Source organism: Mauremys reevesii, linkage group 1 (assembly GCF_016161935.1).
Source record: "Mauremys reevesii isolate NIE-2019 linkage group 1, ASM1616193v1, whole genome shotgun sequence".
Taxonomy (NCBI): Eukaryota; Metazoa; Chordata; order Testudines; family Geoemydidae; genus Mauremys; species Mauremys reevesii.
The window spans coordinates 81,470,396-81,542,484 of record NC_052623.1 but is presented as its reverse complement, the minus strand read 5'-3'; the positions used below and the strand labels follow the sequence as shown (position 1 = coordinate 81,542,484).

At 41.1% G+C, this 72,089-nt stretch overlaps 1 long non-coding RNA gene across 1 annotated transcript; it reads right to left on the bottom strand.

Moving 5' to 3' along the window:
* Positions 1–19,845: 19,845 nt before the first annotated feature.
* On the bottom strand, positions 19,846–50,343 carry LOC120383371. The gene is made up of 4 exons (XR_005588432.1): positions 50,049–50,343; positions 22,187–22,261; positions 21,717–21,861; positions 19,846–20,138 (listed from the first exon to the last, which is right to left on the bottom strand). It is a non-coding gene; the product is annotated as an uncharacterized LOC120383371 (long non-coding RNA).
* Between the last annotated feature and the right edge of the window lie 21,746 nt (positions 50,344–72,089).

Sequence of the window (72,089 nt, the reverse complement as noted above, 5' to 3'; positions counted from 1 at the left end):
ATAACATGGTTCCACTATCAAAGCCCATCTATGGGTCAGCACCCAGAGACTCCATCAACCTTATCTCCATACATGACCCATCAAGATAACTGCACTCCTCAGAAATGATGCAGCACACTCAACCCAAGATGATGCTCAGGAGAGCTGCAGATAAAGGAATTGTCACTGATTGGGTTCAGCTGTTTGGGCTGAGCCCTATTTCCAGAAGAGGTCACAATAATCCAAAGTCTGACGACCTTCAGGGCACAATGCAAGATCCTCCCCTTGGAGAAGGCTAACCCTCCATAACCAGATAAATGGGAGATGAATTAAAAAAAAGAAAGACAGACAAATTATCGATATATGTATCCTAACTAGAACATCCTACAATGGGGACAGGAGTAGAGAATACAACTCCATAAAATCTACTAGGGACTTCACCTTGCAAATTTAATTTATCTGGTGAAGTGTTTATATGTCATGATAATGTGTGCTATGGAAAGTTCTTAGAATGATGAAAAACAACAATGCCTAACTGTGTGTTAACCATGTCCCAGAAATATGTTAGAACCCCTGCTCTGTCCAAGATTGTAGCATGAGATGTAGGAACATGGCTAAAACATGGTGTGGTCTCCTCTATGCAACAAGACAACTAGGTTGGGAGACATGTTGGAACCAAGTCTCTCGACATGGTGTTTTTACAGTGTAGATGAACTCTCAGTTGGGCAGTTGTATACAAGTAATTTAAATCTATTTAAATTTATTTTGATTGTTTTATGAACATGATAAAAGGTGTACCTATCAATATACTTATTGAAGTTTATGATGCTACACCAATTTCCATCAGCTGAGACTCTGGCCTATTAAGTGATTTTCCCAAGGCTACACAGTGCTTCATTAGCAGAGCCAAAACTAGACCCCTGTCTCCCAGCTCCCAATGCTTCATATACTCCCATTTCTTTGCTTCATATACTGTCTCTCCAAATGAAATTGTAGTTACAGCCATTCTCTCTTTAAAAATACAAGTACAGTTTAAATCTAATCAATCTTGAAGGAAATTCCAAAACATTTTACTAGTCTAACTAAAAGTTTACTAGAAATATCATTCAGTGTAGCTATGTAATATCTCTGAACACATGCTTTATGTTACAGCATACAGGATACAACATCTTTCACTGTTCTATGTTAAATCATGCATTCAGTTGTTTCCATTTATACTGCATCAAAGCAGTTGAAATCCAATTGAAAAGTTTCTTTAGACAGCCATTGTGCAGGAACATGATGTCAATATTAATAAAGGCTGAATTTCCCCTTGGCTCACTTCTTACAGATAAGCTTTTCAATAATACACTGCTTGCACCAAAGGTCTGATGGGACTGGGAATAGTAAAAAACACTAATAAAAGAATGTTGAATGTTTTTATATTAAATTTCCCCACAGGCAAACTGAAAGCCTACTTAGAGTACGCCAATCAACATGGCACTTATTAAATGTAACAAGAGTCCTGTTACAACAGATCTTTAAAGTCCCTAAAAATGAATTAGAAAATAAAGACAAAAGACAATTGCAAATGCATTTTTAGATGCAAACCCTGAACACCTCACCTGATACTCGCTAATGTGACACTATGTTGTTTGATCTTCAGAAAGACTCCGTTTTTATCAACCTACAGCTGTGTTTTTTGTTAAGCTTCTCTATAATAGTGGATAATTATATCCCTTACATTTCCAGTCTTTTTAAATGTTCATTTTATGTTGAGAAAAATAAGGTATTTATTTAGAAATAATGTGGTTTTCAAAAAGTTGGTAAATATGATACAATGCCTACATAGCTTTGGGTTGAGCACAATAACAAAAGTGGGAATAGTTGAACAAAAGAAGTAACTATCACAGCTAAAGTAATTAGAAACAAACATTACGGTAATATTATAATAAAAGAGAGGTTTGGGCTCCTGAATGCCATCTCTTTGTGGGGATTACATGTGATTCACAAAAGCCCATCTCTTACACCGGAATTTAAGTAATATTTTTCACCCTGTCAAGGTGGTGACAAATATATTAAACCTGTCGTTCTTCTGAGAATGCGAACCCCAATCTGAGACTTTGCCTTGGGCACAGCAATAAAAGTAAACTCAATTGTTAAACATTGGGTTTATTTCCTGAAGAGGGGCAGAAGAAGAAGGAAAAAAAAAAAAGCCTGAAAGACCTATCCAAATGGTAGTCTGCCTGCAAAAGTTTTGCTTAGGTGAATCTTAAAGTTGGCCATGTAGTTAATACTTTCCATGTAACTGAGCTCATTATTAATTATTATTATTATTATTACTATTATTATATTAATATTTTGTATGAATGAAGATTTATTAATTTGAAAAAACAATTTCTAAAATTACCAGAAAATGAAATTGTGGGTACCTGCCCAAAGTAACTAACTTGTTTATGTATGTGCACTAAACTTGAGTATTTATTTAGAAATGCCCTGTAACTTATATCAATACATATAGCTTAGGGCAGTGGTTCTCAAACTATGGCCCACCGGCCCCTTGTTTGTGGTCTGCAAAAAGCTGGCCAGTCACATGATCCTTGGTTTTCCTCATTATTTCCAGATGCAAAATTGCCTTAAAAGAAAGCTGACATTATATTAAATACTTTCCCTGTATCATTTTTCTATGGTCCTGCACTGAAGTCCCTAGAAGTCAGTGGGAGATGGCTTTGGATCAGACCCTGTGTAAGTAACTACTGATGGTATGCAGTTATGAATGGGAGGAGAGATGGCCTGAGAGTTGACTTTGTATTACAAAGTAATCCATACTGTGAAAAAATGCTTGAAAACCCCTCGCTTAGAGTATCTTTCCATGCCCCAGTTCCCACATCTGTACAATGTTAATATCTACCTCACGTAGGTGTTATGAGGCTTAGTACTATAATGCTGAGGCTATAAATTGGATTAATGCTTGATAGACAATTTAAAGTATTTAGACTGAAGGTGATATTGTAGGGCAAAGTATTATTTGTTTACTTGTATTATATTATCAGATAAGCGTGCCCTAGATTCATAGATTTCTAAGGCCAGAAGGGATCATTATGATCATCTAGTCTGACCTCCTGCATAACACAAGCCATAGAACCTCACCTAGTAATTATGCAACAAGCCTATAACTTCTGTTTGATCTGTAGCACCTGTTAGAAAGATACCCAATCTTGATCTGAAGACGTAAAGTGATGGAGATTCCACCACACCCCTAAGTCAGTCATCTTATGGGTGATACTGTTTTCTTAAGCATCACGCAAATCTGGTCTTTTCTGGTACTTAATTTCAAGTGACAAAAGAACAAGTTGAGTGCTACCACTTCTGATGTGCCTTCCTTAAGAACTGTTAAAAAACAATACATGAACTTATTTACAGAGTTTGCAATATGCTGAATGTGAAACATGATTTGACAAAAGAACTGAAATCAAAGTTTACCTATATGCAAATGTAGCAAGCGACATTTCCTCACTTTCTCTGCCCTGAAGTTTGCTAGTCACCTTTCCCCATATATATTTGTACTCTGAAGCTGGAAGGATGATATCAAAGTTTTCAGCTAGGCAAACCAGTGTTTAGATTGAGTAAACACTTTAAAGATGCTTTTCTTTTTTGCTTTGTCCTAGTAGAAAAAGGGGTTAAAATTAAGTTCAGTTTCATGGGGGGAAGCTGATGAAATGTTCCATTATCTGCACAGGGCAGCAGAGAATTTGTAGCAAGTGTCACTTACTTAGCATGATATCCTTAAACCAAGTATCATCTCACCCAATGAAGCCATAGGAACATATTATAAGGGAGATCTTGAAGCATAATTTAAAAACCTGAGATTAATTTCTAAGAGGGGCATGTTTTCCTTGCCTTATGTATAATAAGATCCCTGCATGAAACAGATGGGCCTCTGTTCTAGATGAGAGAATCTTATTACCCTGTGGCATCCAATAGAGTTGGGTGAATTGAATATTTTAATCTGGCAAGTGGCATAAATATTGGAGCTTTTCAGCAAGCCACATGTGGACAGAACTTGTCAGCCAATAATCAAGTTATTTGGGTTTGGCCCAACCGATGGTGGCATTGGAGCGGAGCTTGAGTGCTTCCTTTCCCTCCCCCAACAGCATCCCAGGACCAGGAAAGTGGCCTCTCTGATGATGTCAGGAGAGTGTTTGTATAAGGTCCTTAAGTCTATAGGCTACCCTCTCCCCCAAAGTAGGATTCAGAGCCTGACAGTGGGGAAGAAATGATGGGGTTCCCAATTAGGATCTCTCTCTCTCTCTGCCCTTCTGTTAAAGTGATGGGCTCCCCTTTGAGGAAGTAGTAGCAGGAGCACTTTCTTTAACCCACAACTGAAGGATGCTCTCCTATACCAGACAAAAATAATAATTATTTGTATTTAGATAGCACCTTTGATCAGATAATCTCAAACTTCTTCATGAACATCTGATTAAGCTTCACAACACTGCCTGTTGGATAAACCCATGGATAAAACCATGGTATTATCCCAATTTTACACATGAGAAAAGGAGCAAGGAGAGGATAAATGATTTGTCCAAAGTCATAAATTCCAATCTGTGAGTGAATAAGCTCTGATAGTCACATTTGGAAGTCCTTAAATATTTTTTGTTTTTTGAGACATTGAATATCACACAAATCCACATGTTTAACTAGGACTCATTCTTTTATATCTGGCAACTAAGTGTGTTTTTAAGTGTCTCTAATCAATTTAAATATGTTCTCTCCACTATCTATAAAGTTTATTAAAGGTGAATTAAAGGAAAATAATTGGGTTTGTTTTTTCTGTGTTCTTTTATGATGCATAAATAAGACCTGAAGGTTGGTAGAGTTTTCATTGTTGCTGTTTGTATTTAAAATGAAGGCCTTGTCTAACACAGAAGATTCTATGATGCTGGAGAGCCAATGAAATTGTGACATCACAAGATCCAAGAAGTGAAAGTTGAGCAACAGAGGTAAGAAATGATTTTTCAAATTTTTAGGCAGGCTGTTTAAAACTCTTTTCGTTTTTGTTAATATCTATCAAATTTATGTAACTAAACAACGTTTTGAAAATAGAAAGTCTTTGTTAAAGATTCAGCACCGTCATCTTTTCAATTAAGGTGCAACAGCTGACAATATTTATCTTCTGAGACTGTCTTCTCAGACCTCTGTAGCAAACAAGCAAAGACCAAAATTGTCATTCCTTATAGCGAGTATTAAGGCCAAAGGTTAAGTTTGCATTGTATAGTCTATTTTTTTACTACATGCGGTTCAGGCTAAATTCAAGCTTGGGCTAAGTGGCTGCAATTCCTGTGGAATCAATTTTGCTTCGTTGTCTGTAGGAACAGGCCAAGTATATCTCATTAAGAATATTTGCACTTGTTTCTCCAAAGAATCTTGAAGAGTGCCAAGCATAAAGTCAGCCACATTGAGAAGTGTTCTGCTTTGTGAAACCATTCGCACTTAAAATAGCATAGATTCATAGACTGATAGATTCCAAGGCTAACTATTGTTTTTCATTTTTCAGATGTTCTGAGATCTTTCTAGGAGTTACTTTAGAAAAGGTTGATTTTTCAAGGCAAATGACTTGGAAGTTAATGATATTTTTTCTGATTATATCAACTGACACCAAATGTGGTGCAATGGGTGGGAAAAAAAGGAGATATAAAAAAACCTGTATAATGGACACCAATAACAACCCTGATTGACACACTGGTGTTTAAATATGATCCAAAAAGTATTTTAATATAAATCAGGATAGGTGCAGTTTTTTGGAAACATTTAATAAAAAGTGATCGTATTCCTCATTACCATAATCAGCTGAGCCCATGCCGTGACAAGAGCACGTGACATGTGTTCCAATAAAAAACGATTTGACGGAGGTGTTTGCAACCCATTTGATATGATTTTTTCTGAAGATTTAAATGAAATTTAGTTTTCAATAATCACAGAAATAAAAAGGATGAACACTGAACTGTGTGTCAACTTCCCTCTGCCCCTGCATGGTGAATGGAGCCTACATGCAAAGGAGGGTACAAAGGCAGAGCTAGGAAATCTGGCACAGGTAAGAATTTACCTTGGGTCTTGGTTAAATCTTCCATGTCCACTCCTTTGTGTTTGCCATGAGGCTCCAAGTAGTTCAATACTGCTCTGGCCACACTTGTAACTCACAAGGGTCTGCATAGCTCCAGGATATCAGCAGTCAGCATTCATTTCAAATTTACAAGGACAAACTGATTTGGGCACCTGCAGACCACAAGGTAGAAGTGTTCACAGAATAAGGATGATAAATTCAAGACAGATGCACCTGGCAGCTCTTCCCATTCAGGGACTAGTTCCAACCATTTGCCTGGAATCACCATAACTTGTGGAGAGCGTTGGCTTCTCCTGGATCCCCATTCCTTCAAAATATTAAGACCAAATCCTATTAAAGGCTCAGTAACTTACTTTTACCAACTTTTGTTGAGCTCCCTGTACAGAGGTGCTGTGTGGAGGGTGTGAAATCCAAGAACTAAGTGATTTTTCAGGGGGAAATTAAGAGACCAGGGTGTGGGGGGAGAAGATGTAGGGGGTTAGACGGGTGTTCTAGCAGTAAGGGCACTGGATAGGGACTCAAGATCTGGGTTCAATTCCTGGCTCACCACAGACTTAGTGTGGGATATTGGACTCATCACTTAATCTACCATGTTCCTCATCTATAAAATGGGGATAAGTCTTCTCTACTTCACACAGGTGTTGTGAGGCTAAAATCTATTAATGACTCTGAGGTGTTCAGCTATCACAGTGATTAGAGTCACATATACTCAAACAGATTGTGAGCATACTCTCTTGACCATTCTTCTGCACATTCATTTGTTGCAACGTTCTTCAAACACAAACTATTCTTTAACATTCTCTGATTTCTGTCAGTGGTGAAGCACCTGGATTTTATTCCAGTGCTCTTTGAATGTTGCTTCAAAAAGAAAAAATGAGGTATCACTCTGGAGATCTGGGTTGCAGGTTGACAATATAGATGAATGGCACACAGAATCTTTATTAGCAACCCTAGTGATGGGGGCACTGTGTGTGTACCCATATTTTGGCTGCATTCTGTTCTGACCTAATTTTCATCTGTGGTGTGTGGTATACACCCCATTCTGCACACACAGAAAAGAAAATGTGCATTAGGCCTGTACACTAAGTTCTTTGAGAATTTGGCCTTTATTGTTCTGGACTTCTCCATTCTGTAAATGGTGATAATGATACTCAAGTGTGACCCTTAGATAAAAGCTTATATAGAAAGGCAAAGTATTATGCATAATAAATGTACATTTATTGATAGCATGGTACTTATCTGCCAAGAGAACAGCATTATCACGTCAAATTCAATATTGACATAACATACGTGTTACACAGATCAAATTTATTTTGCTTCTCAGGTCTCTTTTTCCTTTTAGATTGCAGTCTCACTCTATCTTGTAACTATGAAACTGCATTAAACACGCTAGAAGAATGCACCACTATACACATTTCTGCTACCAGTGTGATATTCCCTACTCACTGCTCACGACCATGATTAAACTTCTGGGAAATATACACCTGATATAATTTTATTTTTGCTGATACACTAGTGTTGTAAGCAGTTCCATATTTACCTGTGGGCCAGATGGACAAAAATGGAGCAACAGTGAAAAAGAGGGGAAAGAATACACAGTTTGTCCATATTTTTTCTTCTTTTTCATTGCAACATGACAATAGCCTGCTTGATGGTCCTCTGAGCATGTGGGCATTGTGTCTAATGCATTCCAAAGTTTACTTGAATGTTTGCCTTATATTATATTGACAAAATTAAATAGTAAAACAAGATTGTTTTTTAATGTGACCAAAATTTAACAAGACAAAGCAAAAGGTCAGTCACACTGGCTTTGTGAGTAAATGTGGTCAATCAATGTGTGTTATCTATGTTATTTGCAAACAAAACTTTTGCTAGTAATAGTACAGATTGCAAAATGCAGCACTTTATAAACCCTGGTCATCAGATGTTTATAATAATAATAGGAGATATACCTATCTCCTAGAACTGGAAGGGACCTTGAAGGTCATTGAGTCTACCCCCTGCCATCAGTAGCAGAGCCAAATGCTGGTTTTTGTCCCAGATCACTAAGTGCCCCCCCCTCAAGGATTGAACTCACAACCTTGGATTTAAGCAGGCCAATACTTAAACCACTGAGCTATCCCTCCCTATACTTAACTTAACATATTTTTTTTTCTTTTGAGCTGAAACTTTCTATGTTTGTTACCATCCTGAAGAGATTTTTTTCTCCATTTCAGGAATTTTCAATCAGCAAAAGGGGGAAAGTAGTTTTCCATTTTAAAATATTCTAACCACAGCATCTTGTCTTTAGACACTGCTTCAGAAAAAGGGCTAAAATTCAAGAGCTCAGTTCTCAGCAGCACACAATAAATGCTGGGTGCTGCTGAAGAGAAAGACACATGGGAGTACTAGGACTAATTCTGCTCTTTGCCAGTATATGAGCCAGGGACTATCAGAGCTTAGCAACACTCAGGAGATAAGAAAGGTAGTGATGTAGGAAAGAGTAATACCAACTCCCATGTCACATATGGTAATGTCCAGGCAGCTAGTTACATCCGCCTTCAACTCCTTTCCAGGAGCTGCACATAGGAATTGGAGTGGGGCTGAGGATCTGGCCCTGAAAAACTATGTGTTTAAGTAGCCCGTAATCAGGACTGGAAGCCTTGCTCGGTGGGGGATTGAAAACTCACTCCTGAGCATGTCCATACTGGAGTTCTTTGGCTCCAATGCTTGTATAGCCCCTTCAGAAGATATTCTTCCATGGTGTCCCTAGTTGCCAGTGCCTCATCCTCTGGGAATAGAGTGGTGTGAGGAGAGTTGTTCACTTAGGAGTGGGGAAGGAGCCCTAAATTCATGCTGACAGGGTCTGTAGTAATTTGAAATGTGACTCTCTATGGGATGAGGCTCAATATCCAAAGATGGAATTTGCATTTTCAAATCTTCATAACTTCGTTATTTTCAGACCACTAATTTCAGACTAGCAACCATGTGCTTCTCAGTAAGGGCTATCTGTCAAGTCCCAAAGTACTTTTGTCATCATCCTCCTGAAAAACAAAGTGCTTACAACTATTTGGTTAAATGCAGAAAAAATATATGTTTACCCTGTGCTGAATCCATCATATTGTATATGAATGGCCATGCTTTCTCATTAAAACAAGTGATAGCTCATCTAGTGCTCCTAATTCTGTAAGTAAATCTCTGATTTTACATGATTTGAAACTGAAATCATTTTGCAGCCTGAGCCTTTTCCTATCATTTTTGCATTAATCTGAAAATTCTTTTGAACTAAAAATGTTTAATACAGGAGGAACGTAATTGCACGGATTTCTTTGGTAATAAATGGCTGATCATTCAGTCATTAATTCATTCACTTAATATTAATTGTTCTAAGATTAATCATGATGAACTAATGTATTAATATCCACATAATATGTGCATCCACAGAAATTCCATTGCAATATGGTGATTAACTAATGTACTATTAGTTTAGTGTTAATTCTTGTAGTATCAGAAATAACTGTAAAGCAAAGGATCCAGGATTTTTCATTGTTCCTTATATTTTCTTTTTAAAAAGGGATTCTTTGTAGTATCACAATTTGAAAGGAAAGTAAAAATGTGGAAAAATTAAGATCCTGAGCTATTTCAAATTAGCTCCCTACTTTCATATACCTGTGACTTGCATTACTAATTTTAACAATTGGCAAGTTTCATAGCATGATCTTTCTACCAAGAAGTTGTTGAGCACTTGTTGAACTGTCATGAAAATATGTACATTTCAGCTTCTTTGGACAGTGAAGAAAAAATTCAAACTATTTTCATATAATTAATAAGACAAAGACCTATAACCTCTGTGAGCAATAACAATTAAATACCTCAAGTGAAAATTGTTTCTTTGATTGTCCATTTTGTCCTTAGCCTTTGGATAATAAACTAAAGCTTCAGTAATATGTTTCAGAACGGACAATTGTTTTACTCCCAGCTTAACAATATAATGGATCCTTTCAGTGTGTGCATATTATATGTCAATGTATATACATGGGCATGCATGCATGCATGCATGCATTATAGGAGGGGATGGTAGCTCCTCCTATTGAGGATGCTTGACAATTGTCATTATAAGACCCTGTATTAAGTTGCTTATAACTTTGCCAGTATTAATCATATGGTCTGAAACTTTCCAGGACAGGTGTCTGCCTCAGGCTGAAAGTTTTTGGAAAATTTCAGTGAAAACAGGTCAGAAATCTGAGAACAAGGTTAGAGAAAAATACATTGTTTTGCTTTAGTTAAAAATATTCTGGCAACCTTTTCTTTGAAAAGCTCTAAATGACCCCATTCTTTGGATCTGGGACATGACATTTGGCAGGGAGATGGCCTTGTTTTTAGGAATGTGCCAGCCCTCTGAAATTTGGCCAAGTTATACACCTTTGAAAATTGCATTTAGCATGTGCTCAGTTGAGACTTCCCTGAGTTTTACAGCTAAATTCCCTGAAAAATCCATCTCCACTGAGTGCACGATTTCAGGGGGCAATAGCAGATCTGGGCTGCTACAGGTTAGGCTAGGGCCAGAGCCAGGCACGGGAAATGAGAACAGGGAGACTGACTCTCCTGTGGATATCAATAGTCCCTCTGCTGTCACCCAGACAGTGGAGGAGGAAGTCTCCTTATTACAATGCAGCAAGGATAAGAAATGGACGTGAGGGGAGAGATGGTATAGATTGGGATAAGGAGTCATATAATTAAGTGATCATGTAATTAAAGACTATATCATAATGCATCCTCACAAGGGGGGGCAAATTAAGGTTGCACAGGTAACCTTAATTCTCCAATTTCCCTAACTTTTGAGTGCTTGGCATTACAACCTTAATGTTATTTTAACAAAATATGTGTGTATAATATGTATAGCAAAAGGTTTAACATTGATTTTAATGACTCATATAAAATCAGTAAAGCTAATTAGCAGACATTGTTTTTCTGGAAAGCATTTTTATTTTTACACGTCTGGAAAGCACACAGAAAAAAGAAAGCTACCCGACAGTAAAATTACATATGTCCAATTGGAATAAAATTCCAAGAGACACATGACCTACAAATTCTTCTGGAAAGGAGGCCTATTGTATCTATAATTCAGAGATATTTACTTGGAATTTTAACTTATATCCTTCTCTTCTTTTAAACAAACACAGTACATGTTATGATGTAGTTCATTCCTCCCCCTAATATTTAAGGGAATTTGAGTGCTTTAAATAATGAATTTGGTGAAAAACTCTAAAAGAAATACTAGCCACCTTTCCCTAGAAGAGATGGAATGTATCAGTACAAATTGTTCTTGCTATTAATATTGGTCCTAATTCACGAATGCATCCCTATTCAAGTATGGTGCTGGAGCACATACTTAAATCCCATTGAAATCAATGGGATTTAAGCATGGGTTTAAGTGCTTTGCAGAGTCAAGGTAGTTATTATTGCTATCATTTCAGCATGGAAAGGGAGCCTGTACCTTTAAAACCAGCACATTCTGTTGCAAACACTTCCAGTGAAATTTGCAGTTTGCACCCATCTCTAAATTCTGTGGGTTTGAAAGATAGAACAGCTCTTGAATTCCTCTCTGAATCTCAGTAGTTTGCAGATTGCCTGCTAATGGAAGCCTTTAAAGTTTAAGCAGATTGGAAAAATCCATGCTGTAAATATTCCTGAACACTAATAGCAAACATAGTATAGCAATCCTGGTATGAAAAGCATCCATATCAACCATCACATTATCCAATTTTTGAATGATTCCCTCCTCCCCCAACCTGACAGTAGTTATGATACTGATCAGTAACCAAGACTGCAGGCTGTTGGCTGATGCTGAAGTTAAATGCAAATGACAGAAACAACAGCAGTGATGGATGGCTTTGGATCTGCTGAACTGACAAAACGCTATAGTGCTTAGGATGTTGGGCGTCAGTAAAAATGGGCAGCACAGGACATGGCATTTGAAGCCTTTACATGACATAATGTGAAGTGATGGTCGGCACTGAACCCTGAATACATGACATTAATGGCATTCATATGCATGTTACTCTGCCTATCACAATGGTGATACAGGTTGTTTGTTGAAATTCAATAAAGGAATGGCATAAAATGGGGGCCAGCCAAGGCCATCCCTCCTTACAGCACCGTTAGGGGAGACCTCACACATACATTTGGGGCATACTAGAACCCAAGTGGTGCCTCCCTCACACTCTGCCATATGGCCTTGGGGAAAAACTGCAGGGAGGAACCAGCCAGAGAATCCAGCTGGTAGGAGCAGTAGCAGCCACAGCTGGGACCTTGGACAGTCACAGAACTTTCTAGAGTTTTGATTGGCCTTTCTCTGCCCTGTGCTGATTGGCTGTTTGCTCTAACCCCTCTCATAGTGTCTTTACCTCAGCTTTAGTCCACAGTTGCTGCCCTTAGCCTCTTCCCACTACACTGTCCCCATTATGCCCTTTCCCTTCAGCTTATCCCCTCCAAGCTAATCCCCTGCCCCTCAAAATCATGCTGTTTGCTGCAACCACACTGTGCCCTCTGCATGGATGGTGAATGTAGCAGAATGGGACTCCATTCTTGGTTGGTCTTTAGGCACTACTATGATAAATATGATAATTATTACTAAATAATGCCATTAGAAAATGTTACTTATATGGTAATCTCTGTAATGGTGAAACATGTCATGTCAGAGTACTACTATTTTTAGCTTTCACTATTGCTTTTATTATAAGCCTATTTTTGTCTTATTCTAATGCCATCCTCTGCCTTGGGATATTTGCTCCAGATTTCTGACTTGGTCTTTGAAATGAACAAGGAAGAGTCTGTGGGTACATCTGTACTCTTGGTTATTGGTCAGAGTACAGATCTGTATTATGCCCATACAAAGGTCCCTCAAAAGCCTCATCTGCCCTTTCTTTGCGGGCAGAATACCTATTGATGATTCAGTCGAAAGGTTCTGTAAATATTTGTCCTTTGCTTCTATTACTCTTTCTCGCTGCTTCCTTGCTCCTCCACAATTGTACCACTCATTTTCTCATGTGTGATGTCTGAACCAGTTCCTTTCTATATGATCCCATTTGCCTCACTTTGTAACTGATAATCACATGTTCTGCCAGAGCACTTGCCCTCTTTCCACTAGAAAGGAAAGCAGCTCTAACATGATGCAAATATTGAAAGCTGTCTTTATTTAAGAAAAGGAATTTAAACACAATTTCCACAGATGATTATCTTGGTACCTTATGTATCTAATACTCTGGGACAGCTCGACAGGGTGCTCTACTCACTACTCAGTGAGGCCTCCTCCTGGTCAGTCTAGGGATTAGCTCCCCCAAGCCGAAACGCCTTCCTGTCGTTGCACTCTGTCACTCTTTGTTGCTCTCTCTATCTGTCTGCAGCCCCTCTCTGACTCCAGATGCTGCAGCTTCTTCTTTATGACTCAGTCCTGCAGCCAGGTCACCAAGTGGTTTCCCCTTCCAAGATAAAATCCTGCAAAGTCTTTCTGCCCAAGCAGCACCCAGCAGTCCTCATACCCACTGCCCTGACCCTGTCACTCTTGCAATGACCCAGGCAGATTTTTTGTTCAGTGCCCCAAGAAGTACCTCTCTTCAGTGATTGGTAGGGGAACCCAGGCTTGCCTTCTGCTCTGGGTTCCAGTCCAGGGCCCTTTACCAGGCAGTCAAGGTCTGCAGCTTCCCTAGCCTGACTGCTCCTGCCCCTAGATTACTTGCTACTTTGCTTCACTCACTCTACCAGACTCTTCTCAGGTCTATTAGGTCTCAGGAATTCAAGTTCAAATTCCTATCCCTCCTTTCCTCCCCTCAGAGAAAGTGACTACCACCTGGCAGCCCTTTTCTCTGTTACCAGTCTCTTGGCTTATAAACTATCCCTGTTTCCTCAGCAGTGAGCTTGCTTCCAATTAGTTGCCTCCTCCTAGCCTAAATTTCTCCCCTGTAAATTGCTGCTTAATTGGCTGATTGTGCCCACCTGGACTAATTCAGCTCTCTCAGGTCCGGCGTGGTGAGTACCCCCCCCCATCTCAGACACTTTTTAGGATTTTTCAATTATTTATTTGCACTATTTTTCATATCCCTCCAACTATAAAGCCAATGTCCCTACATTACCATTAAAAGGACTTGGATAGAAAAAAGAGATAATATTTAGAGTTTTAAAATGTATTCCACACTTAATGCTAAACATCTTAGCCTATGCATCACAGTGTCACGTTAAGGTTCAGTGTCTTGCAAATCACCTGGGCTAAATGCAAATGCTATGTGTATGATATGAAAATGACCCAGATAGCTCACAAGATGCTGGACTTCAGAACTCTCTCTGATGCAGGACTAAACAGCAAAGGAAATTATCAGTACCTCTTCTTCCATTATCCATATTTTTGGGGTAAGTTTCTTTACAAAATAAAACCTGGCAGCTAGTTGAAAGCTGATAAAAGTTTTATAATGTTATTTGTAATTCTGTCAGGGTGCATTACTGAACAAATTCAGTGGGAAGCAAAAAGGTGCAAAATAATGCAGTTTATCACTTGGTCAGAAAAATAAATGAATTTATTCCATGGTTAGCATGAAGATATATGTAATATAAACTTTATACATGTGTGTACAGTTCAGTATCCTTCATATATGCACACATAATATATTCTAGCTGTATAAATTTTGCATCATATTAGACTCAGATTTTCTCTCATAAATGTATACTGTGTTTCACTGAGTAATTTTTGTTCTGCTTCAATTCCAAGTTAAACTGTTGACCTAATGCACCATCCTATTTGTGAAAAGAGGTACTTGTATTTGTTCTGTGTGAGTATATTCACTTTTCTGAAATGCTACTACTACAACCACAAATAATTTGACATATTTTTGGTGAACTTCATGTAAAATCTCATCTCATATCTGCCTCACAGTGTTACAAAATGTATAGAGACAAAGAATAGAAGCACTTTCTTATAAACTTGCCTATATTTTATCAATGCTTATATTTTCTTCCTTTCCCCCACCCTTGCACTCTCAGCCATGATGGTGGGATTTGTAAGCGACATCCTTCTGGGTCATACTATTACTGATAAAAATAATGCAAGAATCAATGTCCTTGCCATATTTTTGTCACAACAGACAAGTTAGTAGCATGTAGAGGAAGAGACTTGGGTGTAAGGCGAGAACAAGTCAGGACATATACTATTAATTAGGTGCAGGAAATGGCAGTATTGATACTAACAAAGTGAAAAAATTAATTTCTAATTTTAAAACTGAGATTTATAGAAAAGAAAGAAAACTAAGGTGCAGAAAAACAAAACAAGGGGAACTACAGATCACAGTGAGGTCAAGTATTAAAAAGAAAGGGGGGGAAGTGAGGAGGGAAATGGGAGACAGTACAGACGCTCTCTGAGTTACGTAAACCCAATGTACGCAAATCAGAGCTTATGGAAAATGTTTGACCTTGTCCAAGTCATTTAATCTCTCTGGCCATATTTTTAATGTATTTAGGCACCTAAAGATGCTGATAGGCATCTAGTGGGTTTTTCAGAAGTGCTTAGATGTCCAACTCCTACTGAGATATATGGCAATTCTCTATCTTTATCGTCAGACACCTAAATGTCAGACACCTAAATACTTTTGAAAATCTGCCCAGTCTGTGCCTCATTTCCCTATATAGAGATGATATTACCCTTGTCTGCCTTGTCAATTTAGATTTTAAGCATGTCAGGGTAGGGACTGTCTCTCACAATGGGCATATATAGTATCTGGCACAATGGGAATGGGATTAGGAAATGCCAAAATTAAGATTGCCCACGCAACCTTAATTCAGAACTCTTGTGTGTAAGTATTATGATATAGTCCCCTGGATTCCAGTGCAAGGCATTCAATAAAAGAACAGATGTTTTCTCTTCTTGCAACCCCCTGCCTTTTTCACTGTCTATCCTGTGCACTGAATGAGGCAGGGATCCTGCAGAACAAATAGTATGTGATCATGTAAGTAAAGACAAGAGCATAAATCATATACACAAAGAGGCTGAATTAAGATTGTGCTCATGATCTGGCATTTCCTTACTTTTAAGTGATTGACTTTGCAACCTTCATGTTCTTTTCATACATTTTTTGTATGTAAGTGCCTAGGTTTTATTTAAAAATGCAAATTTTTCATCACATGGAACCATACTGACTTTTTCCATGGGTTATCAGGAGGATAAGAATCCAGGAAATAAAGATCCACAACAGTGACTGCTACCACTTAAAGTAAAGAAGTAACTGATAACAAGAGTATGCAGTTACTTCTGTGTGGAGATGTTACACACACTTTGCTGAGTGAATTACACAACTGTTTGCTAGACAACAGTGCAATCCTGGAAATCAGGACTCCTAGGTTCTAGATGAGCTAGTGTGGAGGAAAGCAGGAACCAGAAAGGTGTATTGTTACTCTGAGTAACAATTCTTTTCTTGGTCTTCTCCTGAGGCAGTGCAGATATGTCACCTCCTTACTCAGGGCAGATTGTAAATTTACAATGCATCCCTGTGGTGGGGAAAACACCACAGTGGCCCAACACTGTAGCACTTAATTTCAGAAAGGGGAACTACACAAAAATGAGGAGGTTAGTTAAACAGACATTAAAAGGTACAGCACCAAAAGTAAATCCCTGAAAGCTGCATGGAAACTTTTTAAAGACACCATAATAGAGGCTCAACTTGAAGGTATACCCCCAATAATAATAATAATAATAATAAAACAAAGTAAGAGAACCAAAAAAGTGCCACCATGGCTAAACAACAAAATAAGAGAGGCAGTGAGAGGCAAAAAGGCATCCTTTTAAAAGTGCAAGTTAATTCCTAGTGAGGAAAATAGAAAGGAGCATGAACTCTGGCAAATGAAGTGTAAAAATATAATTAGGAAGGCCAAAAAAGAATTTGAAAAACAGCTAGCCAAAGATTCAAAAAGTAATAGCAAAAAATTTTTTAAGTACATCAGAAGCAGGAAGCCTGCTAAACAACCAGTGGGGCCACTGGATGATCGAGATGCTAAAGGAGCACTCAAGGATTATAAGGCCATTGCGAAGAAACTAAATGAATTCTTTGCATTGGTCACCACAGTTGAGGATGAGAGGGAGATTCCCAAACCTGAGCCATTCTTTTGAGGTGACAAATCTGAGGAACTGTCCCAGATTGATGTGTCATTAGAGGAGGTTTTGGAACAAATTGATAAACTAAACAGTAATAAGTCACCAGGACCAGATGGTATTCACCCAAGAGTTCTGAAGGAACTCAAATGTGAAATTGCAGGACTACTAACTGTTCTCTGTAAACTATCATTTAAATCAGCTTCTGTACCAAATGACTGGAGGATAGCTAATGTGATGCCAATTTTTCAAAAAGGGCTCCAGAGGTCACCCAGCAATTACAGGCTGGTAAGCATGACTTCAGTACTGGGCAAACTGGTTGAAACTATAGTAAAGAACAATATTGTTAGACACATAGATGAACATAATTTGTTGGGGAGGAGTCAACATGGTTTTTGTAAAGGGAAATCATGCCTCACCAATCTACTAGACTTCTTTGGGAGGGTCAACAAACATGTGGACATGGGGAAACCAGTGGCTATAGTGTATTTAGATTTCAGAAAGCCTTTGACAAGGTCCCTCACCAAAGGCTCCTATGCAAAGTAAGCTGCCATGGGATAAGACATGGGATAAGGAAGGTGATCTCATGGATTGGTAACTGGTTAAAAGATAGGAAACAAAGGGTAGGAATAAATGGTCAGTTTTCAGAATGGAAAGAGATAAATAGTGGTGTCTTCCAGGGGTCTTTACTGGGACCAGTCCTATTCAACACATTAATAAATGATTTGGAAAAAGGGGTAAACTGTGAGGTGGCAAAATTTGCAGATGATACAAAACTACTCAAGATAGTGAAGTCCCAGGCAGACTGCAAAGAACTACAAAAGGATCTCTCAAAACTGAGTGACTGAGCAACAAAATGGCAGATTAAATTCAATGTTGATAAATGCAAAATAATGCATATTGGAAAACATAAATCCCAACTATACATATAAAATGATGGGGTGTAAATTAGCTGTTACCACTCAATGTGCAGCGGCAGTCAGAAAAGCAAACAGAATGTTGGGAATCATTAAGAAAGGGATAGATATTCAGACAAGAAATATCATATTCTCTCTATATAAATCCATGGTATGCCCACATCTTGAATACTGCATGCAGATGTGGTCGCCCGATCTCTAAAAAGATATACTGGAATTGGAAAAGGTTCAGAAAAGGGAAACAAAAATTATTATGGAAGAGCTTCCGTATGAGGAGAGCTTAATAAGATTGGAACTTTTCAGCTTGGAAAAGAAACGAGTAAGGGAGGATATGATTGAGGTCTATAAAATCATGACTGGTGTGGAGAAAGTAAATAAAGGACTGTTATTTACTCCTTCTCATAACACAAGAACTAGGGGTCACCAAATGAAATTAATAGGCAGCAGATTTAAAATAAACAAAAGGAAGTATTTTTTCACACAATGCACAGTCAACCTGTGGAACTCTTTACCAGAGGATGTTGTGAAGGCCAAGACCAGGGGTTGGCAACCTGTGGCACGTGGCTCACCAAGGTAAGCATCCTGGTGGGCCGGGCTGGTTTGTTTACCTGCCACATCCACAGGTTCGGCCTATCGTAGCTCCCACTGGCTGCAGTTCACTGCTCCAGGTCAACAGGGGCTGCAGTAAGCAGCGTGGGCCGAGGGATGTGCTGGCCGCAGCTTCCCGCCACCCCCATTGGCCTGGAGCGGTGAACCGCAGCCAGTGGGAGCCGCGATTGGCGGAACCTGTGGTAAACCTGTGGTAAACAAACCGGCCCGGCCTACCAGGGTGCTTACCTTGGCGAACCGCGTGCCAGAGGTTGCCGACCCCTGGCCAAGATTATAACAGGGTTCAAAAAAGAACTAGATAAATTCACAGAGGATAGGTCCATTAATGGCTATTAGTTAGGATGGACAGGGATGGTGTCCCTAGCCTCTATTTGCCAGAAGCTGAGAATGGGCGACAGGAGTTGAATCACATGATGATTACCTGTCCTGTTTATTCCCTCTGGGGCACCTGGCACTGTCCACTGTCAAAAGACAGGATATTGGGCTAGATGAACCTTTGGTCTGACCCAGTATGGCCCCATTCTTATGTTCTTATGTTCTATATTGTATTATAGGTATTCACTCAGATCTTGAGAGGAATATTTCCTTTGAGTGGTTGTGGTACACTGAATGCTGCTATTGACTAGCTACTTTCAATAGCCCAACTGCAGGTGTAAATCCCTCTAGAAAAGCCTAAAGTGTCAGCTTGGAAATTCCCCATTTTCTAATCACCATTTCAACATTATTATCTTTTGCCAACACAAGCTAAAAGCAATCCTTTGTTTTTAGCAATAATCCTCTAATTGCTGAGTTGTTATAACTGGATTTTTGCTATATAGAGAGCTTTGTTATTTCTAATAATTTTTGCTAATTTATTAAAGCATTCCTTTACTCTTGTAATGCTCAATGCTTTTTTCTCCTTAATTCCCCCACACCCCAATAACTTCATATTCTTAATTCAAGAATGTAGTTAGTCTACTTCTCTGAATCTTTGAAAAGCGCTGTGGAATGCCTGATGGATATTTCAGCTGCCAAGAGTTGATATACAAATTAAAAGAAAAAACACTTACAGTTCTATAATGGACACAAAGTCCATAATTTATTTCAGTGCACACTGCCATGCTTAAAGACTTTTCATGGTATTGGTGTTGTGCTCTGTTGAAGTGGTAATTTAGTAATTCACAAAGAGGGCACATTCATTATTCTGTAATAGAATGAAGATACTGTAGTTTGTTTCTCTTGCTTAATCATTAAAAGTGAATAGAGATACAACGGTGCAGTGTGGTTTGTCCTGTTCTTGTTTCTGTTAAATCGTAAGTGAAGGAATCATTAAATAAATGATACAGGAGTGTTTCCAGAGATACAGGAATGAATTGGTTAGTGTTGGTGTCCAATGCCTTCTAATGGATGGTCCTTCCTGTAGACCAGTACAGACCAGCTCCTGTAATATGCAAAGTGGTTAGGGGGCCACAAATCAAGGTGAGGAACACTTGTCTATCTATTGGCCCTTTTATCTGCCCCTCTCTCTGCAGAGGTCCTGCTCCAGTCTGTTCCCTGCCTCCGAAGAAGAATCAGGCCTATTTGCTCCATTTTTGTGGCTGCCTGATATGCTCTTCCCCACAGTTTTTCTGCAAAAATTAAGTGCACAGTTTGCAGAAACCCCTGACACCCTAATGGTCTGACTCATGCTGCAAAGAGTGCATCTTCAAATGGAACACCCCCAATGGAGCTGTGACATCTCCCTGCTCCTCTTTCTCCCTGGTAAGCCCTCCAAAAAGGGCAAACAACTTAATTCTATGCTGTATCTATTTTAATAACACTGGAGAGTGGGAGCTGAGGGCATGTCCTGGCTTAATAATACCCTTCTGTGACATATTTAAATATCCTTTGTTTTGGACGGGGTGAGGGATAACTTTTCAGGGGGATGGGAGGGGAGCTGAACTACTGAACTACTTCTAGATCCTGCTACCAAAGCTGAGTACAATGAAGGCAGAAAATAGAAGAGAAAGGAAATCAGAAGAATGCTACTAAAGAACCTCGAGTCCAACGTTGGTATGGATTCTTATTGTTTTAGTTCATCCAATTAACAGAAGTGTAACCCACACATCTCCTGAGTGTGGTGATTTATCCCATGTAGTGGCACCAAGACCACCGAGAGATTAATGCGTCTACTACAGCCTTAGCTAATAGGCATGTGGCTTTTAGGTCCTTCAGTAGAAGCTCATGCATTTAGCTCCAGAAGTCCCAGGTTCAATCCCGCCTACCACCCTTTGGGGTCTGTTGGTGTTACAGGAGCACCATAATATATCCTGTTAAATATCAGAATGAGGAATCAGCAAAATAGATTTGTTCTGAAGCAGGCACTTCTAAACCAGGATTGGCAACCTTTGGCATGTCGCTCACCAGGGTAAGCCCCCTGGCAGGCCAGGCCAGTTTGTTTACCTGCCACATCCACAGGTTTGGCCAATCCAGGCCAATCGGGGCGGCAGGAAGTGGCAGCCAGCACATCCCTCAGCCTGCACCACTTTCTGCCGCCCCGATTGGCCTGGGACGGTGAACCATGGCCACTGGGAGCCGCAATCGGCAGAACCTGCCAATACAGCAGGTAAACAAACCGGCCTGGCCTGCCAGGGTGCTTACCCTGGTCACCTACGTGCCAAAGGTTGCCAATCCCTGTTCTAAACAGTGGGGTTGTTGGAGAGCCATGGCTTCAGACTGGGATAGTGTGTTCCTTTCATGGCATGTCTCTTTTTATGTTGATGCCATCACAAATGCCCAGATGTCTTGCTTCCAAAAGTAACACTTCTGAGAATGACAGGTTTCAGAGTAGCAGCCGTGTTAGTCTGTATCCGCAAAAAAAACAGGAGTACTTGTGGCACCTTAAAGACTAACAAATTTATTTAAGCATGAGCTTTCGTGTAAAGCTCATGCTTAAATAAATTTATTAGTCTTTAAGGTGCCACAAGTACTTCTGAGAATGGCATCACATCATTAGACAGTGTGTCACAGTCACTGTTACCTTGTGCTCACTAGTCTGTTTGGTGTATTCTCCTGTTGTCTCTCATTTTATTCTCAGATTGTTAGCTCCTTGGGGCAGGGACCATCTTTTTCTTGTATGTTTATGCAATATCCTAACACAATTTGGACTGGCTCTATAGATGACACTGTAATATAAATAAATAAAATAATGATTGGCTGGTGATAATCTTATTACCAGAATAACACTGATTGTGTTAGATCGGAGACAACTGGAAATTGAAAGAGCCCAGGATTAAATACACTGAGAAACTATTTTCTCTTGTATGTGACTGACTGAGAAGAAGAAAGAGGTAGGAATGAGGACTTGGATCAAATACAGAAATGGCAGGATTATATAAATCAGGTTTGCATTAGCATATGTTATAAAACTGCCCTTTGGTAGCCCTACACTCCCTTACAGTACTCATAAGAAAAAAAACAATATGTTATGCGTGGGTTTCTTTGTATTACAACAGAGGTTTAGTGAGCCTCTTCTGCTGTTCCATTCCAGGAGGACTCCAGCCAACCTGTTCAGTCCAAGTCTTTCTGAAAAGAAGAAGAAAAAAGGGTCAAAATAACAAAGAAATCAATCATTGACTCAAAATCTCATTGTATTTGTTATAGCGTTCTTCTTCACTGGCTCTCTTCCTTTGTAATTCTAGTAAACATTGCCCTTTTCAAAATATTCCCTTGTTTGCTAGGGAAGGGAAGCTTTAACTAAAAAAGTGCTCTTTTAAAGAAATCTTTTCCATATCTCTCTTTATCTCTTGGGACCTCCCTTTTTAACACAGAATTGAGTGCCTCTTGTCAAGCTCATTTTGATTCAGCCTGCTTTCCTAGGGGGTGTAACTACCCCTTTTGCAAGCTTTTATGTGAGGTACATAAAAATAAACACCTGACAGACTTTTTAATGATGTGCACTGTAAGACAGATCCAATAGTATGTGAACACCTGAACCTCATTTTGAAGATCTCAAAGGTCATTTAAATGAATGAATGATTGAGGTATTTTTATGAGTCTGATTATATCTCTCTTGTGTATGTTTTTGAGGACTGAAAAAGGAGGTCATAAAATACTGCTTCAGACAATAATTCTCTATCACTTGTGGCAATGTCATCACAGCATTTGTAGTGATTGGCTGACTGATGAAAAAAAGATGATGGTCGCAGGCATTTGAAGCAAGATTTATTTATTTTTAAAAAAGTTTATGAGCTGTGTGGTTAGTCATAAAAGAAGTACCCACCAAAATTATCCCTAAGCCAAATAAAGTCCTTTCTAACTACATATTTAGATCTGCATCACAGTTGATTCTTGATATTGTCACGAAGGAGCCAAACAAATCTTTCTAAGGTTCAAAACACAATAAGTGAACGTTCCAGTGTTGCCAACTCTCATGGTTTTATTGCCAGGGTTGCCATATTTTGGTGTTTTCCTTAAAGACCAAGCATCTGGAATCCTGTAATTAGGAGAGAATCTCAAAGTTTCATTTTTTCCAAAAAATAAATGTCTAGCTCTCATGGTTGCAGGGAAAAGCTTGAATATGTGACCCAATTGCACCCTCAATGCTCAAAAACAAAAGGCAAATGAAAAGAATTCCAAATATATTATTAAAAGTAAAAATGGAAAAAAAAACCTCATGCTTTTTAAACTGATCTCTCTTTTTGGTGGGGGCTGACATAGTTTTGAAATATGAGATTGGCAACATTGCTCACCATTCTTCAAGGGTTTTGTTGGTTTTGTTTTGTTTTACTAAACTTTTAGTAAAGTCTAAGAATTAAATTTTTAAAAAGCAGTCTTAAAGTGTCACTAATCCAAAGGTCCCAGGCTACCTATGAATTGCCTTCCAAAATGGTATGCCTACTGCTAAGAGCGATCTATTTTATATTGGAGTTTAGCTTAATCACAGTTTGTTTTCAAACTTCCTCCTCTTCCAGTGTTTTGTATGTCATGTTACAGTTGGTATAGAGTTTTGGATGGTATGATGACTAGAAACATACAGGGAAAATTTTAAAAAATGAATTTAATATTGCGAGGGATTTTGATTTTTGTGGAGTAATATATAGATAGATAGGTATAGATATGAGCATTGAGATGGTCACTCATGCACTCCTTGGTGGTGTTGCTGTTACTTTGAAAGGATATTGACTGGCACAATCAGCAAAATAGTATTTCAGCAAAGTTGGAGTAAGTGGCCTTTATATAGTCGTATAAAAAGTGGAAGAATTATGTTTATTTTTATTTGTATTAAGGAAGAACTCAAAGGTTGAGGCTTTATTATATATGTACACCTCTACCCCACTATAACGGGACCCAATATAACACGAATTCGGATATAACGCAGTAAAGCAGTGCTCTGGCGGGGGGCGGGGCTGCACGCTATGGCGGATCAAAGCAAGTTTGATATAATGCGGTTTCACCTATAATGTGGTAAGATTTTTTGGCTCCCCAGGACAGCGTTATATCGGGGTAGAGATGTACCATACAAACACATAGAAAGCCATGGTCCCTGCCCGAAGAAGCTTACAGTCTAAAAAGATATAAACAGGTAATGAGTTGGGAATTGGGATACTATTTATAAATAGGAGGATGATGAGTACTAATTCAAATTTCTTTCTTTCTATATATAAATTGTCATTGGCTATAGTTCTTAAAAAGCCAATGGCCACTTGTAGCTCTGATAACACTAAGGCCTGGTTTACACTTAAAAGTTCAGTTGACATAGCTATGACACTTAGGGGTATGAAAAATTTGCAATAGAGCTGCCAACCTAACCTAGACATGACTAGGTTGATAGAAGAATGCTTCTGCCTACCTTATCTACCACCACTCGGTATTACCTACAGCAACTGAGGAACTCTCATCTGTCACTGTAGGAAATGTCTACACTACAATGCTACAGAGGCATAGCTATGGTTTTATAGCTGTGCCATTGTAGTGGCCATAGTGTAGAGATGACTTTACACTCCCATTAGTAGAATTTAAGCAGTGGTAGGACAGTGGTAAACTTTGACCAAAAAAGCCCTAGTGTAGACGCTGCTATTGAAGCTGCAGATGGAAATTCAGGGGAAGTATTTGAGACCAATTGTGGTGTTTCTTAAAGAAAATTCAAAGGCTGCATTTGTCATCTGTTTTCATATGGCAAATATTAGGCTAAAACAATCTATTATATTGTAATGCTGGACGCTGCCAAATAAGGGTTTGGTGTTTTTTATTAGACGTAGTATGCCAATGAGCTCTTGTTTATTTTATATTAGCAGCTATGAAGGAGAAACTATAAAATAGGCCTTTGACATCCTGGCGTTGTAAAATTCTATGTAAGGGAAAATATTTTATTTGCCTCATACTGGTTTTATGTAAATAATTGTTTACATATTTAAACAATGTAATACATTGTAACTGCAGTATTCAACAGACTTATAAAGTTGTCTGGCAAGTCTCCACTGGTGGTGATTCATTTGTTCCAACATGTTATGGCTCCACAGGGAAGTACACAGATTATAGAAGACTTCAGGAAACCGGGAGGGGAGCTGAAGAGGACAGTCTGAGTCATAGAATCATAGAATATCAGGGTTGGAAGAGACCTCAGGAGGTCATCTAGTCCAACCCCCTGCTCAAAGCAGGACCAATTCCCAACTAAATCATCCCAGCCAGGGCTTTGTCAAGCCTGACCTTAAAAACCTCTAATGAAGGAGATTCCACCACCTCCCTAGGTAACCCATTCCAGTGCTTCATCACCCTCCTAGTGAAAAAGTTTTTCCTAATATCCAACCTAAACCTCCCCCACTGCAACTTGAGACCATTACTCCTTGTTCTGTCATCGGGTACCACTGAAAACAGCCTCTCCTCATAAGTCATGTGCTCCAGCCCCCTAATCATTTTTGTTGCCCTCTGCTGGACTCTTTCCAATTTTTCCACATCCTTCTTGTAGTGTGGGGCCCAAAACTGGACACAGTACTCCAGATGAGGCCTCACCAATGTCGAATAGAGGGGAATGATCACATCCCTCGGTCTGCTAGCAATGCCCCTACTTATACAGCCCAAAATGCCATTAGCCTTCTTGGCAACAAGGGCACACTGTTGACTCATATCCAGCTTCTCATCCACTGTAATCCCCAGATCCTTTTCTGCAGAACTGCTTCCTAGCCTTTCGGTCCCTAGTCTGTAACAGTGCATGGGATTCTTCTGTCCTAAGTGCAGGACTCTGCACTTGTCCTTGTTGAACCTCATCAGATTTCTTTTGGCCCAGTCCTCTAATTTGTCTAGGTCCCTCTGTATCCTATCCCTACCCTCCAGTGTATCTACTACTCCTCCAAGTTTAGTGTCATCTGCAAACTTGCTGAGAGTGCAGTCCACACCATCCTCTAGATCATTAACAAAGATATTGAACAAAACCGGCCCCAGGACCGACCCTTGGGGCACTCCACTTGAAACCAGCTTGGAGCCGTTGATCATTACCCGTTGAGCCCGACGATCTAGCCAGCTTTCTATCCACCTTATAGTCCAATCATTGAGCCCATACTTCTTTAACTTGCTGGCAAGTATACTGTGGGAGACCGTGTCAAAAGCTTTGCTAAAGTCAAGGAATAACACATCCACTACTTTCCCCTCATCCACAGAGCCAGTTATCTCCTCATAGAAGGCAATTAGGTTAGTCAGGCATGACTTGCCCTTGGTGAATCCATGCTGACTGTTCCTGATCACTTTCCTCTCCTCTAAGTGCTTCAGAATTGATTCCTTGAGGACTTGCTCCATGATTTTTCCAGGGACTGAGGTGAGGGTGACTGGCCTGTAGTTCCCCGGATCCTCCTTCTACCCTTTTTTAAAGATGGGCACTACATTAGCCTTTTTCCAGTCATCCGGGACCTCCTCCGTTCGCCATGAGTTTTCAAAGATAATGACCAATGGCTCTGCAATCACATCCACCAACTCCTTTAGCACCCTCGGATGCAGCGCATCCAGCTCCATGGACTTGTGCTTGACCAGTTTTTCTAAATAGTCCCGAACCACTTCTTTCTCCACGGAGGGCTGGTCACCTTCTCCCCATACTGTGCTGCCCAGTGCAGCAGTCTGGGAGCTGACCTTATTTGTGAAGACAGAGGCAAAAAAAGCATTTAGTACATTAGCTGTTTCTGTATCCTCTGTCACTAGGTTGCCTCCCTCATTCAGTAAGGGGCCCACACTTTCCTTGACTTTCTTCTTGTTGCTAACATACCTGAAGAAACCCTTCTTGTTACTCTTAACATCTCTTGCTAGCTGCATCTCCAAGTGTGATTTGGCCTTCCTGATTTCACTCCTCATGCCTGAGCAATATTTTTATACTCCTCCCTGGTCATTTGTCCAAGCTTCCACTTCTTGTAAGCTTTTTTTTTTGTGTTTAAGATCAGCAAGGATTACACTGTTAAGCCAAGCTGGTCGCCTGCCATATTTACTATTCTTCCTACACATCGGGATGTTTTTTTCCTGCAACCTCAATAAGGATTGTTTAAAATACAGCCAGCTCTCCTGGACTCCTTTCCCCTTCATGTTATTTTCCCAGGGGATCCTGCCCATCAGCTCCCTGAGGGAGTCAAAGTCTGCTTTTCTGAAGTCCAGAGTCTGTATTCTGCTGCTCTCCTTTCTTCCTTGTGTCAGGATCCTGAACTCGACCATCTCATGGTCACTGCCTCCCAGGTTCCCATCCACTTTTGCTTCCTCTACTATTTCTTCCCTGTTTGTGAGCAGCAGGTCAAGAAGAGCTTTTCCCCTAGTTGGTTCCTCCAGCACTTGGACCAGGAAATTGTCTCCTACACTTTCCAAAAACTTCCTGGATTGTCTGTGCACTGCTGTATTGCTCTCCCAGCAGATATCAGAGTGGTTAAAGTCTCCCATGAGAACCAGAGCCTACGATCTAGTAACTTCTGCTAGTTGCCAGAAGAAAGTCTCGTCCACCTCATCCCCCCAGTCTGGTGGTCTATAGCAGACTCCCACTACGACATCACCCTTGTTGCTCGCACATCTAAACTTAATCCAGAGACTCTCAGGTTTTTCTGCAGTTTCATACTGGAGCTCTGAGCAGTCATACTGCTCTCTTACATACAATGCAACTCCCTCACCTTTTCTGCCCTGCCTGTCTATCCTGAACAGTTTATATCCATCCATGACAGTACTCCAGTCATGTGAGTTATCCCACCAAGTCTTTGTTATTCCTATCTGTAGTGAGTCGGTGTGGCTCCCCTCCTGCCCAGCAGAGGGATCCACCTTGCAGACTCCCAAGTGGGCGGAGCCACCACCTGTCCCTGCCCCCCGGAAGTCAAGGGACGGGACAGAAAGTAGAAAAGCCGGCTGCCAGAGCTCAGTCAGAGCCCAGCCGCCGCTGGGAGCAGACATGCTGGCGGGAGCTCCTGACCGGGAACCCTCCAGGACCCGAGGCAGCTGTCCTGACTGGCTGGAGCTTCCCCGCACCCGCTACGAAGAGGAGCCGCCGGAGCTTCCCTGTGACCGGTACTGGGAGCAGCCACTGGAACTCCCCCGCACCCCCTACGAAGAGGAGCCGCCGGAGGTTCCCCGCCCCTGCTGTTACCCGGAGGAGCCGCCTGAGCACGCCTGGCCGGACTTCCCCGAGGAGCTGCCAGACCTGCCACCAAGCCCTGGTCTGGAGGAGCCTATGCAGGTTGACTGGCCTGGAGCTGGTGCCCCGGACGAGGTAAGCCCTGAGGGGGAAAATGGAATTAGCCCGGGGGTAGCCGACCCCTGTCAGGCTACAGACGCAGAGGTCCCGATGTCAGTGTGTTGCAGTCAGGACCCCACTGACCAGCAGCGGTGATAGCTGCTGCCAGGGCCCCGGGCTGGGACACAGTCGAGTGGGTGGGCCTGTGTCCCCCCTGCCATCCCACTCACGGGTGGCAGTTTTCCCCCTCGCTCAGCCCCTGCTCCAAAGGGCTTGGGCTTATTGTGCTGTTTTCTGCTCAGCCCCCGCAACAAAGGGCCTGAGCTCTCTGCCTGTACTGTTTGCTGCTCAGCCACTGCCACAAAGGGCCTGAGCTCCTTACATACTGTTTGCTGCTCAGCCCTGCACCAAAGGGCCTGAGCTCCTTATATACTGTTTGCTGCTCAGCCCCTGCACCAAAGGGCCTGAGCTTATTATACTGTTTGCTTCTCAGCCCCTGCACCAAAGGGCCTGAGCTCCTTACATACTGTTTGCTGCCCAGCCCCTGCACCAAAGGGCCTGAGCTTATTATACTGTTTGCTGCCCAGCCCCTGCACCAAAGGGCCTGAGCTCCTTATATACTGTTTGCTGCTCAGCCCCTGCACCAAAGGGCCTGAGCTTAGTGTACTGTATTGCCGCTCAGCCCTGCACCAGAGGGTCTGAGCTTCCTAACGCAGTTGACTATTGTTCAGCCGGTTCCACAGAAGACGTGGAGTGAATCGGTGTGGCTCCCCTCCTGCCCTCAGGAGGGTCGAGCCCCGGCGCGATTGATTACACTATCACATCATAGTTCCTTGACTGTGCCAGGACTTCCAGTTCTCCCTGCTTGTTTCCCATGCTTCTTGCATTTGTGTATAGGCACTTAAGATAACTCGCTGATTGTCCTGCTTTCTCGGTCTGAGACAGGCTTCCTCCCCTCTTGCACACTCCTGCTTGTGCTTCCTCCCAGTATCCCATTTCCCCACTTACCTCAGGGCTTTGGTCTCCTTCCCCTGGTGAACCTAGTTTAAAGCCCTCCTCAATAGATTAGCCAGCCTGCTTGCAAAGATGCTCTTCCCTCTCTTGGTTAGGTGGAGCCCATCTCTGCCTAGCACTCCTCCTTCTTGGAACACCATCCCATGGTCAAAGAATCCAAAGCCTTCTCTCCGACACCACCTGCGTAGCCATTCATTGACTTCCACAATTCGACGATCCCTACCCAGGCCTTTTCCCTGTACAGGGAGGATGGACGAGAACACCACTTGTGCCTCAAACTCCTTTATCCTTCTTCCCAGAGCCACGTAGTGATCCGCTCAAGGTCATTCTTGGCAGTATCATTGGTGCCCACGTGGAGAAGTAGGAAGGGGTAGTGATCCGAGGGCTTGATGAGTCTCGGCAGTCTCTCCGTCACATCGTGAATCCTAGCTCCTGGCAAGCAGCAGACCGCTCTGTTTTCTCGGTCAGGGCGGCAGATAGATGACTCAGTCCCCCTGAGGAGGGACTCCCCGACCACCACCACCCGCCTCCTTCTCTTGGGAGCGGTGGTTGTGGAACCCCCATCCCTAGGACAGTGCATCTCGTGCCTTCCAATTGGTGGAGTCTCCTTCTGCTCCCTTCTCTCAGATGTACCATCTAGTCCACTCTCCGCATTAGTACCTGTGGAGAGAACATGAAAACGGTTGCTCATCTGTATCTTCATTGCTGGTACATGGACACTCCTCTTTCTTCTTCTGGAGGTCACATGTTGCCAAATTTCTTCACTGTCCCTCTCTCTCCTCTGCACAGCCTGCTCCGATTCTTCAGGACGTTGTGCCCATAGAAGCATATCCTGACGTCTGTCCAGGGAATCTTCATTTTCACGTATGCAACGGAGGGTCGATACTTGTTGCTCCGGACCTCGAACTTTCTCTTCCAATATGGAGACCAGCTTGCACTTTGTACAGACAAAGTCGCTTCTGTCCGGTGGAAGAAAAACAAACATGGCACAACCTGTGCAGGTTACAACAGCTGAATGCTCACCTTCCATAATTTCTTGCTTCTAAGAGCTTCCTCAGCTATTTCAGCAACTCACAGAAGCCCGCAAGATGACAGCCTCAGTGGGCTCTCCCCAGGCAAACTCCCTCTGTTAGCCTCTGCTGTTCGCCGCTCAGCTGGTTCGCTGCTGACTGCCTTTTTATAGCAGTCAGGCCCACTCAAGGCCCACCTGGAACAAAGATCTCCCAATTCACACTGTTCAAACAAACAATCAAGCACACAGTCAAACTGACCAACTGACAAACTGTCCCCTGCAACAGACACTCAGATACTCACCAACACAGCCCCCCTGATGCAGCACTTAGCATACCTCCTCACGGACAGATCCCAGGCAAACTCCCTCTGTTAGCCTCTGCTGTTTGCCGCTCAGCCGGTTCACTGCTGACTGCCTTTTTATAGCAGTCAGGCCCACTCAAGTGATCTTCTCAGAGCTCTTTCCAGTCCCATGAGCAAGAAGGCAGAAAACACAGGAGGCTGCACAACTGGTGTTGGATTTTGTGAAACATTCCTGCAGCTCTCAGGTAGAGGAGCTAATCTTCTCTGTTAGGAGCAGCCAGGAGGGCATTAAACTACAATGGAAGGGGAAAGTGCTGAGGACGAAAATGTGGTTCAAACTTTTAGCATGTCATGAATAAGGCTAAGATTTTGTCAAAGATATTTTTAGTAAAAGTCGCAAAGTGGTCATGGGCAATAAAGAAAAATTAATGGAAGCCATGACCTCTGTGACTTTTACTAAAACTATGTGTGAGGAAATGGAGATCAGCAGGTCCTCACACCATCTGCTGTGGGACAGCTGCACAGCGACTGGGAGCTGTGGGGCCCTCACCACTTGCAGAAGCTGGAGGCTCCAGGGTACCCTTGCCGCCTGCAGCTCCGGGGGTCTCCCGCCGCCCACGGGGGCTGGGAGCTGTGGGGTTCCCCCACCGCCCATAGGGCCAGAAGATGTGGGGGTTCCCTGCCACCCACAGTGGTCAGGGGCTGCAGGGGTTCCCCGCTGCCTGTGGCAGTTAGGAGCTGCAGGGGCTGCCAGAGATAGGAGGGGTACCCCACAGCTCCTGGCCCCCATGGGATTCTATGACTTCTGTGACCTCCATGACTAAGCTGTAGCTTTAGCCATGAACTGATGTGGCAAAGAATGCAAAAAGAAGAAATGTTTCAGTTGCTTACACACCAGTGCTAGGAGTCCAGGTAAAAAGCAACAGTGCCCCCTCTGGCCATGCAGGGAATGGCACCAGAACTCACAGCTTGGCAGGCTGTTAGTCTATTTCTGGTGCCCCAGACATTTGAAGACCCTCTCCACTCTTAAGTCCATCAGGGGAGTGATAGGGGAAACTAGACCTGCCCACTCCACTGGGTTCCAGCTCAGGGCCCTCAAGCTACTTAAGCCGGATCAATGTTCATCATCTCTGGCTGTGCCCGGAGTGTTTTCCTACCTTCCCCAGGTTTCTGCAGGCTCTTCACCCATCTAGGGCAGTGGTGGGCAACCTGTGGCCTGTCAGGGTAATCCACTGGCGGGCCGCAAGACAGTTTACATTGACCATCCACAGGCACAGATGCCTGCAGCTCCCAGTGGCCGCAGACCACAATCAATATATAACAAATGGGGGAAAAGGGAAATAAATCACACTGAATATAAAGTAGAAGTTACAAAGTGTAAAAAATTTATAAGAAAAGCTAAAGCAATCAAGGAAAAAGCTGTGGCAGGCTGGGCTAAGGGCAATGAGGAGTTTTTTAAGTATATCAGGAACAAAATAAATCCTAATAATGGTATAGACCTATTAATAGAAGGAAGTAGTAAAACTGTTAATAGTGAAGAAGAAAAGGTAGCAGTGCTCAATACATATTTCTGTTCTGTATTTGGAAAGAAGTAGTACTTTCTGGACAATGAGTAACTAAAAAGGATATTAAACAACGTCTACTGAGTGTTACAACCTGGCCCTGTACCCCACTGTATGGTCACTGGTCTGTTGTCAGTGGGTCTAGTGACTGGTCTCATGTACTTCCAAACCAACTGGGTCTGGATAGTCTTCTCACTGTATATAGCTCTGGGTCCCTAATGATCACTCCCAGGCTTAGACTTCTCATCTGAGGGTGAGTCTACACTGGCAATGCTAAAGCACTGCCGTGGCCGCACTTTAACAAGCAAGACATGGAAAGTAATTCTTCTGCTTTATTCCATGCTGATTAGGCCTCAACTGGAGTATTGTGTTCAGTTCTGGGTGCCACATTTCAGGAAAGATGTGGACAAATTGAAGAAAATCCAGAGAAGATCAACAAAAATGATTAAAGGTCTAGAAAACATGACCTATGAGGAAAGATTGAAAAAAAAGGGGGGTTGTTTAGTCTGGAGAAGAAAAGACTGAGAGGGGACAGTTTTCAAGTACATAAAAGGTTATTACAAGGAGGAAGGAGAACAATTGTTCTCTTTAACATCTAAGGATAGGACAGCAAGCAATGGGCTTAAATTGCACCACAGGTGGTTTAGGTTGAACATTAGGAAAAACTTCCTAACTGTCAGTAGATAAGCAATGTAATAAATTGCACAGGGAGGTTGTGGAATCTCCATCATTGGAGATTTTTAAGAGCAGGTTACACAAACACTGTCTGGGATGGTTTATATCAGTGGTTCCCAAACTTGTTCCACCGCTTGTGCAGGGAAAGCCCCTGGTGGGCTGGGCCAGTTTGTTTACCTGCCATGTCCGCAGTTTCGGCCGATTGCGGCTCCCAGTGGCCGCAGTTCGCTGCTCCAGGCCAATGGGAGCTGCTGGAAGCCGACTGCCACCAGGGGCTTTCACTGCACAAGCAGCGGAACAAGTTTGGGACCCACTCGTCTACTTAGTCTTGCCATGAGTGCGGGGGAATGGACTAGATGACTTCTCAAGGCCCCTTCCAGTCCTATGATTCTATGATTAAGGTAACTGCATAGATGTAATATACTTAAAATTTTGTAAAGTGTTTGACTTCATACCACATAACATTCTGATTTTATAAAATGGTGCTACTTTTGTCCCTTTTGATCCAAGCAGTTAGGTAATATCTGCGGTCTTGCAAGTTATTTCAGTTAGGAGGAAAAATTGATCATGGAGTCAAGTATTTCTTTGATGCAATTCTGTTTATTTACAAAGAATATGAACAAAGTTCTGTTTCTCCAAACTATTGGATGTTGTTTTGCCTCCTGCTAGTTTTCTCAGCTTGTTTTCTGGCTACTTCTTTTATAAAAACATGTCTGCAATCAAATCAGTTCCCATCCCTTGCATTTCTATTCAATCTAGTCATTGGGCAGTGGCTTCCATTGTTTCAGAACTACTAAACAAATAGGCATGCTAGCCCCTTTTTGTTTAGACTAAATGAGTTAACAATTAAATGTCCATCTGCTTCACAGAAGTCTTTGACTGCCTATAGATCAAAGACATGCTTGCTGGGTGCCTCCCAACCTGCACCATTACACTATACAGTATCAATAAATCACACATTTAATGGATTAAGAAATGGCGAACTGACATCTCAGTTGTCAGTCAAGAGTTCTGAATTGAAGGAGGGAGGTGACTTTACCTATGTATATGGTGGAGGGTATGTCTACGCTACAACGGCACAGTTATATCACTGTGGTGTAGACGCTTTCTACATTGATAAAAGAGGATTTTCCATCAATGTTGGTAATCCATCTCTCTGAGAGCTGGTAGCTAGGTCAATGGAAGAATTCTTCCATCAACATAGCTGCTTTTACAGCAGGAGTTAGGTTGACCTAACTACATCACACTGTGTGTGAAATTTTTCACAGTCTGAAAATGTAGCTAGGTCAATGTAATTTTTAGCTGTAGTCCAGACACTGATATGATATCCATGTGGTAAAAAAGAAAGTTGAAAAATTAGAGAGGGTGCCGAAAAGAGCCATAATAATGATTCAAGGACTTGAAAAATGCTTTAAAATGAGAGACCTAAGGAGCTCAATCTGCTTAGTGTATCAAAAAAAAAAATTGAGAAGTGACTTGGTCACAGTGTATAAGTACCTTCATGGAGAGAAAATGCCAGGTACTGAACAGCTCTTTAATCCATTGGAGAAAGACATAGCAAGAACCAATAGCTGGCCTGGCTTCAGATTCCAGTGTTTTAGCAGTGAGAGTGATTAACCTTTGGAACAAACTATCGAGGGAAGAGATGAATTCTCCATTTTGTGATGTCTTCAAATCAAGATTGGATGCGTTTCTGGCTTTTGCTAAACACAGGTTATGCTTTAGCAAGACAAGTTACTGAGCTCAATACAGGGGTAACTGTGTGAACTTTAAAGGCCTGTATTATAGAGATGGTCTGACTAGATGGCCTTATGAATTTATGAAAAGTTGAGTCATTCAGGATGAAACTCACAAAAATCGATTCGGCGTGGAAAAAATTCTTGGGACTAGCCTGGTGGCTCCAAGGTTAGTACTGTGCAGGAGAGGTGAAGTCAGATGTCAGTTCTGGTCTCAACTTGAATTTAACTTCTACTTCTGGTCTGTGTGCCCCCCTGGCTGTGAGTTCTACAGAGGAAGCCTGGCTATGACGTCGTTTCCAGCATCACTTTGTCCAGGTACTTTTATCCTGTTTAGCAGCAGCCATTGAAGGGCACAGAACGGAGTTAGGCCAAACCCGCCACACAGAGATGGGAAGGGATTAAGTATAGATCTGAACACTTCAGCTGAGATGTGGAGACATAAACAGGAGAGTATTCTCTTTAGTAACAGCTGAAGATGTGTTTAACAACATCATAAGTCATTGTTCCCTCATCAGCCAATCCAGCAGTTGTGGGAGGGAAATAGAATTGATGGCCTGCTCCCACTCCCCAATTTCCCATCAGGATTATGAAGAGTCTGTGTCTGCTTTCTCACTTCTGTAATGTAATTAATTCCTGCCCCTCTGTTAGTATGTCTGTCTGTCTTGTGTATTTGACTTTCTCTAATTTTGTTTCCCATTTTTTTAAAAACTTTTAAATTTCCTCCACAGTAAAGGGACCATCATTAGAATCCTGCCCTGCTCCTCACTCATTGGCACTCCTTTGGCTCTGTTTTAGAACCCTCTAGGTTCTGTTTTAAGTTCTACCACTGACTCGTGTGAAATTGTGCCAGTCCCTTAAGCTTTCTGTGCTTCTGTCAACCTGTGAAATGGATATGGTACTTGCCAAATTTACAAACCTGTCCTTAGAGTTAATTAAAGTTTGCAAAGCACTTTGAGAGACTCCAAGGACATGTGCTATAACATAATAGTATTTTTGGAGGGAAATAACAAACAGCATTTTTTAAAAAATTAAATTTAGGCTTTCCCCGGAACCCATAGTTATTTTATTAGGTTACAGTCCAAAGGAAATTATTGATTCTAGAAAGCATCCATTGATAACATCATTGCTGCTAGCAACCAGATGTGTGATAGCTTGTTGTTTTGAAAGGAGAGATCCTTTAACATAAGTATCACGGAGAAATAAAGCATGGAAAATCCTTTCAATAGAAATAGACAGACAGCCTTATATCAGGTCCTAGTAGATGTTATGATGTATGTGTATCGTTTTTGGAATTTGAACTTATTAAATACACAGATAATCAGAGACCAAACATAACTGAGTATTTTAAAGGCAACACATACAGGCTATGAATAGGATTTGTTAATACTTCATGGTTGTGCAATAATGATAAAATAAAAATTAAAGGGGAGTATTTTTGTATTATCACGTATCTTTGTGAATATTGTGATTATCCCTAACTTCTGTGTGTCTCTAGATTTTTTTTAATCTTGCCTTTTTACTTCTTAAACATTTATCTCTACATTGTCCAATGTAACTTTTTAAGCTCTTTTCTTTTTTCTTTTTTAACAATAATTCAATCACTCTCCTAGTTACCTCCTTTTACTTCCACCTCCAGTCACTGTCACTCTCTCACTCAGTCCCCTTTGGGAAATCTGTTACAGTCAAAAGTTGGTGGCATCAGGTGGGCACCTGAGGTACTAAAGAGAGTCCTCCTGTTGTGTGGCCTTTTGACTGCAAGAAACAGCTGTGCCTTTAGATGCTGCCCACTGTGATTAAAGAAGACTAAGTCTGGGCTGAGAGAGAGCGTTGTGGGCCCTGCATGTGTTATACAACACCTAATGCATAATGATGGTGTGTTTGCATATTACATGGCAACATTCTTAGTGTTAAGCTATAAAATAGCTTAACCAAGGAAGTGCTAGAAGCTAGACTGTACAGAGCACTGGAGAATATACACAGGAAATAATCTTACACTGGCAGAGTGATGACTTAATGTTTTTCTAGCTTTAAATTCTATATATTCTATTCTATTATATGGCTATAATATATTCATTATTTTTGTATCAGAATCACTACTAAATATTGTTGAAGATGCAAGAAAATTGGGTTTAACTACATAATTTCTGTATAAAATCAAATAAAATGTTATGCATTCACACCTCTTATAGCTACAAAGAATTGCCTAATTTAAAAAAAATGAAATACATGAAGCAGATGTCCTACGGGAGAAATCTGTTATGGTCTGGCAGCAGATTCTATTTTACCATTTTGAGATATTCTAACTGAAACATGTACATAAAATTTAATTATATATGTAATTACTGTAAATAACATTTTATCAAATTTATAGTTATTAAACATTCCCTCTAGATTTCAAGGTTCAGTCTCCTTGTACTACTTCTTATTGGCCTATCATTATTATATCATGATCATTTATACTGTATATCGGGAATACCTTATTTTAGTAATATTTTTCTGTTCTTAATATCACTACTGAATTCTTTGTTAAAAACAATTAGCATTTTTATTGGACAGGGGTGTGAATTAAACTATTACCATATATTATATGTCTGAGTCATGCTTTTTAAATAATGAAACATAACTATTAAACTTGTTCAGAAGATGGCATTGCAAAGTTAAATACAGATTCTGATATCCTAGACAAATACTGTAAATAGCAAAGCATATTCTGCTAATATCTACTACAATTTGAGCCCACGGAAATGTGTTTCTTTTTATATACTGTGTTTATTCTTATGTTAATAAAATAATTGTAATAAAACTGCTGGAATTTCTTACACCACCTTACAGTCAATAAATTACAGTACCAATACTTCAAATGAGGCTTGTTTGTTTAAAGTCTATGAAATCTAAAAAAAAACCAAAAAACCTAAAATTGAAGAAAATGTTTAATAGTTATGCATTTATAGATGTTTAAAAGTGAATGGGCAGAAGCTGAAATTGGTCAGAGTGTACACGCTCATCTTTTTTATGACCTATTTGGGATTATTTCAATAAATAATCTCATAAATTGAGATTATATTTAATTTGAAAAAAAAAATATTAAACACATGAGATCTAAATTGATTAAAAAAATGAATGAAAAAGTTTCAATTTGCTGAATTTGAAAGTTCAGAACTATGAAACTAATGACCCAATTTTCTTTACATTTTATGCTTTACAGGGTCAAATTTAATTCTCAGGTGCATTGAACTGTGACACTCCTTTATAATAAAAAAAATTTATGCCAATAAAGCTGTATCTTCAGTGTATGAAAAGAGAAGCTGGCTCCCAACCCATTTTATTATTTTCTTCCATATCTGAGGATCTCTAGTTTGCTTGAAGGGTCTGTCCTCTGCCCAACAGAATTGCTCCAACAAAGGAGTGTTGCCCATTCTATAAATAGGGCCCACTATATTTTTCATGTGAGATTTAATCCAAGTACCTGATTATATTTTGTCTGACTAGCCCCCAGAAACCTTCAACTATAGCCACAAAGGGGCCTATCTTCAGCCCTTTCAATATACTTCACAGCCTATGACGGGACATTTAACTTGATCTTATTTGTCAGCAGTAATATAAAGCAGAATAGGGTTACAATCCAACTTGCTTTTAGTCCTCCATGACATGAGGAATTTTTAGCCCTCTGAATTTTTCCTCACTCAAGGCCAACTAATTTTCAGAACTGCCAGCTTTGTCACTCAGGCTCTGCTGCATCAAACTAGCAGTTGTACTAACTTTGCAATTAAGACTCTTAGGCTGCGAGAGGAGTTGTCAATTAATGCAAAATAGTTTAGTGAGACACTGACATCCCAAAAGTAATAGTATTTTGGCTTGACAGGTTTTGATAGAGAGGTGGCAGCCCTGTTTAGCATGTCTGTTCCCTAATTCTGGTTACTCGAGGGAGAACGGTGGCAAAGGCTAAAGGATATGTTTTAATGGTGGTAGCAGATATACTGTGTTCTAGGTATTTCCCCTCCCCCCACACCCGAGATAACCAGTAATTGGGGGCATAACTCCTGGAAGAGAATTTTTACCTCTTGAGTTTGTTAGTCCACAGAGCAAAATCACATCAGTTTTGTTGTATGATTTTCTGCTCACCTTTTTCCAACCTGAGAAGAATAGTCCAATATTCCATTCATGAGATATTGGACCATCTATCAGGAATTGTAGGACTGAATGAAGCCATGGTCTGACTGGCCAAAGGGAAAGGAATTGCAAGAATCTTACTGGCCTGTTCACTGTATTTGCCAGCACTTTTTGAAACACTAGGAAAAGGAAAACAGGAAGTAAGAGTGATCATTCTCTGGCCTTTCCAGAGGTTTGAGAAAGCATCTGTCTTCATTATGTGTTTCAATATGATTCTTAAGAAATAAATTGGAATTTTGTAAGTGTGAGGACTCACCACCAGTTCCAAACTGGATTTACAATGACTGGATTCATTGTCTCTGCTGATCCAATTCTACCCAATTTGGCCAGTTTAGTCTGACTGTACCTACATGTGGATGCACTAAAGGATTCACGGTTTTCCCACAGAAAGAGAAGATCTAGCTTGTTTAAAATTAATAGCACTACTGGTGAATGCCACACCTATTGCTGATTCTGGCTGCAGATGTCTCTATGATTTCTAAAGCTGACAATTCCAGAAATGGATGGGGTTCTAGCAGAAGGATTCCCCTCCACCATATTATCGCTAACTATGTATTCCAAGACATCCAGATACTTGCTTCCCTAGTAGGCATTTTTACCTGTGTAAGAGCGGAGAACCATAGTGGCTAAATACATCTGAATTACAATATCACCTCCTGATATCGTTCGTTATGAATTCCCTTTGGGCAAGGAAATGTATAGGGTTAAAACTATAGCAGCTATTGTGAATCTGAGAGTCTAAACAAGAGAGGGAGTTTATAAAATGACTTAGGGAAAAGTCTTATAGCATGTAATAAAGTAATACATTTTCTATAGAGTTTTAATCCAAGCTATAGTATTCTAGAACAGGGATATAATCCTTTGTTAAATTCTGTAGATCCATTTAAACATTCTATACAAAGGATATAATTTTCCTTGGAATCCAATTAATTTCACTGTATTGTCCTTGGAATCCAATTAATTTCATCCCTATTAAATTCTATAGTACTTTTCCAAAAGGGTGGGCTTCTGTATATTTACCAGGACACTTTGAGAAGGCTTACTGAGGCTGAGATACAAAGTCTTCGGAGTTCCTGTTACCCGCTGCAATCAAGATAGTCTGCATGAATAAGTATTTTTATTGAAAGAGGCTTGAGGCAATGCATAACCACTCATCATCAAGCTACAGTTCCTCAAGGTAAAGCCCTCCTTTGATACAACATTTCTTTTCAGAAAATCAGAATGTCTCATCATTTGGTTAGATAGGAATTCCAAAGAAGGCTTAGATCAGATCAGTTTTTGCCTTTTGGAAATCTTGATTTTAAATCTTGGAAAGCAATGCAAAGCTGTAGAGGGATGAGCTGCTTTGAAAGTTAGACTTAAAACTGAGTCATGGCCCCCCAGCAGACTTAGGAACCATACATAGTGAATGCATCCAGCTCCCTTTCATGTTTCCATTCTATACCACTTCTAAGGCTTCAGATTCTGGGCCATCCTATTTTTTTCTTCTAAGGAGAGATCCCTGCAGGGCCGGCTCCAGACCCCAGCACGCCAAGCGCGCACTTGGGGCGGCATTTTGCCGGGAGGGCGGCAAGCGGCTCCGGCGGACCTCCCGCAGGCATGACTGTGGAGGGTCCGTTGGTCCCACGGCTCCAGTGGACCTCCCTCAGACGTGCCTGCGGAGGGTCCGTTGGTCCCGCGGCTTCGGTGGAGCATCCGCAGGCATGCCTGCGGGAGGTCCATCAGAGCCGCGGGACCAGCGGACCCTCCGCAGGCACGTCTGCAAGAGGTCCCCCGGAGCCTCGGGACCGGCGACCGCCAGAGCGCCCTGCACAGCGCACCGCCCTGCTTGGGGCGGCGGAATTCCTAGAGCCGCCCCTGGCTCCCTGTCTATGTTTGTGAAAAGAGGCATTCTTGCACCAGACTGTATCTCTTCTGACACCCATTTCAGTACTGATAAGAGGAAAAGTCAACCTTTCCCAGATTTGAACACAGACTGTTGACAAAGTCCATTGCCAGAAATTGAGTTGGGTGTGGGGCCCAGAACCTTCTCAAAGGAGTTGAGAAAAATTCATTCTCTTAGCTTGTGAATCAGTGCCATTAATGTGCTAATTTCTTCCATTAAGGACTGGGGTCAGGGCTCTCAAGGGTACCACACTGCATGACATCTGACCCTTCATCCTTGTCCCACTGCACCACAGTCTCAGGTGCAGGGTGTTTGGCAAGGCAGCAGGCAGCAGCAGCTGGCTGATTTGTGGGTGGGGAATAAGGAGGAAACCTCTGGGCCATCTACTGTTTCTCTTCTCCAAGAAGCAGTTCTAAGGCAGGGAGTGTAAGAGAGAAGACAGCTGCTTTTGGATAGGGTAGGAGGGAGAAGAGATGCTCCAATTTCCACCGAGTGGAAGGGTTTGGGGAAATAGATCAGTTCCTTAAGTGATGGTCTCTTTTCAGGCTGGAAAACTTCTCTCCCCGCTGTGAATAATGCACCAGACCAGCCTACTCCTTCTGACTTTCCCCTCCTGGTCCAGAAATGAGTTGAGAGCTCTTGGACAGCTAGTGTCTGTCTCTCTCTCAGCTCCTTAGTGAGGAAGTAAGAGAGAGAAGTAGGTGCTAAAAGCAAAGGTGACAACTCTGGAGCCCTGCAGAGAGATAGGGCTGGACTAAATTAATTGTATTCGGGCTGTGTGCTGATTTAATAGTCATCAGGCTAGAGAGAGGTTTACTGTAGGCCAGTGATTAAGGTGCTCACCTGGGATGTTGGAGTCAGGGTTAAGTCCCTTCACCAATAAACATGTAATTATTCATACAAAGTGGAACAGTTTTAACTGGAGAAATTGAGAGAATCTCAGACGATCCGCTGGCTTAGGAGAACCATGGGAGACCCAAGTTCAGATCCCTGTTCTGCCTAATTCAGTGCAATGACTTCCTGGATCTCTCACCTCCCAAGTGAGTGCTTTAACCACTGGACTATTGGGTATAATGGAGTGTGAGGCAGGAAAGGTTCTCTCTTCCCCTCTGGTTTTCACAAGAAAGGGCTGACCTGGCTTAGGTGTGCAACTCCAGGAGACGCTTCACGGCTGAGAAACCCAAGGGGAGAAAGTGCCTTCTTCTGGCCTTGACTTAGGCATCAAACTACCTGAGAGGTGTGGGGCTTAGGCCACATCCTCTCTCCTTGGCACTTCATGTTGGCTATCTTAGGCAGCTCCCCACTCACTGTGTTGGCTTTTTTTTTTATCCCATTCTTAGTACCTATCTCTCCCCATTCATTGTATAGAGAATCTGGGCACAACTCGGGGATGGGGATTCCACTGAATGGCTAGTAACCAAAAAGTCTGGTGTCACAACGTTGAACATTAAGTCTCTTTGTGGATCTAACACTAAGTTTCTAAATCCCTGTGTAAATCTGGGTCTTTATCTCACACCCCTTTCTTTTTCATTTCACTCATGGTTAGCAAAAGCGGCTCCCTGCCCAGCTTGCTGATTTCTGGGGATAACTGTGTTAGATGTTGAACTCTCCATCATGCATTTCATGCAAAGCCAGGTGCCTAACTTGGGGATGCAGATTCCACTAGCTAGGCCGTGCAGTGGTCCTTTCCTCAAGCTGAAGCATGTCCTCCACCCACATTCTTGAGGTAGGAGAGACTGGTGAAGCATATTGGGTGGGCAGAAGGACGGCGATATTCTCAGCCTCCAAGGCCCGTGTGAAGTTACCCATTTCTGATCCACTGAAGAAGTGCCCAGATAACAAATCCAGGTCAAAAACATAACAATGGGTCAAAGAAGACTCTTCTTCCACCAATTTGATGAAGTCAGAGAGACAGATAGAGCCAACAGAGGACACAGTGAAAGTGAATGGAAGAGGGACTCCTCCATGTGCCTATTCATTAAAGAAGCAGGGTTGAAAAATATCAGCCATGAGTGGAGAAGTCAAATTAATAGTTTTTGCTGCAAGGATCTGCTCTATTCATCTTCTGATGCCATATTAAAGGAACAAAATAAACACTCAAAATATAGAAAAATAATGTACCTTTATTTCCTAATATCTAAGCTACAGTGGAATCTGCAGCAGATTATTGTAACCACCACAGAAACTAATATTAATTGTGAATAACAATGAAAACATGTGAATCAAAATGTTTATTCCATTCTGACTCAGGAAGCACAGGAATTCTGTTCACAAAACAATTCTTTGTTTCCTTTACAGTAAAATGTTCTTTGCATTAGTAAGCTATGGTATTAAGAAACATCGATAATTGCCTTTTATAGTTTTTTCAAGCTTCACAATTTAGTAAACCTATAATTGAAAAGCTGGATTTTGCAATCAAAAAGTATAATACAGGCAGTGTTGCTATGCAAAAGTAAAGAATTTCCTCCTTCTTTAGCTTATTAATTTTCAAATAATGCTGTAGGGCTTGTTGTGATAGTTCTTTACAAGGTAGTAAATATAGAGCTAAACAGACTGTCTGGGCTGAAAACTAATTACCATTAGAAACTGAAGCATTTGGGCTTGTTATATCTGCAAATCAAACTCCGAATACAATCTCCATATTAAATAAAATGTTCAGTGAACCATAAAGCTACTCACAAAACTGGACCATCCTTTTTTAGTTATTGTGGCTTGCATGCAAGGTATTTGGAACATTAAAATACTGTATGAACTGGTGCCTGTGGAGAGGAAGTTGAAAGTACACCTTTTTAAAAATAACCCAGATTTCAAAGAGTATCGCTAGGAGAAAAATGGCAGGAGGGAGGGACACTTTTAAAGATGTCATATGGTTAGAGAGATGGGAGTGGAGAAACTTAAGGTTCTGTTCCCAGAATTGCCCCAGACTTTCTCTGTGACCTTGGAAAAGTGACAGTTTCTTGGTGCCTTGGTTGTTTTCCATCTGGAATCATAGAATTGTAGGACTGGAAGGGACCTTGAGAGGTCATCTAGTCCAGTCCCCTGTACTCATGGCAGGACTAAGTATTACCTAGACTCTGACAAGTGTTTGTCTAACCTGCTCTTAAAAATCTGTTTTTTTCATAATAGTGTCCCACTGTTGACTCAGATAAGGATAATAATTTTAATTGTGCCACAGAGTTGCAGAGATGCTTAATTCATTAATGCTTGTAAAACACTTTGAGATCTTTGGCTGGAAGTCACTGAAGAAAATAATTATTTATTAATAGTAATAATAAAAATAGACATGACAGTAGAAAGACTACACTACTGCAGGTAAATAATGTATTACCTCTGACTGGACTCTTTGATAATTGCACCTGTTGAGATGCTGCACGCTTTTTCAGGGGATGAATGCATTTCAAAACAACAGCTAACTAACAAACAGCAGGTAGGGAAATGGATGATCACGTTGTAAAAAAATCAGAAGGAAGTTACCTAGAACTAGAAGGAATCTGAAAAATACAAAAAAATCTCACTTCAGCAAAGGATATAGGGGGTGGGAGTGGAAATGAATCTGGTTTTGGAATCATCCCTCACCCTAATTGCCTGGAATGCTGCCTATGTTCCTGTCAAAAAACATAAAAGGAAAATGCTGACTGATTATAAATATTGGAATATCAAATTTGGACATATATTGTGAAATGTATAGTGAGAATAACTACACATATAATAAGGTTGCATATTTATCAAGGATTTCTGGCAATAATATAAACCATGAGTACACAGATACCTTTATACAGTACCTGTCATCTGCTAGCTGAAATAAAACAACTTTATGCACAGGGAGGAGATCAGAATAAAGAAGTTGCTTCAGCTATCCAGGGAGAAGGGCAATTGTGCAGAATTGACTTAGGTCACATGACCATGACTCATCTGAGGTTGTTTGACCATCAAAGGTTGCAATAAATTATAGCTGTTGTCTTGTAGCACCCACTGGACATAAGAATGCAAAACAGTTTTAACTTACAACTCCTTCTTTTTGCACGCTACATTCTACATCTTGGCATCACAGCACGATAACGTTGTTGGCTTTCCTAGACTTTAGCATTGGGGTTGACTGGAGTTCAGTCTGGATGTAAGAAAGAGGCAATGCTAACTGGCTGGGAAAAACAACTGGACCACATAGTGGAGAGATTAGCTCCTTTTTTAGATGTACCAGGCTTAACTCCTGTTATTAAGATTTGTGGATGAGTCCTGTTGGATCTTCAGCTATATGAACTACTCCTGAAGACCACTTTTATGCTTCTGCTGGTGGAGAATACAGCTGTCCACTTACTTAACAGTGTTTCAGTAATGAAACATATTACATCCATGCTCTATAGACTGCACTGGCTATTTACAATTGAAATTCAAGATCTAATTTAAAGACTTTTGATAGTCTGGGATGAGGCTACCTCAGACACCACCTCTCTATCCATTCCCAGACACAAACTATATTATGATGCAGATTGAGAGAACATATCAATTATTTAGGGTAAAATGCTTTATAGGGATGTTGTAACTAACTCCAAAACAAATAGTACATGCCCTGGAAATCCAGAGTTAAGGTTACACTTGACAGAAATTCAGACTTGTTAAGAAATGGAAATCAACAGGGCGGGCACCCAAAAAAACTCAATTCTGCCCTTTCATTATGATCAGGGCATTTCCATATTGGTAGCCCTAAATTATATTAAATTGATTTTTACAATACAATTGATTTTTTTCTTTATGGAGTATCTACAGGAGTTGGTTGGCGTGGGCTTTTTGGAGGTGTTTGTGCCCTACAAAGTTATTCCCAGCCCCTGATGTTGCATACAAGTGTTAAGTCAATCTGACACTTCCTGTGACTATTGGAACCCTTTGAAATGTAGCCTGTAAATAAAAATGCTGCTCTGAACTATCTCCCTCTCCCTCTGTGTAAGCAAGTTTCTGCTTGTGTGCTAAATATAGCTCCAAGAAAGCTATGGAATACTCTGTTTAATAACTTTAGAATTCTTAGATTTTGAAGCTGGAACTTGGTGCTGGACATCAGATATCCCTGGAGATAGTCTAAGGGTATACATTTTATGTGGATAGTGGTTTCAGTCTTCCCTAGCTGTGGGCAAAGGAACATTATGAGAACCAGCAAATTTTAAAATAAGATAATTTTGGAGAATGGGGAGAATGCATTTCAGGAGCCCCTTAGCTCTACCCCAGGTCCTGAGCTAGCATAACAATTTTCATGCCAATCTATGTGTGTGGACTTTCATTCACTATGAATAATTAGCCCTAAATCGAAGGTTCTACTCAGCTTAACTATGGTACTGTAGTAGAAGCATAGAAATGTAGAGCTTGGAGGGATCTCAAGAGGTCATCTAGTCTAGCCCCATGCCGAGGTAGGATCAAGAATATCTAACATCTAATTGGAATGACTATCCCATAGTACTCAAAGATTAAATTCTGTCATTTCGGGGGAGATGTGTCGTATTTATTATACATGAAGAGGTTTTAAATGCAAAACTCAGCTTCACCATGGAGCTGAATCTGGCATCTGCACTCATTGTTGGACTCAGGGTTAGATTTTGCACCTAGCTCAGTACCCAATAGCTTCCACTTAGGGATCTGAATAAGTGGCCAGATTTCCAAAAGAGTTCAGCGGCCATCTAGTCACATACTTTTAAGTGGACAGATTTTCAAAAGTGCTCACCATCCAACAGCCCCAGTTGAGAGTGCTGGGAATTCCAAGATAACTTTCTAAGGCCAGAGGCAAAGCAACTACACTGCTGTTTAGACTAGACTAGACTAGAATGTTTGGAACACCCTAATGGAAGAGCTCCAAATGAGACCCAGCTTGTATTTTCTCAGGGCCTCGTGATAAAGCACTTTTTTTTTCTTTAAGTGTTCTACCTGCAACAACAAAGAAGGGAGGAAAGAAGAAGACGGAGGATTAAAAAACAAAATAAACCTAATGCTCAAGGAGCTAGACCAAAGGATGGAAAGAGCAGAGTACAATTTGTTGTTTTATTTGCTTATCTTGAAGAAGAAAAAAAAGTAGTGCTTAGATACTATGATTGGCATCCTATAAATACCTAAGATAAGATATGCTTCTTTTTGATCCTCCTATGTATAAACTTCCTAATCTCCATTGCTATTCATAATGGAAATCACCATTAGAGAAATCTGTACTGTTTGATTAAGTAATAAAGTATGGTCTGAATATTTTTGAGAGAGAGATTTTGTTAACTATCTCTTTGCAAAGTCTTGTTCTTATTTTTTATTCTGAAAATGTTCTTAAAATTATACTAAAAGATCATTTAAAATATATTGTAGTGACAGTTGAAACTGTCAGAAAGAAAATGTGAAAATGAATGAATTATATTAATTTACATATTAAAATGTAGTATAATAGGAAAAAACAAATGGTTAGTCCACTATTTTAATGGGTTATTAATACTGATTTTATTTGCAACATTTTTAGTTGAGAATTTTTTTAGGATGAGTTTTTTAATTTTAGAAGTAGTCCCCATAACATATGAGATACTGGAAAAAGGAGAAGTAGTGGATTAGGGTATCAGGAGAATTAAGCGTAAGTGAGTTTATCTTACCGCAAAGTTCGCCTTTATGTTGGCATTATTAATATTTAGCTTATGGTCCTTTGAAGCAAGATTGGCAAAGACATTTTTAAAAGGTAGGAATTTGTTTAAAATTTTATGTTAATAAAACCACAAAGAACATATGCTTCCTGCTTGAAACAAACTCTTTTTGGAATGCCAGGACTCACTAGGATACCTGACTGCATTTTGTGACAGCTGATTTCTGTATAGTAGATGTTTAATAAATTGAGACATTTTATACTAAATTTTGAAGATTAATATTTTTTTCAGTAGTGACATTTGTACTAAAAAAATACCTTTTTAAAATGAGGTCACTGCTTTCAAAATGTAAGAAACAGTGTCAAATTTAAAATGCTCTTTTAGAAAATAATTCAGTTACTGCTCAGTAAGAGAATAGCTTAATGTCTGTGACAAGCAAAACATCTGCTCCAGCAACAAAAATGGGAAGTCAAAACCTGAGATGAGCAAACAGGTTTTGGAAAAAAAGAACAGGCACAAAATACTAAAACGCCAAGTGAGTAGATCTTTGCTAATTTGGGTTCAGATGGGAATAGTAACCTCTATCCCAGCTAACTTCCTTTTCCCTCCCTTTCTCTCACCAAATCCTTTGTGGAGTGTCAGCATGTCTGAAAGCCTCTACTGGGTTTAGCTTCTGTCTTCTAATCTTGCATATGTTAAAGCTTCCTTGGGGTTATGTGGTGGATTCTGGGCTGGCTGACTCAGAAGTCCCAGAGTACATGAAAACTGCAAATGGCAATCAATCCAGCAACACTGGCTTGGACCTTATGAAAGAGCTGGCAGGATGTCAAGAAAGGAAGAGTCCAGCTGCTGGTGTGTGGGAGAGGGACTGGGATAGAACAGGAGCATCAGGTCAAAAAGAGCAGGTGTCACCATTCAGGACAAGAGGATATATGAGAGAAGGTTTGTGGTATTTGCGGCAGATAGGCAATGTGAATTTGAGGTGGGAAGAACATGCCAGGATTAAGAGAAGATGGAAGGAGACTTAATGTGAAGGATGGAGAAGACTTTAAAGGATAAAAGATTAAATACGTTTCAATAAATTTGAAAACTAATCCAGAAAGACCTCTCTGAATGTTAAGAGATCTGCCCCTTGATAGACAAAGCAGCAATTTTTGCAAGATTTTTTCCCCTCCCATCCCTGGGTGTTATAACATATATGGTATACAATGCATACATACTTAATATACATTGAAGGAATGAAACAATCTCTATATCCAATTTACTTTAAGATTTCATTACTGACACTGATATTCCTAGTATACTGTACAGTGGGTAGGTGTATATATTGCTGAATGACAGATTCTTTGTGGACAGGATAATTTCCATTGTAAATATATATATTTTTAATTTTGCCTGAAGAAGACTTAAGAGAAGGAGCAGAAACATCTACTACAAGAAGTTAGAACTACACACTGTGGAAACAAAAAGGAAAATTCTCAACAATAATCTTCCTGTGAAAACTTCAGGATTTCTCCCTATCCAACCCCAAACTCTGTTGCAAACTAACTCAATATCCAATCGCATCAGAAATGGAAGAAAATGCCTTTTCCCTAACATAACACTAAAAAGCTTATGCAAGAATCATAGTTACTCAAGACATTAGTCTAAGCAAATTAAGGGTCATTTATGTTTACAATTATACAAATATGCAGCAGCACAGTTATAATTCAAGTGCACCTCTCACACTGCATGGATTATAAACTTGTATTGGAAATTCATAACATACTTTCTTTAGCTATTAGATTGCAAAATGAGGTCATATAATGTGAAATGGATTTTTTATATGATCAGGTAATTGAAAGCTGTATTATATACACTTACAGATTGTTTGTTTCCTTTAGAATCAATTACACTCTAAAAGTTGTAGTATGAAAACACATACTTTAAATCTTCATGCAGGTGCACAGTGTACTTGTTGCTATGTAAAAATATCATAAAGGTTAAAATCATTTAGAGCTTTCCCTAACCAATCCAACGACTCCTATTCTAGTCTCATGGGCTCTACAGCTGCCTTAGCAATATCCTATTCAGTAGCAATAAGTGCTAATATTGACTTTAAACCAGGGGTCGGCAACCTCTGGCACGTGGCTCGCCAGGGTAAGCAGCCTGGTGGGCTGGACCAGTTTGTTTACCTGCTGCCTCCGCAGGTTCGGCCGATCGTGGCTCCCACTGGCCGCGGTTCGCCACTCCGGGCCAATGGGGGCAGCGGGAAGCAGCGCAGGCTGAGGGATGTGCTGGCTGCAGCCAACCCCTGCTTTAAACAATGATGAAATCACCCTGGGAATTGCAGAAGCCCCATTGCTTTGAACATTTAGAACTGGAATGGAAAAAGCACTTGCAAAGTTACTATAGAAAACAACCCTGCATTTACCGGGAGAGGACTAGATTATCTAATAGGTCTTTCCTGTCTCTAACTGCTATGATACTATGAAGCATTGTAGCTATAGATTATGAATAAAAATTCCCAGTTATCAATTTGAGGGTTGACAGGATCTTGTCCCAAGATCAGGCCCAGTATTATTAAAATTATTATATAGTTGGGAATCCTGATGTGCACAGGTGCAACACTCACACTATTGGAACTCTTTTATATTTACAAATAAATAATTTATTAATATATTTAGTAAAGTTACACACACTCAATAAGGTAGATAGAGATAATACAGAAAGTACATCTGAACATCCATACTCACACCATCCCTTGCAGAACAACCCGAAATGTTAACCATTATCTTCCTCACCACCGTCACCTTCCTCATCTTCAGCAGTTGCCATCATTCTCTCCCCTACTGCCCTGGGATGCCATTTTTATAATATGTTATGCTGACGTTACCATGACTAATGAATATTGAATAGGGGTTTCTCCCCTCTTCCTTATATGTATTTCCTCCCATTCCCAATGTTAAGATGTCCTTCTATAGGCTAGTGTATTTATGATTTCACCCCATAATCATATACGTCAGTTTGTAACCATGGCACTCTTGTGGTCGGATGTTCCGTCCAAAACCTTCCAGAAGCTGGTGTCAGTTCACATTCTGTGGTTGGCTGATGTCATCATGGACAAAATTCCTCCACTACATTCTACTTCCAGTTCCCCAAAATTTAGGGGAGTTATCTATGCCAAAGTTCGTAGGCCTCAAGCCTAATGCTAACTGCTGAAGCCAATGTCTTACAGGATACAACCCTGTAGGTTCCTTGCATTACTGCTGAATATAATAAAGCAGAATATAAAGCAAATCAGTGAATATAATAGAGGTAAGATGGCCCATTGGGCTACAGGCATTGAGCCAGTGGCTTAATGTAGAGGTAGGTTGCCATTTGCCTGACTAGAAATTAAGAGGATGTACACCACAAAAATGATTGGGTTCACTCAGGAAAAGAAAAGGATCAATTAATCCAATAATTTCATGCCCTAAACCAGTCAAATAGCCCTTAATTATTTTAGGGGGTATCCTAGTCTAGGCAGATCAGTATAAGAAACATATTAAGCCCAGATCCACAAAGGGACTTAAGTATTGCACTACTTAGCATTGCATCAACTTTCAAGTGCTTAGTAAATAAATGGAACAATACCTGGATCCACAAAGTCTGAGATAGTTACCTAGGCTCTTTATACAATGAATGGGGAGAGATAGGTGCCTAAGAATGGGATCCACAAAAGCCAGCATGCTAGGCCGAGAGCGACCTAAACTATCCAGTGGGAAATGTCTACCAGAGGGTTGAGTCCTAAGGCCTGTCCATCTCATGGAATTTAGCAGCTAAGTTTGTGCTGAAGGGAGGTGCCTATTTCTGCTTGCAGTCAACAACCAGGAACCCCTCCCCTGGAGTTAGAAGGCGAAGCCATTTCTTGTGAGACAGAGTTAGGCACCTAACTCCACACAAAATGGTTGGGGGGAACTCCCTTATAACCTTTATCCCAGTGGTTTAGGGTATCATGCAGGATGTGGGAGACCCTGATTCAGTTTTCCCCCTCTTCCTGGTGAGGAAAAGTGATTTGAATAGGAATCTGTCACCTGTCTGATGAGTGCCCTAACCACTAGAATGTAGTGTAATTCTCATGCTGTCTTTGGCACAATTAATATTTAATTAAAGTAGTATGTCTTCAACAAGAGAGACTGAAAAAGCACCACATCGGCATACCTCATAGTCCCGTGATTTGGACAGGTGTCTGAAAGGTGGGGAACCCTGGTTCAAATCCTTTCTCTTCAACAGATAGAGGAAGGGATCAAACCAAGGTCTCCTGCTTCCTAGGGTGAGTATCCTAGCCACTAGCCTCTGAGGGAGGGCATGATGTGCACACCTTCATCCACTGCCTCTGAGGGCTCCAATATGATGGCAGCTCTTTTTTCTCCACTCAACGGGTCTTCTGCGAGACCTCTCCAAGCTGCCAGTCTTCTACCAGGACCTCCTCCAGACTTGGAAGCTGTTCTCAGTGACCAGGTTTGTTGTGACCACCAAGGGGGCAAACCTCCTTACTGAGCCCCTGGTACACAACCCCAACCTTCGTGTGCAGATGGCAGAGTCCCCCTCAGTGTGCCGGAGGTTAGTCCTGGCAGAAACCACCAGAACTGGAGACCTCCTAGACTACAACACGGGGGACTGGGTGGATCCCCAAGCGCTCAATCAGTGCATGGGACTCTCCACCCTCCTCACCCCCCTGCACGTACTCCAGGAAGTGGGGGCAGCCTTACTGTCCACCTCTCGGGTTTTTCTCAAGCAGTTATTGCGAGAGGGTGCTCCCCGACTGCCCCTCACCTCAGGCCCTCCAGACCTTTTCACTGGGCCCCTGTCTCATGAGCCCTCTCGGCCACCTCCCTTCCACAATCCAAGCCGGCTGCATGCCCTGCAGCCAGTTCGCTTCCGGACCACGCCAAGGAAACAACTATACGCTCATGCTCCACATGTTTCACTTCCTCACCCTCATGTCCCACCCTGATACCAAATGGTGGGACTATCTACCACCTGTAGAGGGTAAGGAACCCCGGTGGGCCAGCCTCCATTCCACCCTGGTCCCAAGGCCTGCCAAGGATATCGGTTGGTAGCTCCTCCATGGAGCTGTGAGCACATGCGTGTATCTGGTGCGGTTCACCCCCATCCCCGACACCTGCCCCTTTTGCAGCATGAGGGAGAACCTGGTGCACGCCTATCTCGAATGTGCCAGGTTGCATTCCCTATTCCAGCTCCTCCAGAACCTCCTGTTCAGGTTCTGGCTGCACTTTTCCCCACACCTGTTTATATTTGCAGACCCTGTCCATCCCCTCAACAAGTTGTGAGACCTCCTCATCAACCTCCTCCTGGCCCTGGCCAAAGTGGCCATCTTCCACACCAGGAGGAGGATGTTAGATGAGGGGGTACTCTGTGACTGTGGGGCCTATTTCTGCTCCTCCCTGGTCTCATGCATCCGGGCAGCGTTACTCTGGGCAACGTCCGCTGGCTCTCTAGACAGTTTTGAGGAGCAGTGGGCACTGTCCAAGGTTCTTTGGATCTCTAGTTTTGAATCTGTGACCTTCACTCCTGAGCCTGTTATTCCTTAGTGTCCCCCGGTCTTCATTTGGTTCCTGGGCCCAGTGGTCCCTCCAAGAAGGCTGGGGGAGGGGCCTTTAGATGTGAATGGGCACACCAGTGACCCACTTAGCATGCCTCCCCAGGTGGAGAAAATGGATAATGTCACATAATGGTGGGTCATGTGGCTAAAATCAGACCTTCTGGAGAGTAGATAAAACAGAAGCCTCTGAGGAGCTACAAAGACTCTATGTAGGAAGCTCTAGGTGTTGTTACCTGACTGGGAGCTGGGAAAGATTCGACAAAGTCCAAGGGCTCTAGGAATTGCTCTATATGGAGTAACTTTCCCTAGTTCCTACATAGAGGGCTGGGAGGGAGCAGGAGCCAGTGAGGAAAGTCAGAGTATGGAAAGTAAGTCTGCTAGAGGAAAGCCTCAGAGAGAACAGGACTAAAAATCCTGTAGTGAGGGTTGTGAGCTAGCTGGATGGGAGTTAGTGTTTATTATCTTTGTTTAAAAAAAAACCTGGGCCCCAAGAATGGGTGTTACTTGATACATGAAAGCCTCTGTTTATGTTACTGGGGATCCCAAGAAGGAGAAACTGAACCAGTGGCAAACTTGAAGCTAGAGCAGGTAGGTGATGATGTAACAGAGGTGACTTTTAAAAATGGATTTCCCTGCTTGTTTTTTCACATTAGAACTCTAGGTCTTGTACAGAGTGTCTCCCAAGAAAAACAAGGTAGATAAGTAGAGAACTAGTAGTTTTATAATAGCATAGGTAACAACCAAATGAAAACTCAGAAAATGAAGGGAAAGGGATTTTAGTCAGATTGGTTAAAACTATTTGAGTCAGGGCCTATTGAATTTAAAGTCAATAGAATTACTCCAGATTATTTACAGCAGAATTTGGAATATTTATTAAAACTGTAACTCAAATGCCTTGAACTATTGGGAGAAAATACTTTTGTTAAAGAGTCAACAACTCAGCCCCATAAACTTAGGGCTCCAGTTCTCTGAGCCTCCAGTAAAAACAAGGATGACAGAATCAGTATTCCTCTAGTTTCAGGGTGTGACAGGGTGCTGGGCAAAGGGTTGCAGATTCAGCCCTCTGTCATGCTTGCTCCTTGTTAGGGGAACAAATTAGAGTGGGCTGGAGGTAACTTGGCCCTAATTGGAGAGGTGGAGACAGCTGCTATGTAATTAGCCTGGGGCTGCATAAAAGCCTCAGGGAAAGGAAGCCAGAGGAGAGCAGTGGGAAAGGGGAAAAGGCAGGGAATAGAATCAGGGAGGTAGCACTTCCCTGCTTGCAGATGGTGAAGGGTTAATTGCACATAGTGAAACTGTGGTGGGAACAAGCCTGAAAATAAAGTGCACCAGTGGTTTCCAGAGTCTCAGTGAGTTTATGAACATAGTAGAGGCAGAAACCAAAGGGGCCCTGCTACACTCTGTTACACTGGGCAATAAACAATTGGCATGGGATGAAAGCCCTTTGGAAAAATACCTTCAGACTGTTTCCATGTAGTGTATATTGTAATACTTTATTAGTACAACACTTAATACTCAATTAACAAACCTACAAATTAAGTAATATCTTGCCATCATTCCACTTGTGGTGGTCCCACTGAAGTCTATGGAAGGCTTTTTGTTTTGTTTTTAATGCAAAAGTAGGATAAAGCCCTATAAAACAAAAGTATCTATTTTACTGTCAAAGTAAACCTGTCTGCTTCTATAACACAGCGTTTGTATTGTTTAGAAAAAATATTAATACCTTGGTGGCCAGTGGCCCTAGTTATTACAACTACAATTTGTAAATATTGTAAACTGTCCTAAAATGTAGCACCATAACTAGTTGTTGAGCAACTCACATGTCATTATTTATAGTCAAGACTGTGTTGTATAAAAATATCTTTTGTTTAAACCAGTTATTTGTAAACTTTAAGCTGAAATGTTAATTCTGAAATCTTAGTCTTTTCAGAAATACCAAAACTAGGTTTTAGACTCCAAAGCTACTCCTTTGTTGTATCCTGATTTATGCTCTGTCTATACTTGTAGGGGAGCCAAGTTACAAAGAATGGTTTGTTTAGCAGAGTGTGAGAACATTTTCCCTGACCATAATGAACTGAGATGAACCAGTTGATAACTAATGCCAACTAGAGATGAACTTGAGACACAAGTTCACTTCCAGCTCTGACCTCTGCTGAAATTCTAGGGTGTCTGGATTCAGAATTTTGGCTCTTCCTCAACTCTGATATTGACAACTTTCCAAATGAGGAGTACACAGTCTTAAATTACAGTAGGTTATATTTTTCATAGTAAAATATTCTACAATCTCATTTAGCAGGAAATGTAGTGGGATGTAGTGTAAGCTGTTTTGTCAGTAATTTAAATGTCAAGCATTTATTCTGTTTTTGAAATACTTTTGTGGAGTTTGTAAACTAGAAACCATCATTGTTTACCCCCAAAGTCACAATTCTATCAGCCTTTCTTACTATGATTTCACTGGGGATCCTCCATTAGTTAAGTATTGCAACACGTGAGACATAGAACCAGGCCTTTACTATATGTGTATAATGTCTGGAACCAATGCTTATTACTCCATTCACTAATTCCTATAATTTTGTGCTGTTATAATTGAAGAGAAGCCAGAGGATCATATGTTGTGAGTGTTTCCATGAAACAGGACATAAGTCTTGCCTCTTATCTCATCATCCTTTTTCAGACACATACTCTGGTGCTACGGAGCTGACATTATCTATCCAAGTATTTATACTGTACTTATGACTATTTTGGCTCAGGGCTAGATCCACAAAGGAGACTTAGGCTCATCATTGCAATGCCTAATATTTAAGTGCCCTGTCTCCTAATGTAATCCACAGCCTCAGGTGAGATGCCCTGGCTCCCTATATAATGCATTGGAAGAGTTAGGTGCCTCAGGAAGGGATCCACAACAGTAAGCAAGCTAAGAAAGGATAAGATAGCTAATAGGAAGTGCTGAGTAAAGGGATGTGGCCTAAGCCCCACACCTCAGAGGGAGTTACATACCTTCTTCTCACCCAGATTTAGGCACTCCAGCTCATGACTATGAATCCCAACCAGAGATAAGTGCTTAAGCAGTGGAAATGACTTCAACAGGACAGAACCAGAGAGACCCACTCCCAGAATATCCCATAGGCCTGTAGTTAGAGTACTCTCCAGAGATGTTCATTCAAATTCTTGTTCCAAATCAGGCAGAGGAAGGATTTGAACCTCAGTTTCTCATAGCCTGGGTGCATGCTTTGACCTCTGTTCTAGAGGTTATGAGGTGACTGGGACCACCTCCTCTAGCTAGGCTTTGTGCAGGGCCCAGTCTTTAGGTGGCTTTCCAGCCCCATCAGCTGCATATTGTGTGGCTGTACTCAACACAATACCTTGATTCTATCAGAAATACATGCATTTTCTTTCTTTACTACAGTTTCCTCACCACAAAGTTAAGTGTCCTGCACCATTCTGATTCAGATATTCCTTTATGCTGATTGAAGGGGGGAAACAGGCAAATCTGGAACAACATTTAAAGTTCATGAACAAAATTCTTAACTAATAAGCTTAGAATTCCCTGAGGCCCCCTAATCTTTCTGCACTTCTAATCCCATGTGGCACCCAGAGAGGAGAGGAAAATAGAGTGAGAAATGGAAACTTTTGCGATACTGAAACATTAACTTATTAGTACAGTGGTTCTCAAACTTTAGCAAGCCGGGGACCCCCATTTTGATGTAAAATTTTTCATGGACCCCCAAGATGGCTTTGAATTTTTCCCAGGGATGCTCAGCCCCAGGTTCTGCCCCCACTCCACCTCTTCCCCCGAAGCCCTGCCCTGCTGCACCCCCCTCCTCTTTCTGCCCCCTCCCCCAAGTGTGTCCCATCCCCGCTCCTCCCCCTCCCTCCCAGCTCCTCCTGCACATGGCTGAGCAGCTATTCCATGGCATGCAGGAGGCACTGGGAGGGAAAGGGAGGAGTTGATCAGTGGGGCTGGCAGCCCCAACATGACTCGCTGACCCCCTGGAGCCAGACATGACTCATGGAACAAAGTTTGAGAACCACTGTATTAGAAGCCATTTGGTTTTGGCTGAACTGATGGCTGTTGATGCTGCAAGGGGGAAATTCAAAAAGACAATTGTAATAAGAACAGAAGTACTTGTGCCTGACAATTGTAATAATTATCTAAGTGGGATATAATTAGGTCTGGTCTACACTACAGAGTTAGGTCAATGCAAGGCAGTTTATGTTGAACGAACTATGGAAATGTCTACACTTAAATTTTACTCCCGGTGACGTAACTGCTACACCAACTTAATAACTCCACCTCCATGAATGGCAGAGAGTCAAGGTTGATGCAGTGTCAGTGTAGACACTGTTGCTTATGTCAACTGCTACTGGCTTTCAGGAGTCAGCCCACGATGCCCCACACTGGCAGTATAATCGATACAAGCCTCCTGGTGAAGGCGTGCACCACCGACACAAAGAGCAAACGATGGACACGTACAAGCGATGTAATTACTGAGGCAGCTGTATACCAATGTAAGTTAGGTGGACTTAATTGTGTAATGTAGACATGGCCTCAGTGTGTGGAGTAAGAATTTAGCATCAGAAAAAAATGAACCGTTTTTAAATTAAATGAAAATGACAGCTGACTTAAAAAAAATATTGTGATAAAAAGATTTGCTGGTTTTTGCATCAGTGCAGTGGAAGCATTAATCTGTACACCTGGTAAATTCAGGAGGGTTGTGCCTATTTAAGTAATAATATATCTAGTTAATGACTTTTGCTAGACATTGTCTTACACATTCAGGGACAGCATCATAAAAATTAAAGAATAGATTTAAACACCAGCACCATAAAAATGGTACCCAAATCAATATGACTGAATTAAAACTCTGAAGAGTTGTAAACTATAATTTAAAAAAAAAACCAGAAATCTTAAAACTGGGCTGGGACAGGCTTATCAATAGTATGAGTGCAGCAAAGAGTCCTTTTAAAAACACCTTGAAATCAGTGACCAGTAAAATATAAACAAAGGCCCAGTTCCACAAACACTTATGCTCCTGAGAAACTTTACGCTCATGTAGTCAATGGGATTGCTTTCATGTGTCAAGTTACTAATGTGCGTAAATTTGCAGGACTGGGGCCATGGAATGTAATCTTAGACTACAGAACCCAAAGACAAATAGCAATCATTCAATAAGAGTTTTGTGGTCAGTGGTATCAAAGCTGAAGATAACTGAGCAAAATTAATACAAAAGATCATCTATGTGAATATGAGAGAACCCAGACATCTTAAACTTTACGCAATGCCCTTTCAGCTTAGTAGCTCATGTGGAACCGAGACCAGAAAGGGTCAAACCAATTATGGTCAGAGGGAAAAGGCTAAGTTTGACTCAGATATTACAATGAATGCTAATAGCTTTGAAGCAGAAGAAAATACAGACATTGGACAACAGCAACTCAGAGCGTTGAGGTCTAGTGTAGGATTTTTCAAAATAGGGTTGATCGTGACTGTTAAAAAATAGATGGAAAAATGTTGGGTGACAAGGAAGACGTTAAAATATTAACACATATCTCAACACTTAAAGATGACAAAGTTAAGAGAACTGGAAGGAACATGGTACAAAGACAGCGGGGACTGGTGAGATTAATGGTAGGTAGGAGATTAAATCATAGATACAGAAATTGGGCAAAAAGACTGAAAGGAAAAGTTATTTTCTCTAATCAATTTATGATTACAACCTCAGGCCTAGGTCAGTAAGTAGCCAAGGTGGAATGAATTTTAATAATACTGTGAGAAAATAATAGCAGCTATCAGGTGAAAAGTTAATAAAAATAGTACAAGTCCACCTCTTCCCCTCCTCCACCCCCCTCCCCCCAAAAGGAAGACATTTTGAACAACATTGTTTTTCTATCTGATGCTCCCAGATGGAAGCTAGAGTAAATCATCAGAAACTGCAATGACAAATCTAAAGCTGCTAACATGGTCCTATAAGAGGGGCCAATATGATTAATTAATAAGAGAGCAAGTCTGCAAGTATGGCAGGCAGCCATGGGAAGGTTGGCAGTCAAGATAAAATATAACCTAGGGTGTTTGTCAGGTGTTTGGCTGGATAATACTGCTATTGTTTGACTTTGCAAGAGACGTATTGTTATATCACTTTGTTATTAGTATTATTTATTATTTGTATTACAGTACCATATAGGAACTCACACAAGGGTCAAAGACTTATTATGCTAGGTGCTGTACAGATAAATAACAAAGGAGACTGTGTCTGGCCTAGGAGTCTAGGGATGAAATCCTGATCTAGTTAAAATCAGTGGGAATTTTGGCCATTGACTTCAGTGGGGTCAGGATTTCTTGCTGTGTATCAGACCAGATGCAATAGGCCTACAAAACAGGCAGATGAGGTGAGGGTGGGTAGGAGGACAAAGTAACAACTCAATATGAGTTTAGCATAAAAAATAGATGTCTCAGCTCGCCACTTGCATGTCAATGTATTGCAAGTCAGGCATGTCAATGTATTGCAAGTCAGACATGTCATAAGATACGTCATAGATAAGCAAACCATTTCAGAAAAAAATATCTGATCTGGGCCTTCAATCATCCCTTAAAACAGAAATAAGGAAGACAGTGATTCTTTTCAGGAGAAAGCCTAACAGCTCCATCGTAGATATTCTTTATATGGGCCAAGCCCACCAGTCTGCTCCCTCCTTCCAACAGCATTTTATTTCAAGTTAAACAGCGCAAAAAGATTCTAAGCATGGTCCTATCAATTAAAATTACTTTATACCAATAAAACAGTTGCAAACCCCACCCACATCAAACAATCAACCCCCAAGAAAAACATTGTCCAGAAAAATCAGCCTGCCCCTTAGTTTCCCACGGAAGCCCAACATATTTTCAAAACATTTCAAAATACCCCCAAACACCTGTTCAAACAGGTGGACTTTGCAGTGTGCCTTGCAGATTAACAAATTAGGGCCAAACGAGTGAATTCCAAAGTGGTGGTGCTCTGACAGAGAACATCTTACCAATAGCACACTCTATACCAACTGGGACACATCTACTTTAGGTGCTTCTGCTGAGCTCAACTGTAGCAGTGTCTCATGGGGAAAGAAGTGGTTGTCAACTAGATAGAGTCTAGATTATTTAGTGCTTCAAAGATGAATACTGACATACCAACATCTTAAACACAACATTGGAATCAGTGCTAACTCTGGAACGCTGGTCTTGGATACACTTCCAGATACTCCACTTAAACTAGTGGTTGCATTCTACATGAGTTTCAGTTACTGGATTGGTTTAAAGTGTAACCCTAAACAGAATTTATTACAGTAATCCAATCTAGAGGTGACAAAACCATGGATCATGGTAGCAAAGTCCATGTCCAATAGAAAAAAAAGTCACTATGTTTAGTTAGACATAGACTGGAAAAAAGCCATCCTGGTCCCTGTTGTATTTGATCAGCTAGAAATTGCTGGGAATTCAACAAAACCCCTGAGTTGGAAATTTTGGTGATAAGATTTAATCTGCAGAACGGGGCCAGTCTAATTTCCACCTTAACATGAAATTGGCATTTTGGAGGGGGTTGGTGGACACGGTATTGGGTTTTGCCATGTGTAGCAGTGAAATGGACAATTATGGAAGTGAGGCTGAGGAGTCCTTTAATATGCAGCAGCTGGAGAGTAATGACCTCAGTGTGTTCCACAGCTCAAATATAGATTCTTACTATAGAAAGCAATGGTACTAATCTTACATCAGCAGACTCCAGACTGAGGGCCGACTAAACCACACTCTCAGAGCGAGGAAGAAAAGAGCAGAAAACTATCTGTCTTTGACCAAAAGTTGTAGGTGGTGGATTTGAGGCAGGTTTATATCTACCCTTTCCTCTAGCCCTGTTCCCAAAGGTGCCCTGCTGCCATGGAAGTTGAGACCCTGGAGTATCACTGATGAGCTAGGCTTACATGGAGACATAGAGAATTTCCCACACATCTTGGACACATTCAGGGATTATTAAAGCTATGCTGCCTGACTGCTCCATTAATGGTCAGATGTCCACATTCTCACTACAACCAGACATTGCCATGGACAGTCTGTAGCCTCATGAGCGTAGATTGTCCATCCCCAGAACCTTCACTTTCTTCAGCAGACCCTGACCTAGGTCTTCGTAAATAATAGCACTGACTAGCAACATATCTGTTTATAAATCATATAGAATTAGTCTCTCTCGCTATCATCTATTCTTTTTGTAATAAATAAATAAAACTTTCCAGAGCACAACTAGATTTTTTTTTTGCTTATCCCATCTAAGAACTCTGCAATATCAACATCACACACACTTAGATCCACTGCTACTAAAGTAAAAAATGTATAGGATAAGATACAATATCTAGAGGGTAGTAGTCAAATACTGGCTCCTGACTGCTACAGTTCACCCTCATAAATTGTGAAACCTGGTGGCCTACTGCCCTTTCAATTAAAATCCACTGTTGCACTACTACATGATGAACAGTGCAGAAATTTATTCTGCCTCGCTTCCTCTGTTGTCCCACAAGTAAATCCAGTTTCTGCAGCAAAAACTACATATTCCTTTAAAATAGGTTTTGCAAAATATTTAAGTGTGCATTGTAAATTTTACAGAATATAAAAAACTAAATTTAGCTGTGAAAAATCCATTTGCCCCGTTTCTTTATTTTTCTTATATGTGATAACCATTAATAGCTTAATAACAGCAATCCTAACCTGAAAGGTTAATGGTGACTATTCAGTTAGAATTATGAAATTATATTTTACTTGTGTCAAGGCAAGGACTACTGGAAAAAATCACCTGATGGAAATGTTTGTGTCAGATTCCCCACCTCTCTCTAGGCTGGGATTCTGTCTTGGCTAGCTGCCACATTGTAAATTAAGGAAAGAATTCCCTAAATAATTATAAACAGCCCCAAGAGATCCCGCAAAATAGCTAATCTGGGTCTGTGAGCATGCTAACAAAGCAATTTCATAGAGAGTAATATACTTACCCAGTGGGACAGATAACGAATCTGGATTGTGGTAAACTTTATAAAAGCACAGGTTAAGAGGATACTTTGCAAGCATGTTCCTCTTTGAATTTTCTTGTCTCCATAAAGATCCTTTGGCTGAAATCATGTTTCATTCTATTACGGAGATACCTGCAATTCATTTTTCACTTCACCTTATTCATCAGAGGATGTTCTTCAGTAAACTTCTCATAAATGTTACCTAAAGCAGAGAGTGTTATTTGCAGCTTATTCATTCTCAACTTCTTTTGTGCCCCATACATAATATTTAGTCTCTGACAGGTTAGAAAGCCCTGGAGCTACAGCTGCATACATATCAGTCCTAATGCTTCTTTCTTTAGTATAGGTAATGCATAAAATGTTTCCAACTTTAAAAAGGAAATGTTAGGTCTCTAGGAAAACACATTGCTTTATAAAACATTTTCTTCTGTTGCTTTTCTGTTGCCCAGGAGCATTTTCAGTCACACTCCTACAGAGGGAGCCTTTACCTTGTTGGAATCTCAACTGCAAAAGAGAGAATCGGTGGTTATTGCAGAAATAACTGAGTCTTAAAGACAGAATATCTGACTTCTCACAAATATGAGAACTACATCTGTGTAGTTATTTTAAGTATGCACATCTCATATCCCATAGATAATGGAATATAATAATAAGGCTGCTACATTCATTATTGTTACACTCTGTTCATTATTTTATTTATTATGTCTCCAACTAGATGGTGATGAACCAGAGCTTTCTAGATTTGTTTCAGAGGCAAATGATCACAAAGAGAAAACACAAGTTCTGAATCATTTTCTTGCAGTTATCATGTTATTTGTTCTTGAGATTTGCACTCCGATGTTAGTCACAGGAAAACAAGCAATAGAAAGAAAGTCAAACTTTTCCCAAATATACCTTTATAGCAGAGCTATGATAAGAAATTGCTATGTGAAAATAGTTGGAGTAGAAGAAAGTCAATTTGGACTGTTTTTGGAAGAGTAGAAAACTGGGCCAAATCTTGTCCTACTCACGATAACCATCAAACAACTGCAGGGTCAAGCCAAAAAGTAAGTTTCCTTAGGATATTTGTTAGGGATGCTATTATTTATCAAGTGTCAAATATATAATTTACAATTGCTGTTACTTTTAACTAAAACCCCTAGCTATTTTTCTTTTCAACATTATTTTCAACTTGATCAGTCCCATTCTCTCCTTTCAGGTCATTTCACTAACCTGCTAAGGCTGATGCAAATTTCACTGATTTGTGAAGGGCTCTGAGTAAAAATGTCAAAGAATGGTTTGGCGTAAGTTTTTTCTTAATTTTATATTTGTCTGTCTATAAAATATGTTTGAAGCTAACTATGTCTACAGTGAAAAATGCAACCCATTATGCTTATGCAAACTTCCCAGAGGGTCTATAGTTTGTCAGTTGTTCATATTAACTTTACATAATTTACATAATACTTTTCTTTAGTGAGCTCCTAGTTATAGAAATTGGAAACAGTCTTATAAATTCTGGAGCAGTCAAACCTGTTGCAAGAATTGCATGGAGTTGATATTGATTGCTTGTTTGTGAACAATCCATTATAAGGTACAAGGAATGTGTTCTCTTTTCATTAACTATTCTATACTAAATACATTTGGGTTTACCTATGTTGGGGCTTTCAAAATTCAGTGGAGAGTGCAAGAAAACCTGGCACTCTAGTCTACACTAATTCAGAATTGGCTTGTATTTGAGATTAATATTTGTATATCATTGGAAAATACTTTAGGAGAATATTTCAATGAGCACCACATATGCTGTAATACTACCATTTTTTCTTTTCAGAGGTTGAATTCCTTAGTAAGTCAAAACTCCTATTGAAATTACTTCATTGCTTGAAGTGAGTGGGAATTTTCCCTATGTAAGGACTGCAGGATCAGGGGCTAGATTCACAAAGGGAATTAGGACCCTAACTGCCTCTTTAGGTGCCTAAAGCTAACATTAAAGCCTGGTCTACACTAGGCGTTTAAATCGGTTTTAGGAGCGTAAAACCGATTTAACGCCACAATCGTCCACACTAGGAGGCACCATATATCGATTTTAATGGCTCTTTAAACCGGTTTCTGTACTCCTCCCTAACGAGAGGAGTAACGCTAGTATCGGTATTAACATATTGGATTAGGGTTAGTGTGGACGCTGATCGACGGTATTGGCCTCCGGGAGCTATCCCACAGTGCAGCAGTGACCGCTCTGGACCGCAATCTGAACTCGGATGCAGTGGTCAGGTAGACAGGAAAAGCCCCGCGAACTTTTGAATATTTCCTGTTTGCCCAGCATGGAGCTCCAATCAGCACGGGTGGCGATGCAGTCCGAAATCAAAATAAAGAAAGAGCTCCAGCACGGACCATGCGGATGTGATCGCTGTCAGGGCAGGCAAATCCGTTCTATCAGCGCTCCGTTACAGAAGATGAAATTCAGAATCCTTTTTAAAAAATCTCCAGACAGACGCCATAGCAGGGACTCAGTGCACTGCAGCGTGACAAGCGTAACGGAAAGCCAAAGAATCAAATGGACGCTCATGGACTGGAGGACTCAAGCTATCCCACAGTTCCTGCAGTCTCTGAAAAGCATTTGCATTCTTGGCTGAGCTCCAAATGCTTCTAGGGTCAAAAACAGTGTCCGCGGTGGGTCAGGGCATAGCTAGGCAATTTACGCACCCCCCCCACCCACCGCCAGAAGTGAAAGGGAAAACAATCCTCTCTTGACTGTTTTACATGTCACCCTATCTTTACTGAATGCTGCAGATAGACGGGATGGTGCAGCACTCAACACCAACATCCTTGCTCCCCCCCCCGCCATGGGTGGCTGATGGTGCAATAAGATTGATACCCATCGTCATCATCAGCCTATTGGCACATGGGGCAGTGCAAAAGGGCTGGTAACCATGCGTACTAGCATCGGTCAGGTCGATCAAGGGCGCCTGGTCCTAATTTTTCCTGGTAGATGGTGCAGTATGGCTGATAACCATCATCGTCATAGCAACAGGGGGCTGAGCTCCATCAGCCCCCACCCTTCATGTGTAAAGAAAAGATTCAAGTGCCCCTGAACTAGCAGAGGGATGCTGGGCTCCTCTCCTACACACTCCTTACTGTCCTGTCTGGACTATCATAGCAGCTGGAGGCTGCCTTCACTAACAAGTCACTGTGTCTTATTCCTGCATTCTTTATTACTTCATCACACAAGTGGGGGGACAATGCTACGGTAGCCCATGAAGGCTGGGGGAAGAATGAAATGAACAGGTGGGGTTGTTGCAGGAGCACCCCCTGTGAATAGCATACAGCTCATAATTTCTGCAGGATCTGACACAGAGCAGCTGTGCTCTCTGGTTCTCTGATACAGTGGTTCTCTAGTACACTTGCCCATATTCTAGGCAGGACTGATTCTATTTTTAGATACCAAAAAGGAGGGATTGACTCAGGGAGTCATTCCCAATTTTGGCTTTTGCGCCCCTGGCTAAGAGCAGCCAGGGGCACTTATGACAGCAGCAAATGGAACAGTGCAAAAGGACTGGTAGCCATGCCCATCTTATTACCAATTTATGGATTGGTAGATGGTGCAGTATGGCTGATAACCATCTCTGCTGTCATGCAAAAGCAAAAGCATGCTGCTGTGTAGCGCTGCTGAATCGCCTCTGTCAGCGGCATCTAGTACACATACGGTGACAGTCACAAAAGGCAAAACAGGCTCCATGATTGCCATGCTATGGCATCTGCCAGGGCAATCCAGGGAAAAAAGGTGTGAAATGCTTGTCTGCCGTTGCTTTCCCAGAGGAAGGAGTGACTGACGACATTTACCCAGAACCACCCGCGACAATGATTTTTGCCCCATCAGGCACTGGGATCTCTACCCGGAAATGCCAAGGGGCGTGGGAGGCTGCGGGAACTATGGGATAGCTACGGTATAGCTACCCACAGTGCAACGCTCCAGAAATCGACGCTAGCCTTGGACCATGGACGCACACCACCGATTTAATGTGTTTAGTGTGGCTGCGCGCACTCGATATTATAAAATCTGTTTTACAAAACCGGTTTATGCAAATTCGGAATAGTCCCGTAGTGTAGACGTACCCTTAGGTACTACTCACTTTCACAAAACACATCCTCTGCTGCTGCCCAACCCTTTAGGTGCCTGAGTTTCCACCATTAAAGTCTCTGAGGCACCTAAATCCTGACTCCACTCAACAGCTTTGCACTTAACTCACCCCTAAGCCCCAACAGGATTCACCAAAGAGGTGTTCCCTCACTTCTCTTGCCTTCAGGGCCCGATCTATTAGGGGTACTCTGTGCATGCCTAAACCCCCACAAAAGAAACTGCTGAAGGAGAAAGTATTGCCTCTATAACTTTTCGCCCGGGGTTTGAACACTTTCCCAGGATGTGGGATACCCAAGTTCAAATCCCAGTGTAGTACAGGGATTTCAGTGTGGGTTTCCCACCCCCCCAGAGAGTGCTTTGTAGGTCTCTCTGTCTTTCCTATTGAAGCTGTTCCGCAGTGCATAACTACTTAAATATTCAATGGAAAAGGAGGAGTGGAACCTGGGTCTTCCACCTTCCTCTGGGCTATAAAGTCATTCATTCTCTGGCCCAATTAATAGTTAATTATTTAAGTTTCCCTTGTGAGTCCACCCTAGGTGACTTAGAGTATGTCTTCACAGCATGGGCATGACTGGCCTGGGTCATCTGACTCGGGTTCAGGCTCGGGGCTATAAAATTGCAATGTAGATGTTTGGGCTTGGGCTGAAGCCTAAGCTCTGAGACCCCTGTGCGGAGGGAGGGTCTCAGAGCCCCAGCCTCTAGCCTGAGCCAGAATATCTACACTGCAATTTTTAGCCCCACAGCCCAAACCCCACAAGCCCAAAGCAGCTGATCTGGACTCTGAGACTCAGTGCCATGGGGTTTTTATTGTAATGTAGACATAGCCTTGGCTGCTTTTGAAAATTTTACCTGATGATTTGGAGTCAATATTTGGGAATTCTAGTCCTGGCTCTACTGCAAACTTTGTGTGCTAACCTTCAGTTCAGATTTTTAAAAGTGCATGCATATGTTTGTTAACTTATGGGCTTATTATTACTGTATAGATCTGTGTCAGCAATAAAGGAGAAAGTTAACACATAACTGTCAAAAGAGAGAGAAAAGGAGTACACATTGACTCAGTCCTGTTTCATATGGCCGAGGGGGTGATTTTTTGTTTTGTTAGTTTTTTGGACACTGTGTTCTACATGATCTTGAATATACCTAGATTTTCTTCTTTGCCAAAGAAAGCCCCAGTGCCCCAGGAAGTCTTCAGGATATGAACCTGTTAATGCAGGCCTTTATAGATAGGTGCCACTGATCTGGAGATATATATTGTCATCAAATTTGAAATAGTTGTGTGTGAGGATAAAGGCACAGAGCTCAGCAACCAGTTGTGCTGTGGCATCATCAGGGATACTGGACAATGATCCCACACTTTCACAAGCCTTGGGTGGCAGGCCAGTCCTCGCCCACAGACAACCTGACAACCTGAAGCATATTCTCACCAGTAACTGCACACCGCACCATAGTAACTCTAACTCAGGAACCAATCCATGCAACAAACCTCGATGCCAACTCTGCCCGCATATCTACACCAGCGACACCATCACAGGACCTAACCAGATCAGCCACACCATCACCGGTTCATTCACCTGCACGTCCACCAATGTTATATATGCCATCATATGCCAGCAATGCCCCTCTGCTATGTACATCGGCCAAACTGGACAGTCTCTAAGGAAAAGGATAAATGGACACAAATCAGATATTAGGAATGGCAATATACAAAAACCTGTAGGAGAACACTTCAACCTCCCTGGCCACACAATAGCAGATCTTAAGGTGGCCATCCTGCAGCAAAAAAACTTCAGGACCAGACTTCAAAGAGAAACTGCTGAGCTCCAGTTCATCTGCAAATTTGACACCATCAGCTCAGGATTAAACAAAGACTGTGAATGGCTTGCCAACTACAGAACCAGTTTCTCCTCTCTTGGTTTTCACTCAACTGCTAGAACAGGGTCTCATCCTCCCTGATTGAACTAACCTCGTTATCTCTAGCTTGCTTCTTGCTTGCATATATAAACCTGCCCCTGGAAATTTCCACTACTTGCATCTGAAGAAGTGGGTATTCACCCACGAAAGCTCATGCTGCAAAACGTCTGTTAGTCTATAAGGTGCCACAGGATTCTTTGCTGCTTCTACAGAACCAGACTAACACGGCTACCCCTCTGATACTTGACTGTAGGAGTTATTGACTGTTAGTACATCCTCTTCTCACACCTCTCCCCTCAAAAAAGCTACAGGGTTTAGGGAGATGAGAAAGGGAAGAGGAAACAATTTTTCATTTTTTATTGGTATATGAATTAAAAAACACACCTTGTAATACAGTAACTGTTACTGATGTGCTTAAGTCAAAACTTCTTGTATTATTCTAATTCTCCAGTCCTGAAATACTCCTCTTGAGTTATGCCTTATTAGTAACAATGAACCACTTGTAGATACATCATAATGAATAGCTAAAATCTTATTAAAATTATTCTCCCTTTCTCTGCCTCATTCTGAAGCACTCAGATACCATGGGGATGGGAGTCGTATCAGTATCCAGATAGATGGGTGGGTTGCAGTTTCTTAAACTGACACAGATCTGTCCTTTGCAAGTTAATTTTAAAGCACAAGTAAGTCACAGGAGTGCAAATAAAGATTTGATTTTTTTTTACATTTACACTCTTATAACACTTTAAAACAAAAACCATATGAATGTAAAGCTAAACACTTTTTGTATGAAGTTTCATCTCCAGCCCTGTTTTACAGTCGTTTCAATCAAAATAGGGAGTTACAGTGGAAAGACCAGTTGCCCTTCTTTCAAGGACGCTAGTGGGCGCTGCAATTTTTTTGAACTTTCTCTAAAAACAGTGTTCAGCATTGCATCAAACACTTAATTTGACAATACACCTTCATCTGTGGGAGTTTTCTTCCCCCTGAATTAAAAAAAACCCGATATATATTTTCATCAGTCTAACCTTTGCATAGCTGCCTTCTTTTGTTTTCTAACGTTATTGGAACTGACCTGACATGGGTCACTGGTTAAGCAGGCAATCTTAAACACCTCTCGTACAAATTTCTGGTTCCTTTCCAAGTGCAATTGCTCACCAAGCAAAACACCATTTTACAACTCGAGGCTCAGAATAGCAAAGACACTGCTTTCCATCCGCCTTTATCCCCAGAAAGTGTACATTCAAAAATCGACTGGAGACACAAGCTGGAGAACCTGACACGCTGCTCATTCAAAGAGTTCTTTCGGGTTTCTTTCTGCGTAGTTTACAACATAACGTTGTTTTGTCTCGTTTTTTACTTTTCACCCGCTCCTCTTGAAATTCTCCCATTTTTACTTTTAACAGAGGCAGGATCTCTCCACCAGTCGCAGGCTCTTTTCCTTTCCCCTGCTCCACAAATCAAGGGGAATATGCAAAAATATTAGAGCATGTAACCCGAGCCTTTTTATCAACTTTTCGGGACCTCGTTACTATGCTTTGTTATCTAAATATAGTAGGCGGAAATCGTACTTCCATGCAAATGAAGTTCGCCTACGATCTGCTTAGGGTGCTGGGAGAGTGCAACATTTCCCCCAAACTGGATTGTCCTGCGTTCTCTATGTAAAGGAGTGCATTGTCTTTTGACAGCTGATTCTTATCGTGCCAATGAGGTATTGTGTTTCAGCTTGTGCACTGTAAAAGGTTGCAACTTTCTTTGAAGTTAAAGGGTGTCATTTTGTTTCCACGTATGAATAACTCTGCAAGGAATTATAGTGACCCAAAGTCGACCCGTTTACTTTGACATCCACCCAACCTGTTTCCCCATCACTGATGTTGCAAAGGAAGGTCCCTTTCATAACAATGTGCAACGGGGGAAAACAAAACAAAACACACACTTTCCAACACATCCGAGTTGCGTCGTAATTACATTTTATTTTCGCCCACCCAGGCATGCTCAATGTTGAGCAAAATACATTTTTAAGTAATGTGTTTGTATTCTTATCTGTAGGAGTTGGAAATTAACAGCGCCGCTAGTTTGCGTTTACTGTTAAGCCTGGAGAGCGAGAGATTGCTTTGCAAACATTACAGTTATTATGTCTGCTGTTGGTACTCTTTGTATAAATTATTGATCAGCCATCTTATTTTTCTTTCTGCTTAATGGATATTATAGCATAGCCGTTTACAACGCTATAGTTAAGGTTGTGTCAGCACTTCCATTATAATCAACCCCTCTTTCAGGGGTTTATAACTTGCTGTAAAAATCCGCTTTGGGCTGAAACTTCTCAGACAAAGGACTCAGACTAGAAAGGGTTTTAATTTTTAAACAATTAAATTGTTTGGCTGATTCTGAGTTATGGTAGTGTAAATAATGAGTGAAAACAATGCTTTTTCATTCACATAGATTATTTGAAATGGGAAGAGCTGAATTTTGCAGGCTGTTAGCTCATAAAGCCCTCTGAGTGTTTTTTTATTAAGGGAAACAATGTGTGTAGGTGGTTGTGAGAATAGCAGCCCCTCTGCACTGGCAGTTTCCTTTTTTACCTTTATACAAACATAGGGCCCGCTCCTGCATTCTTTCTCATTCAGAGCTACTGCTGACTTCACTGGGAGCAGAATCGGGCCCGTGATGTACAGTGTGAACATGCATGATTGTGGTGTTTGCATCATAGACCAGCAGGGTTTCGAAGAAGCTCTTTCAGAAATATTCTCAGACGAAGGATTCATGTGTTATAAAATCTCCTGAACATGTTACTGAGCGAATAAGGAATTTTTAAAAATCAAAAGTTACCTTTAAAAGTGAAACAAACTGAAAAAAAAGACCATTTCAATATCAGGCCGACACTAATCTTTCTTCACTCGGTGTCATTATTTTCCAATCAGTCTGGGCTGGGAGTTAAGGGTGGACTGAACAAATTTTTTAAGGGGGAAAGGAGAAGGAATGGTATTTCAGATTACATCACCAATGTAACATTATTTAATAGCAGGGATTTTGTATTTAATTATTGGGTGAGCAACTTTTACTACCTGTTGGTAGTTGAATTAACAAGTTGCACTGGATGTAATAATAGCAAAGTGTAACTTAAAGCACACGTAGTGCTTATTGCCTGTGCCAGTGATAATGTAATTCATACAGGAAAGTTGGTTAGAATTTCCTTCTTTCTTACTGCAGCTTCATCTATTGGCTGTCCATTGTAATATAAACGTAGGAACCCAATCACCCAACAGTACCCAATCACCTGCTTCATTCATTCTGAAGCAGTATGGGAACGGACCCATTTCCATTTGGCACTATGAACTGCAACGGGACCTTCAGACTTGAGTGAACATTAAGATAATTTTAGTCACTGAGTTTGAAACCCGTCCAATGGATTAATTTAAAATGGCGAATTGTATATCATTTGTAAATAAGCAGGATATTTAATGAGCGCTTGGTAGCTCCAATTTGCATACATGGGGGGGAGGAGCGGCGAGGGACAGTTCCCACTCGCTGGTTATTACTTTTTTTTTTTTTTTGAGTGCAACCATGTCCTTGGTTAGAGCATCGGTTAGGAGCGGTAAAGACAACCCTCTCATTTCTCCTGAGGATAAAGGGAAAGAACTGAAGTTATCCACTTGAGACTAAATCCTGCTTGTTTTACTCCCAGGATTGGTATCGCAGGATTCAGTGGGATTACTCGCGTGAGCAAACCTGGCGAGAGAAGGCCCTTAAGGTCTTCAGTGAAACTGACTGGTGAGGCAGGGTGTGTATGCAAACTATAAAGCATGGGATAATCCCATTTCCAGTTAGATGCTATGGACTTGCAGATAGCTGAGAGATGTTATTAAAACAAAGCCCAGACCACAATTTTCTCCCAAGTTCCTAATGTTATCAAAACTTTTATAGTTATTTTTTAAATACCGTCCGAAGTTTTTACATTTTAATTTGTTCATCGCATTTTTTGTTAAACACTTAGCACACGTGAATATTAATATTGATAAACAGATGTTAAAACTACTGTCATGTATTCTAGGTTTATGATATATTGTGAACTGTTCAGGAGTGTATGCTATTGTTAAAGCTGTTTGCGCCGGGCGTGCTAATGCACTGTTTGATTGAGTGAATTAGCAG